Source organism: Pagrus major, chromosome 1 (genome assembly GCF_040436345.1).
Source record: "Pagrus major chromosome 1, Pma_NU_1.0".
In the NCBI taxonomy this organism is placed as follows: Eukaryota; Metazoa; Chordata; class Actinopteri; order Spariformes; family Sparidae; genus Pagrus; species Pagrus major.
The window spans coordinates 18,559,559-18,631,647 of record NC_133215.1 but is presented as its reverse complement, the minus strand read 5'-3'; the positions used below and the strand labels follow the sequence as shown (position 1 = coordinate 18,631,647).

General features: G+C 42.9%; 1 protein-coding gene across 1 annotated transcript; it reads left to right on the top strand.

Moving 5' to 3' along the window:
• The first annotated feature begins 22,516 nt into the window (after nt 1–22,516).
• pcdh7a (protocadherin 7a) lies at nt 22,517–67,328 on the top strand. The gene is made up of 5 exons (XM_073467360.1): nt 22,517–24,947; nt 26,533–27,709; nt 32,679–33,461; nt 60,102–60,303; nt 63,153–67,328. Exons 1-5 carry the CDS (start codon nt 23,524–23,526, stop codon nt 63,689–63,691), a joined length of 4,125 nt encoding a protein of 1,374 aa, XP_073323461.1. The 5' UTR covers nt 22,517–23,523; the 3' UTR covers nt 63,692–67,328.
• Nucleotides 67,329–72,089: the final 4,761 nt, after the last annotated feature.

Below are 72,089 nucleotides of genomic sequence, written 5' to 3'. Positions count from 1 at the left end.
ACTCTACAAATTTAGAGAAAGCTAGAGATCATCTTGCAGTGGGATCACACAAGCCACGTACACCATATGGGTTTGTATGGTGCAAGGAAACACATGAGAGAAGTGAGTTCACAACATCCACTGATAAGTTGTTGTACTAGGCATCGTCCTCCTACATTGATCTAGTTAGGATGAGAAATCTCTAGGTGGAACTACATTGTGTTGATATTTACCAAGTGAAAGAACATAAAGTAACGTAACAAGGTCCAAAACAATCCTCCAGCTCCAACTGACACCTGATCTCCTGATGCACCTGCTCAAAACTGAACCTCTGCCAAAACCTGTGGGCCTCAAAGAAAAGGCATGTATCTACTAGTTGGTTTATAAAATCACAATAAATATGTATTACAAAATCTTAAATGTTGAACTCTTCCCTGCATTTTACTGTAATACCAAAAAGGTCAAGATGGAGAAAAACCTGTGGTCTGAAAAACCTATTAGCTGGCTATTTTCATCCTAGGGAGAGAAAAAAAGAGTACTTATTACCTGCATTTGCAGAAGTATGTCACATGTGACTATACAGCACTGTACTCTTCAATATAAAATACAGTGCATATGCTACACTGTGTTGGATGATCATTTTAATAAATGAAATATATGCCTACTTTTAGAATAACCCAATAAATCCAGCTCAGGAAACTTCCAGCAACATTTCCATATTTGCTAACTTAGTCAGTTTGAAAAGCAACTCAAAAATACTGACGCGCCAGGACAATTGTTTAAGTGTCAATCTAAATGTCATCTGTGACAATCTTTTCTCACTTTTGACCAGGATGAGATGCTGAAACACTGTCTCAGCATTTCAGCCAGAAACTCTGTCTGGCAGAGGCACAAGCTCTGAGTGGGTACATGATCTATAATTTATCTCTACTTATGAGCAGACGGTCTGTTGGGGTGTGTTGTGTGTGTGTGCATATGTTTTTGCATGTTTGTATGCGTGTGCGTTTGTGGGTGGATGTGTGTGGGTTTGTGTGCTCACGATCTGTGCGTGTTTCTGCCCAAACAAAGTCTAAAAATGACATTTTAAATCAGTCACACTGTGTCCTTGGGGACAGAAATCTTTAGCATCACTTTCGACATTACCTTCCCAATATGTACTCTGTTGCCAGCGGTTTTAAGGTGGTCATGGCAACGTTGTTACCATGGCTTTTGTAGATATCATAGAGACAGAGGAAGATAGGCCTGAAGTGGAAAGTGTTGTTGTGCGGCATATTACTTTGGAGCAGCGTTTAGTCAACCTGAGAATCGTGATGCATTATTGTTTAATGTTGAGAGGATTGTCCTTGGTATTGTTTTCCCTGCAATAGGATAAAAGGCACAAGTGTGTTAAACTCTTGCAAAAACATCAGAACTAGAGTAACAACAGGCAGGTGCAAACATTTAGGCTCATAATCCTGTGACTCAGAACACTTCGCACATCGATTACACGAGACAGGTGCGTAGGAGAGAGACAAGTTGGAAGTTGGAAACTCCTGCACATCGTTTAACTTATAAAAATACATTTATTTCCTGTGTTTGGACCATCAGGCAAATGGTCTGTGCTAACTGGCAGCAATCCTCAGTGGCTGTAATCAGGGCTGGGCAATCCATCGACATTATAAGGTTATCATGATATGAGACTATGTATCATCTATATCATCGATATATTATATATTGTGATAAGTGTTGTCATTTCCTCATTCTAAAAGTTGCACTAAAGTAAAGTGATGTAATTTTCTGACCTCACCACACTGTTCCATTTGTTCTAACATTAGTTTTTACATTCATTATATCCACATTACTGATGTTTATTTATTGAAATCTAATTGTGTTGATATTTTGTGAAAGTACCAATAGTCACCATTACAATACCAATCATACATTTCTAACTTAAATTGCAAACAGACCGATGATATGTTCCGAACTTAAGCTACATGTCACTCTTAATATCACTTCACCTGACTTCCCCCGTTGCTGGTATAATAATTGTTACAGCCATTAGAGGCCGCTACTTAACAATAAATGTCAATGTGGGTCCTAATAAGCTGCTTTCACAGTCCACCTACATGCTTGTTTTTCTGATTTGGAAAAAAAAACTTTCTGGCCTGTAAAAAAAACTCGTAACAATCATAAATGTACCCCCGAAGGAATATAAAAAATGAATATGCAATGACAGCTTTAAGCCCTACAAATGTTTGTCACAAGTTAGACAGGGTGCAGGAGTTTGTTGGCAACTTTAGGCTCAAATTCGCCAAGGGAATTTGAAAAGTTTCTTAAACAGGTATTATTGTTATTGTGTGACCATTTGACACCACCTTACCTTTTTAAATTTCTTCAGGCAAAGCAAAGCAGACTTCATGAGAGAAGTCTGTTATCTTACAGTGTATGTGTTTGTGTGCATGTGCACATTTATGTTTATGTGAGCATCAGTATGCAGATTTGTACAGTGTATTCCTCTGGGTTTGTGCATGTGCCTGCGTGCATGTCTGTGTGCTGTATGCGGGAGACATAAAGAGTGAGAGAGAGACGAAAACTCCTTTGATGTTGAAATAGCAGGACAGAAGCTGTATTGATTATCAATAGTATGCTAACATGTCCAGAGGGCCTCCAAGAACACAGAGTCTCAGTAAAATTGCCCTCCACACGCTGAGATAAACAAGCCCACGCAGTTTTAAGGCCTTCAATGCAAAAAATATAAACACATTTTAATTATTAATTTAATCATTTATTTATCATAAGGACACACAAATAAATACAGCAACACAATAAATGCAGATGCAGTAAGCAGTGTGGGAGGTTTTGGTTTTATGTTTTATAGGTCTGACTGATTTCTTTCTTAACCTTCCTTGTTATCCACGCTGCTCAGTCACCCCTTTCCCTATTTCCACCCAGGCCACGGCCCTTATGACACACACACACACACACACACACAAACACGCAGGCCCAATTCGTGATGCATTACCAGTCGTGCCATACACACAAAACTACACGTGTGCAATGCACTTGCTCAAACTATCAAACCTAACCTCTCTCACACACACACATGTGCACACAACACAACACATAGACACAGTGCTATAGGGCTATTCATCTGTCTGGAGCAGTGGCTTATGAAAGGTCAGCCTTTGAGTTATGACAGAATCTCCTGGCCACAACAACCCAAGCGTGGGTGGCAGAGCAGTGACTCTGGGTGCATGTGTATGTGTGTGCGCGTGTGTGTGTGTCTGTGTGTGTGTGTGTGTTTTTTTTTGGTAAATGTCCGTTTCTCTGAGTAGTGTGTGTGTGTGTGTGTGGGACAGAGAGAGAGAACAGGGGCAGACCTGTAATGAGTGTGTGCTGCTGTCGCAGGGCAGTAAAGGTGGAGAAGGGAGAAAATGTGCGCAGAGCTGGAGAAGTGGGTCTACAGAAACAGTTTACCTCGGCGCGTGTGACAGAAAAGGACAGCTTAAAGAAAAGACAAATAGAGTGGAGGGCTGGAGAATTGAATATGAGACAGAGAGAAACAGCTTATGAGGGACAAAGCTGTGGCAGAGATGGAAGAGGAGAGACGGAGAGAGGTCAGCGGAGTGAGAGAATGCCGGACAAGTGCCAGGAGAGAGGATAGATTGGCACAAGGGACAGGGGGCTGGGGCTAAATGAGAGATTGTGAATTATCAAGTGTGTGTCAATACATGTATGTCAATCTGTGTGAGTGTTTATGCAAATCCACGCATACAAGAGTGTGCGTGTGTGTGTGTGTGTGTGTGTGTGTGTGTGTGTGTGTGTGTGTGTGTGTGTGTGTGTGTGTGTCTTGGCAGCAGTGGAGGGGCAGATGCTGCCTACGCTCCAGGCCTACTGCTTTACGGCCTTCTGCGGAAATGTTGCTGTGCCAACCTTAGCTCTCATCCGCAGCCAATCACACGCCTGGGCCCACGGTGGAGCAGAGTTAATGCATACACACAGACACACACGTATGCGTACACCGGCAAGGAACGAGCACACGCACGGAAATTCCATAATGAGAGACAAGGGTAATAAATGGAAACTGTGTGTGTCAGTGGTGATTCTGTTCATTAAGGTGCAGGGAACAGTGTGTGCCTGTAATCAGCAGGAGGCTTTTAAAAGCACACGCACACACCAACCAGAAGGGCTGCCTGAGGAGACATACTGGGATGCTCTATGACAGGCAATATAAAGCCGATCCAACCTCTGAACTTTTCTGAGTCGTGGCAGTGTTTTACGATGAGAACTTTGCATATGAAATTGGTCAGCTCTACAGTACATCTACTCCGAGACTGTTCTAAAAATCCTGTCCCCTCTCATTTGCCGGAGAGGTCGAACTTGATCCTACATATCACTCCTGTTCAATATGAGGCTGTCACTTGACTGCTGCTGCCGCCTCGCTCTCCTTACAGAACTCCATCGAGAATCGAGACGGGGGAGTAACTGTCGAGCAATGGCCCATAACAGAAGACTGACATCGCCTTTAAGACTTTCTCATCGTACGTATTACGAATCCAAACTATTTATCCTCTTATCCCCTGAATCCATCTTCGCAGTCCGCCGGTAAGAAAGAAAAATAATACGATAACCAATATTTTTTGCACTGAATAACTTCTGCGTTATGTTTCACCACACTTTCTTCTCTTCTCCTATATTTTCTCAAGTCAAAGCCAAAATCTGAAAAAAAAATCAAGGAAGCGATATAGGAAAGAGAGGCTGAAAGGTGAAAACCAGCCAGAGTGAAGCGAGAGATTGAAAGTAATGTGAAAGAAAAGAAGGGGGGCCGAATAGCTCAGAGGGAGAGATGGAGAGAGCATCGGCGGAGAGGGGCAGGAAGACGCCGCTGAAGAAGAAAAAAACCAGGCAAGCGGTGAAGAAGAAAAGATAAAGCCGGAGCCAACAGAGGGACGCAGAGCGGAGGGATGCAGATGAAAAACTCGGGAGAAAGGAAGAAAGAGAGTGAAACAGAAGGAGAGGTTGAAGGTTGAGAGGTAGACAGACAGATCACAACCAAGCTGAGACTAGCCGACAGCTGTGAGAGCAGAATTTGATACTGCGGCACGGACACACAAACACAGGCGTGCACGCGAGCACATATGCAGGCAGGCGCATGTGTGTGTGTGTGTGTGTGTGTGTGTGCACGTACGCAGGCTCGCGGGGGCACATACACATGCTCACACTATCCAAAAGAGCCACATTACACATGAAATATTAATGGTGCAAAGCAATCAGCAAAAATGGAGATGGGGGAGACAGAGGGAAGAAGAGAGGGGGAGACTGAGAGGGGGGAGAGTAAGGAAGAGAGACAGATGAAAGCAATATGTCTATATTACCAGAGTGACATGAGGACTATCAGCAAACTGATATGCATTTTGACTCATCATTTTACCAGGAGCATGATCAACCCACAGAAACAACTCATTTTCTTCCTCTGTGGTGTTTTATTTATACCATCAAGCAACAAAGCAAGGTCATCCCGAGCGCAAGAACGCCCTAATGCAGATCCTTCTGGTAACAATATATAAATATAAAATATGTATATGTGTGTCTATGTGTGTGTGTTTATCTGTACTTAATGCTGTGTTGGAAATGCAGAGCTTAATTCAGCTTCTCAAGCATGGGCGCCTTGTGTGAGTCTCAATAAATCATTAATGAATAATTTTCACAGGTGAGAGAATGTGTGCGAGGAAATGCTGAAAACAAAATTGGGTGAGAACAAACTGTCTTCCCTTGCTAAATGCTAATGTTTTCAAAGAATACTGCATATGTTGGGTGTGTGTGTTTGTGTGTCTGCCTGTGTCGGTGTGTGCGTGTGCGCGTCTGAGTGTTAATTCCTGATGATAAAGCACAAACAGTCAGGTGTGTTTGTTCTCTTAAGCACCTTTCTGCCCCTTAAAAGCTTCAGGTAATAACGCCATCCATCACCAGCCTTACGCGGACATGTGTGCATGTGATGTGTGCGTGTGCACACGTTCGACAGAAAGGTCAAAAACAGGAGGAGTTTGCAGAGACACGGGAGGTATCGCTTCACCGCAGGAGTTTAATCAGGAGGAAGAAATATGCCAGCGTGTACACACACACACACACGGGTGGACTCCGAGAAACACACACAAACAGACACAAACGCCCAGGACATGAACATCAGCCGAGTACATGCATTAGTGCACAGCAGTAGCTCCTTACTAATGAAGAGGGGAAACATTGTGGAACGGCATGTCTGGGCAGGTGTGAGGAGAAATAAACAAATAATGAGATCAACACTGCCAAGATTACAGCACATTCATTACAGCACTTAATCTGTTCCCTTCAACCACTGACCTGTTTCCTCTTCTCTTTATCAGACAAGATCTCTTTATAGCATGTGACTTTCATCTGCATCGTCTGTCTTTTCCTTTAATTTCATACACTGTGAAGTTGATCGTTGCGTCATTGACTGCAGTGTCACGTTACGCCTGTTTCCTCTGACCTGGAAGCAGAAATGACGTTCAAGTGCACTCACTTATGGCTCTTTCGCACTGGACAAAAAAAGCAACTGACATCTGGCTTTTGTCTTCAAAGGTGAAAGAGTACAATCAGCATTCATCCCCTTGTCAAATGACTCCTGCAGTAACCGCGGGTAGTTATTGCCTCCAGCTTCGGTCAGCAGTGATGGAAATATGACACCTGGGTGGACGCGCTAATTTGATGCTATGAACCATGTTGAAGTTAAGGACGTTTGCCATTTTAATACTTTTCCATTCGGCTCCGTTCGAGCAGCGCTTGAGCATCGTTCAGACGGCACTGAGTTTAAAAGAGTGACTGAAGTAAAAGATATTTAAAAAGTAACCACCGTTACATTGTCACTGGCCTCTAAAGCTGTGTTTCACGCTTCAGTGGTAGCTGTACCTTAATGCCAGATCCGACCAACCAATCGGTGGCAGCATTTTAACGCCACCTTTTAGTATCAGAACAGTGTAACAAAGTGTAACAGACTGAACTGAACAAAACCTGACTGATCTGTAGAAACAAGGCTTATGTCAGTACCTGATCCAGCTACCTAATTGGTACTTCCATCATCAGCACCAGAAAAACACTGAGTCTAATTGAGAATAATGAGACTTTTTCAAAACACGTTTTAACGTCTTGGATGCAGTGTGATGAGGGATATGGTCTTCTGCTCGAGTTTGTGACGTTGAACGTGACACACCAGATAAAAACAAAACTGAGACAAACTCGTCCACTGGAAATGGGAAATAAGTCAATCACCTATCCATAGCGGGTTGACCCACATTTTAAAACCCCCACATTTTAAAAACCTGCCTGTACAAGCTAATTTTGGGGTGAAATGTATGAAGGGTGAAAATCTGAGACCAAAGCCTCAACTAACAAACGTAGAGTTATATTTTTGGTTTGTGTCTTGCAAATTGAAATCAAAACAAAAGCATCTTCAACCACCTCCAGGCCAAATGTATCAGCTGCTGGCATATAAGGGAGAAAGAATTTCCATCATCATCTACACTCTTGAATGTTTCCGCTGCTCAGTCGGTTTCTTCTCTCAACATTGTTGAAGATGTATTTATGCTGCTTGACAGCCACACTTAGTTTCTGCTCCTTGCATGATTGCACACATGACATATAGTTTGGTCGACACAATGTCAGAATCTCAGAGTTTAAGTACACAGTGGTTTCATGACTGGGATCATATTTGCACAGACGTCAAAATACAATATTTGCAGCCAAGTAAACACAGTTTCCTCTTGCCTCAAGGGATTGTGGCTACAATAAATTATGAGTTCTGCTGTGAAGGAGATTTGCTACAAAAGATTTAAGACCTGCGGATTCTCTAATACAGTCTTTTTCTTGCTATGTCTTGCTTTTTCTCTGCTGGTATTACTTAAGCGGTCATTCTGCGGCCATCCTGAATGTTTTGACTGAACAACGTTCTTGCAAGAATTTGAACAATGCAAATTAAGTACGGACATCCATAGAAGGGGGGGAAACCTGTTATGGCAAATAAAGGTGAAGAGCAGAAAGTAAAAATTTGTTCCGGTCCTGCCTTTTATTTGCAGACGGTCTGTAACTTTTTGACAGCTAGTGCTGTAGCAGTCAATTTCCAGTGGGGGTAAGCCTATGCTGTCTGTGCCAGCATGCTTGTTATTCTGATGATGGAGGGAAAGGAGGAAAGGAGGAAAAGCTTCCTGATCTTCATTAAGAATGACTCAGCTGCTTTTTCAGCCTGTCAGCATTTCTAAAGCTGATGACGTTCCAGCAGCGCTGCTGGGAGAGCTATTCAACACAGGAATTGAGAGTTTAAGACTAAGGCCACCACCGCTTGAATTAAACCATTATTGGCAAGTGTGAGAGACATTGTATCTTGTGTCTTGTGTGTGTGTGTGTGTGTGTGTGTGTGTGTGTGTGTGTGTTCATTTTGTAGGGAGACAGTAAAGGCCAAGTGAGAGACTAAAAACTTCTTATATGCGCATTATATTAATATTCTTAAACTTAAAAATAAATGAGAGTTGAGACATAATTAAACTCTTACTCCTCATATAAATATGAATGTAAATGTAACTTCTGTGCGCCTTAAAAAAAAAAAGTTTAATCCAAAAAAGTGTTTTACACATAAAAATTACATTTGTAAGATTAACAAAACATGGTGAACATTGGAGCTCAAACACTAATGTTTACTTCTTAAAGGGATTTTTCTCTGTACTCATTGGGGTTATTTTCTGAGCTGCAGGAGGAGCTTGTTTACTGTAAACTGTGGTGATCAGTGGCTTCTTGCAGCAGGAAACACAACGACTTTTTGATGGCTGGTACAGAATATCTCCGTGGAAAATAACATTGGTATTTATTTGATTTAAAAAAACTGTTAACTGTTTCAATAAGGCAGGGATTTAAAACCTCTGTTGGACTGAAGCTGCGGACTGAAAACCAAAACATTCAAAACCATGTTCCAAAGTCTGTTTTTACATATTTATTCACATATTTTTTTGCGTTTTGACTGGCAGTTACTTGGACTTGACTGAATCATTCAAAGAATATGATCTTTTCCTCACAGTTCCTTTGACTACTGTATAAATATTTTAACTTGGATGACATATAAACTGCAGGTGTATAAAACACTTGCATTGACTGGATTTCTACAATATTGCTGACAGTTTTGCTCAGCACTACCTTTTTTATGCATTCCACTGCAGCAGCGCTAGCTGAATTGCAATGCATTAACAAAGCAAATGGCCATGCCGATGGATCAAAAAGGATTTCTTGTATTTATTTTTTCAAAGAGACATAAAAGCTGTAATACATTATACACGCTTTACGCTGTATGTAAGCTTGAGCGTAAAGAACGAGAAGAAAGTGAAACCTTTCTTGACATCTTGTCAGAGAAAGAATGAGAAAAGGAATGGGAGACATCTTTATAGACAGCATGAGAGAGGGTTAGGAGGGAAGCCTTGGAGAGGGATTCTGAGAGATGAAGGATCACTAGGAAATAAAGCAGAAACCGACTATGGTGTGTGTACGTGTGTGTCTGCCTCTATATGTGTGTGTGTGTGCGCATCCACATGCATTGTGTGTTCTCACTGTTCTGTCAAGACCTATCACCTATCATCTACCTTCCTTCCAGACCTGACAGGTGGGAAGTAAAAAGTGGTAATAGAAGAGAGAACGTGACTTTATAGGAGGCAGGAAAAAAAAAACAAGAATAGCATATATGCAATTATGTGTCTTGTGGATCCATATTTGAGTCGAAGTTTGTTTTGTATGCATGTGAGAAGGCTCGAATTTCCACTTCCTGCATCATGATTTTGTGTGTGTGGGTGGATGCGTGTGTGCGTGCATGCAGAGGTGAGAATGGCTGGGCGAGAGAGAGGAAAGTAGAGCCAAGTCTCTCTTTCTCACTTCTGAGATTTATCCTCTGCAACGTGACAGTCTCCTTCCGAGGTCCGTTAAACAGCATTCAACACACGTATGTTAAAATGAATCAGAATCACACCATATATTGCAGCAAATTAAAGAATATGGTTGACTGGATTTCTGACATGTCTCAAAACACATAAGTGAAATCCCCCTACTGTGAATAAAAGAGTCAATTTGAAAACTTATGAAGATGGATTTTGCACTTCAACTGCACTGAGAATCTGCTCAAAGACTGATACAGCCCTGGTTAAAGATCTGAAAGATCATTTATTTAGAAATGAAGAAGCCCAAATTTATGTCTCAGTGGACACACAGAGGCAAGAGAAAATTATTCAGCCCTTTGGAAACAAATAAATAATATGACAAAGTCATGGTTTCTTTCTGTTGCCAATAATAATCTCATTTGTGAGCAGTTTTGATCATGAAGGCATGCCTCAGTTTATATTAAAACCAACTAATAATGCAGAAATTATTGCAGTAGTATAAAACTTTACAACAAGAAACACAGCTACTCTTTTTCAGCTGGAATCTGCAATATTCTGGGGGCATTTTATGCCTTTATGTGATAGCCGACAGTGTAGAGGAGACAGGAAATGAGAGGAGAGAGGTTATGACAAAAGTCAAACAAAAGTCCAACACAAACTGGGTAAATTACATTTCATGGTCAGCATCTAAAGATCTAGGACACCGTGGTGCCCCAGGAATCAGATTTTTTAAAAATAGGTTATAAGTTATATTTGTTTATTAACAATGGACATGATTACTTGTATGTGACAGGGGTCACGATAGTGCTAAACCTGCAGAGATTTATCAAGTGGACTCCACAGTTCCCCTCAGCTCTACAGAGCTTTTTTGTTTGCTCGCTGTGTACGGCCTGCAACTTAACCGTTTTGGTTCACTCTCCCCGCTGTCATAACATTGTTTCCAGCAGCAGCAGGCGGCTGTTTCCAACAAAAAAGCTGTCAAAACCCACTGTACACCACCAGCCCATTACCACACAGTACACAAAACTAGTGACTAGCTGGTGAACATAATGAGGTACAAAGTAGCTGAAACGTACAATACCTCATTTCTGCCACTAGGGGTCTCTCTATCAAAACAAAACAAAAGGCATTTGTTGTATGTTGTGTCGGGAGGCCTCGCCAGAGCGGAGGGGCATAACCGCTGCTCCCAGACAGTTCTAGAGGAAAAAGTAAGTCCGGTGCAGAGCCAGACTTCCTGGAGGAATAAACATCCAGAGTCGCATAGATTCTGCTCTGATCCTGAGCTGTTTACCGACGGGAGGAGAGCTCAGACATCATTTTTATTTTGCTGGATTTTTCTTCACTCCTTTTCATCAACCTGACTGTAGCAACGATCCGCACAGGTGACCTCTATTGTCGGATGTTTATGTAGTGTAGGTATTGAGTGCCGACTGGAGCTGGAGGGGAAATGTACTTTTAGGAGAAGGGAAAAGAGAAGAAGGAGCTGGACCTATTTCCACCTTTCATTTTGTCTCTGTACCAGCGCTGGATAAAAAGGGCACACTGAACAGCATCTCCCTCTCTTCATAGATTACAGGTTACTAGTACTTGTGAAGCTATCTAACATTAATTTGTCTGCTCTGGCTAGCTAAGGTCAAAGTGCTTTTCCGTGTGTTTAGTGACAGTAGCTCCTGATGGTATGACATGCTCAGGCTTGAGGTACCATACTAGCTCTTTAATCTTTGCCCTCTACACACTGATCGGCTGCATAATGCATTGGACTGGCACACATCAACCATTCTCCCCCGCTGGCTAGAAGTGCGTGACCTTTGGGTGTGAGCCATCCTCAGACATCGCAACAGGGTGATTGTTCTTAATGTGGTACAGCCTAGTGCTATAGTACTACTGCTAAACGGAAGAGTCGCATTAAAAATGTAACCATTTGACTTTGTTGCCTTTTTGGAGGAAGTGTTCCCACGCTTTTGCCGTTCTTCACTTTTTGATCCAGACTGCTCCAGTGAAGCCATGAACCGACAGTGTGTCTGTATGCAAATTAACCTATAGACTGTCATGCGTAACCTGCCAAAAATATTCTCTGTGGGTGATTGATTCATGATTAACCGTTGACATTCCCTCTAGAGAGGTTCAAATCTTATTTTTGCCATTTTCAGTGTGTTTCTGTTAACAAAAACAATCTTTTATAGAAAAATAAAACAGCTGTTTTGCAAGGCTCCTCACTTAACAGTGCATCAAAGTGCAATTAAAACTCCCACCTTTAATTGAAGCAACACAGCTTCTCCTATATCTTTCAAAGAGGAAACATAGATCAGTTACCTTACCAGCCTACCAGGTGCAGTTGACAGTGATGAGAAAGCTGGGCAGATACACCAGGATAAGTTAGAGGCACTACATGTCCCTCCTGACCTGGAAATTCCCAGTGGGGCTCGATGGAGTCTATGCAGTCATTCCATCCGGCTAGTGCTGAAAATAAATCCCAAAGGGAAACTCCTTATAAGCATTCATAGCCACTGTAGATCTGTTCAGTGGCCTGGTGCACATTGTTTCTGAATTGTGCTCTGGGAGAAAAAATATATAACAAAATCACTCAATAACTGTTCTCCAAAGATATGAAAGTTAAAACAGTATGTACATATGTGATGTTCCGAACTAGGAAACTACTACACACTTCCTCAGGGGCAAAACGAAAGTGAAGAGATAAGAATACAAATCTGAAAAGGAATTGTAGCACTGTTCTGCTGCATGAACAGTGCCCAAAGTTCGTTTACTATCAACTCAATTGTAACAATCTATTCTGTGTACTTTTGCTGTATTACTGAGTTGGTGAGTGTCTACTTACAGGGAAATAAAGAACCCAAGAGTGTGAATGGTCTCACCTCAATTGCACCTTTAATCCATTCATCTTAACTCATTTAAAGTAAAAAGTAAACCACAAAAATATTACACTTGAACCACAGCGTAGTAAGATGTAGAAATATATTGACAAGGTCAAGAGCATTGGTTGTGTGGTTAAGCTTTTGTGTGGGCACAAGTAAGGGCTCAATGGAACAACAGAAATCTAATTAATTCCTCCTTTGAAATGGTTGAATATACCTCAGAGACGGACGACAAGCTAGCTGATATTGCTAAGGATATGCCTAAAAATGCCAAGTACACCTGTAGGGATATTCAAAACTGGCTAATTGAAACACATGGCAAACATAGTTCCCAGAGAGGTCAGGAAAAGGTATGCGAACGTCGACTCTGCAGTATTACTTCTTCAGAAATTCACTGGATGAGCCATTACGATGTGACAAGATGCATTGTTGAGAATGAAGCCCATCTCCTCGGTATCCTAGGTCTGTTAATTCAAATGAAGAGGCATAATTTCTTTGATACTGGCAGATCTTAAGTGCGGGTGCTTGTTGTCTTGAACCCATCGAATGCAGTTCTACAGTCTGAGTCTGTTGATAAGTACACTGCTTGTAAGGTTGTTGGTGCATCACTGGAGTCCTTAAAAGTCATCTGTAAAGATGATTGCTGAACTGAGCTTTCAGGCGCCTGCTGGGGATGATTCACCTCCTCCAAAGAGAAGGGGAACATTGAGTAAATACTTTGGTGAAAGTGTGCTCTCATCTGTGGGTCATACAGATTCTGACGATGCATCATCACAACCTGTCAGTCTCTTAAAAGAAATCCCTGCTCATCATCCTTGACAGGGAAATGGAAAATTCAGAAATGGATTTTGCAAGAATGGTTACATGCATGTAGCATGTTATGACCCTGTCCATATTTGTATCGTAGATTTGTATTCGGTCATACATAACTGTTGTACTCGGACAGTGAGAGCTCTCCTTTCTTTTTGAGGATCTCTGATTAATTGGCAGATATTGGCTGGCTTCCCGTAACGTCACTGCTGCTGATTTGATTGTGAGATTACTGTTAGATGTGTTAGCATGTGTCCGTGAGCCCAGATACCTGTTTGTGTGTCTGCTAGCTTACTAGCTTTGTTAGCCAAGGTTTACTGCTAGTTGCTAACAGACTGTGTAAATATTGTAATAGTGTAATAATTATAATAGTATCCATGTTGTTTATCTTACCATGAAGAACAGGGATGAACTGCCATTTTCATCGAATACATTTTTCTCCTGTTTTTGTTTAAATTTGAGAGTAAGGTTTAGGCCCTGTTTATACGACAACAGTTTTGCAAAAACGGAAAAGTTTCTCCTTTGCTTTTGAAAAAAGTTCCACATACATTCATCAATGTTGTGAAAACGATCCTCGTGCACACAAATCTGCAGAAACGATTGAAAATACTGATGCTAATGCTAATGCTATTGTATGCATGCCAGGCCAGTAGGTGGTGGAGTAACTTTCCAATGAAACACCACAGAATAACACCACACGCTTGGGCACAAAAAGTTTCTTCTACAGAGCAGTTGGCCATCACAGTACTAATTATTCAGCCAATCTACACTGTTCTGGAGGAGCGTTAATAATCTCAGTGGAGTTGGCAGCAAAAAAAAGGTTGATAGTCCCCCGTTGATCTTGTTGTCCTCCTATTTGCGCGTGACGATTAGGCTGAAAACGTAATACACATGCACAGGATTCAGTATTGCCAGTTTACATGACAACGGTCTGGGTGACGTTTTCAAAAGATTACACTCTGGAAAGTAAATAAATTGCACACTTTTTGCACCGATCCACACTCTCTGTCTCTCATTCTTATGTTACGCTCCAACACCCATAAACCGGCCCTAACAGGAGACCTAATGACAGCCAAATCTAGTGTATTTATGGATTTCACCTTGTTGCATCCTCTGCATGTGCTTACTGACAGCGGCAAATGATGCAAGTAAGAAAAAATGAAATTCTTTTCGCAAAACCAATGTTGGTCGAGAAATGTCGACATGAAACAGACCTGACCAGTGTGTGTAAACACCTGCCGGGCTACAAGGAAGGTTTTCCTGAGTTTGATGAACTGTCACAGTAGGTCTTCAGCATCATGCTGTCAGGAGTCCAAACCCCTTATCGTCGCACCATGAAAGAAAGAGGAATTTTGTGACCCTGGCCTCTTAGATCCAGAACAACAACTACCAACAAATACCACATGCATGCATGCATGCATCCATCCATGGATGGATAGATAGATAGATAGATAGATAGATAGATAGATAGATAGATAGATAGATAGATAGATAGATAGATAGATTGGTTTAGCTGTTTTCTTTGTCACTTTTCAGTTTGACTTTCAGTAACACTACCTTCCACTTTTGTCAAACTCTCACTTGATTAGGTTTTAATTTTATTTAAGAATTAAGCTCATCCATTGAAACTAAATGCTGCTTCACTACCTCCCAATTTCCCTGCTTCAAATTGTTTTTCATAAATTAGAATAGAATACTACTTTATTAATCCCCAGGGGGAAATTAATCTCCTGAATTAAAACAACCCATACAAACATCCACAGCCATCAGGAGCTTGCATCTCATCCTGCCTCTGACAGCCCTCAGGTTGCCAGCTGCCATTTTTATCTGACCAGGGATTCGTACCGGAAACCTTCGGGCTACTCATTGAGCTGGTGTAAACCCATGTACCTTCAAACTAATTAGGCTGAAGGTACATGAAGCTGCATTCAGAGTTATCAGTAAATTATATTACACTCATGTTAAACAGTTAAATCCATGTGAAATCACTGCATTACATGTAAATAACTATAAACATGCAACATAAAGAAATAAACCTTGAGGGGTAATGATGAATAACAACCCAGGGACTTACCGATCATGGTCAGAATCTTAATTTAGAAGCCAGATATCCCTGCAGATACAGCACCAACAGAGGTATAAGCATAACAACAGGGAATGTAAATGTAAATAAAAGTATATACAGTGGCATGTGTAGGTACATTTGCTCAAGAGGGTTGAGCTTGTGAGCAGTTAGTATAGAACAGCAAATGCAAAGTGGATGCAGCTGTAGGTGCAGTTTTTATGGAGAGGAGAGGAGAGGAGAGGAGAGGAGAGGAGAGAATATGATACGATATGAAAGCTAAGGATGATCCCCAGGGATAGATTTGGATTGTCAAAGCAACAAAAGAGAAAACAGTTAAGATATAGATCAGGGATACGCAAATTATGTACAACAACATATACATGTTTAAGTATCTACTGGTAATGGAAATAAAATGGCAACTATTATACACCAGCATGTACGGGATATACAGTTCATAAAAAAAAAAAAATCATATAGACGCAGATTATAATGCAGTTATAAAATCCCACAACAGCTGGCCGCATTCGGTTGCAGGACAATTAGCAGTATTTGTCAACCCCGTGTTCTCTATGTGTGTCACATCCCTGTCGGTTAGTTTCAGCTTGTGACTGCTGCTCCTCTTTGTCACTGCAGTTTGTCTGTGTTGGCAATATGCTGTCACGATTTTGGAGACTCTTTCCCGGACCTATTAAATAATTTAACAGTTTTTGACTGATACTCCTGCAATTGGAGCTCAAATGATCTGGCCTCTTTCGAGCTCTTTTACACTAGTTGTTTCATGCCGCTTAGAACAGACATCAGACTGCTGATTACCAGGCCTCATCTAGCTGACAAAAGCTGCTAATTGGCATTCCAGCTAATACGGCCCACCTGTGTAGCCATGTTTGCAGTTGCGATTAAGTTATCCCACAGTCCAATTTAATGTGTTAAGTGTTTACATGAAGGTCTGCATGTGTGTCCAGAGATTTATAACTATGAAAACAGTTCAACATGTACCGAAATCTGGAACTATGGGATTAATTATAAACAAATGTGTGTGCTGCTGAAGGTTTAGTCACTTTGTTGGTTCTATCACCTTGATAGAGAGGATGGGGTCATACAGAATTGATTCAATCTTGGTCCTCTACACTCTCAGCGACTTCATCTGGACATTATGGACTCAAGCCTACAACAGAGTTGCTGTTCTTGACCGGCTTATTGAGCCATTTAGCTTTACCAGCCTTGAAGCTGCCTCTTTAGCACATTATAAAGAAGAATGCAGCGGCTACTAAGTGTCCTGTGTTATTGTTCACAGTGAAGGACATGAGCTTCCTGCCTACTTTGTACTTCTATCTCTGTGCGCTTTGTATGTACAGTTAAAATGTTTCACAAAAAGCATCTTATTAGCTATAAACAGTTGAAATTATATGTTGTGACAACACTGTGTTAGATTATGGCACGAAAACCACTTGGTTAAGGTTAACATCATATTTTTGCTTACCTGGTTCTGTTGCCACAAACATGCTGGAAATTGTCCAGACGTTCTGTTAAAATACCTGGTTTTGTTTCCACTAGCAAGTCGGAAAAATGGCCCGACTTCGGGTCAAAAGTACCCATCAGTTTAGTACTTACAAATGTTGAAACGCCATCTTGAACAGTGGTCTCTGGCTTGGCAGTCGTCTGGGCTGGGATTTCTATTGTGTGGCCACAGCATGAAAGATCGACCATCCTTTTATAATTCTGCCAGGCCCAAACCATTACCTTTATCCCAGTTCTCACATCCTGCTCCAGCAACTCCTTTTGTTTTCTTCTTTCGTCGAGAAACTTGGCCTGAAGGCTCCAACTGGAGACCTTGCCCACTGGGTTACAGCTCTTTGAGTTTCATCACTGCCTTATCCCGACCTGATTGTAAGCTCTTCATGTCCTCTTTGGTGGCACAGCCATACCCACCATGCAGAGATGGTTAGGGGAAAGACTCGGTAATTCTGTGTAGAACTAAATTTACGGTTCCTTTCACAGCCTATATTTCTTCCTCTAGCTCAAGAAGTGCATTCTCCAGCTGGCCTATTGTACAGCATAGTAGTATATTCACAGGCTTTCTGCTTTAGCTTAAAATGTGGTTTACAGGGCATATTTTGCTCAAGATTCATGGGGCTGCTAGAGCTCTTCATGTTAACATTTGTATGCAGACTTCCCATAATATCCTGGATGAGACTACTTAGTATAGCATTATGTGCCAACTCACAAAAGGAGGATTCCTTGAAGGTGCACAAAGTAATTTGTGTAAAGGGAGAAGAGCAGAGCACACATCACTGGGCTTCACCAGAGGTGATTGTCAGGATTTCGGATTGGGCTTTTCCCAGCCTTTTTTTTTTTATCTAACAGAAAGCTGCTGATCCCATGACAGGTGGAGGCAGGTATGGTGAGTCAGGAGAGCTCAGTCTGAAGCAGTGCATGGATCAAAGCAGTGAACACTGAGCTAAAGTCCACCACCAGGCAGGATCCTTCCTTGTGTCCTTAGGCTTGTATCTACATGGTCTGCGTAGGAGGTGAATTGCAGAGGATCCAGTAGGAGGTGTTTAATGTGATTCAAGGTGAGTCAACGTAAGACTATCCAACGGGTTTATGGCCACTGGTGTCACAGTGACAGCTTGTAGTCATTAAGGCCTTTGATGCAGACTTGGTTGGGACTACTACGGCTGAGAGCAACTAATTAGAGCTTCCGTCATTACTGCTATTGCTCTAACAACCAAATGTGCCACAAGTACACTACAATTAGTGTTGTGCTACTAGACAGCTCCTCAAATCTAAGAGCAGGAAATCATGTGTGTGCCTGCACCAAAACAGAAACAGACAGTCAACACTCGGGGTAAGCGTGAAACCAATGTATAAGAAAATTTTCAAGGAAATGGTCTGTAAAATATAGGTTAATGTGTGTGTGAACATTGACAGTTTCAGCTGAGCTTGGTCTCTGTAGGGAACTTAATTATAAAATAAAACTCTGAAATCCAAGTGAAAAGGATTATAAAATAGTATTCTTTCACTCATGTCATACTTTTTGCCCTCTGTTATCTGTCACTGATTGTATTAGGCTATGTTCAGACTGCAGGCAAATCGCATTTGTTTCTCAAATCAGATCTCAAAGATGGAGTGTCCTCACTGCTATTTGCAAGTGAGCAAATCGGATTTTTGTGCCCAGACAACACCAACCTATCCACTTGGGTTGCTGTGGTCACGACGTAGGCCGCAGTCGCTATGTACCCTTTCCAACATGGAGGCATGAGAAACGGAGGGCCATCATCTCGCTTTCCTCAAGCTGTCAAGTTGCGAGGTGGACAATTTATTTCCGCGTGTGTCCACAGACTGTTGTTCTGTGTTGTCTTCCATAACGCTCTGCTATCTGCAACATGGATTCTGCTCGGCCGCTCTGATGCACTTCTGTGACTCCGGACTTGACATCGTCATTAAGTGTCGAGCTGCGAGTGACACGAAAAACGCTTCCGAAATGCAGCATGAGCAGCCAGAACATCTAGACTGAGACGCATCTGTGTTAATCGGATTTGAATAACATTCCGAACCACCGTCAAATGTGGTTTGGATCCAAGTTGCAAAAATCGCATTTCATACATGCAATCTAGATATGCCAAAAGAAAACACATTTGGGCTGGCAGTCTGAAGTCTGGTTTCTCTTGCTCACACCTTTAATGTTAACATTCCTAAATCACTTGAAAACTCCTCTATTTAAAAAATATTGTCCACGAGAAAGGTAACTTGCAGCAGATGGATTAATAAAAATTCTCCAAGATCAAGAAATTCTCCAGACTTTATCTTCAAAACCTGTTTGAGGAAGGGACCTTGCAGTTTCCAGCTTCAGTAATATTCACCCAGCTGAATACTCTTCAACTCACCCTTTAAAAATTGGTATATGATCACTTAACGGAGACCTGTTATGCTTTTTCAGTTTTTTCCCCTTCTCTTCAGTGTGTATATACTGTAGGTTCTTGTGCATATTAAAGTTCTTGAAAGTTAAAAAGTCCAAAGTTCTTGCCAATGGGAGCTCCTATCTCCCACAGAAAACACTGCTCCTGAAACGCCTCGTCAATAGTCCCACCTTTATTTCCGTGACTTCATGACATCACACGGCGTCACCATGTCACACATTTGCATAATTTATGCCTATATTCACCATTGTATAAGTGAAGCTAACTGGAGGCTGAAACCATGACAGAGCCGACCAGAGACACGGTGAGTGGTGATTGCTCAGGCGTGTGTGAGCTGACCAATCGGAGCAGAGTGAGTATTCAGGGCGGGGGGTCTTAAAGATAATAAGTCTCCTTTGAAGTACATCGATGGCTGTGCCACGGACCTCCATTGTCGTACAAAAACTATTATAAACACATCAATCAGCCACATGTTGGACTAGGTAACACATTCCTTTAGTATGATGAGCATGCATTATGTATAATAAAGGATAATAACTATGGGCAATGTTTAATAAAAACTACAGCACCCAGCTGTTTTAGCAAATAAATCAACCTTTTTGTAAATGAAACTATTTGTGATCTGTTTTCAAAGATTTGTACCTCAGGAACCAACAAGCTTGAGGCTGATTGCCACAGGGGAAGCCAGAAAGTACAGAGAGACGGAGTAGTGCGTACTATACATTGATGCCGACCTTGTCTTTTAAGTGAAAACATAAGTGACATGAATGTGAGGATTCAGCCGATAAATTGCAAAGTGATGGCAACATGATGTGTCTGATTGCTGAAAGTTAAAATGAGAAAATTATCTTCTTTCTAGTACTGGAATTCACCAGGTGAAGGTTGCTCCAGTACAGGGCTCATCTGAGCTGCTCGGATTTTTTTTTTTGTCGCAGTTACACTGATCCAACAAGAGGCAAGGTCAATGAATGGAGGTACAGTAAGGACACATATCCACATTTGCATTATTAAGACTTGTGCCTTTTAAGAGCCTGCAGAATGAGCACACATGTCTTCAGGATACTGGCAAACTTCGCTTAAATCACAGTTGGCCTTGCCAAGTGCTCTGAAATATATGTCAAGATCATCTTCATTTTCTCCACAGCTATCCTTGTAGACCACGTAGTGAAGCTGTGATCCTCTTTATTGCAATGGCACAAACAGTAGATTAGGCCTCCAGGCTATAACGGATGTCAGGCCAGGTTATGTTTCTCTCCCCACACACACACACACTCGCACACACACACACGCACACACACGCCACTTTTCATTCAATATGCAAATTGAAACTCCAGTTCATTTGCTGATGAAAGAGGATTCATGCTCAATTATATCTTAATGGGTTGGATATAACAGCATGCTCAGGCCAACAGATTTTTATTATTAGACGATTTTCTTTCCCCCATCAGGCTCAAATCTGACTCAAATTTCCCAAATCAGCTGAAGTTAAAGTGAACTGACCTGACCCAGGCAGCACGCAGATAAATCTCTTTCTCTCTGAAACTTTTCCTTCCCTCCCCTCTTCTCCATATTCGCGCGCGTGCATCGCGCACAGGGGGCCAATCCACAGATCGACAGAGGGCGTGGGTGCGCTCGGAGCGGACGCGTGCCGACGCCTCTGGAATGTTAAGTGTGGAGGGCCGTAAACACACGCGTGCATGCGCACCAGCAAGGTCCTCCTGGAGGGTGAGAGGAAAAACAGAGGAAAAGTCAGCCAAAGACTGGACGTCCACGAGGGAGAGAGAGGGAGGCAGATATGTGACCTCTCTCCGCAGTTTGTCAGTCTTTGTTTACTCTCTGCCAGCCGTAAACTCTTCACTAATAGCTGCTGTGGAACTCGCGCTCTCGGTCAATAACATTATGTTTGGGAACTCCCCGCTTTCCAGCCAGGACCGGGCAAGCACAACAACAACGGCCTGACTTGGCTTGGAAATTAGAAATGCAGAGAGAGAGAGAGAGAGACAGAGAGAGAGAGGGGAGGTTTAACAGAGCAGGCAGCGTGGAAGCCCCGGTAGTGTTCAATAGCAGCAGAGCGCTGCTGCATTGCGCTCCTCACTGAGCAGGTCGGTCCGCCGAGAGACAGCACATCCTCCCATGCGCTGTGTGCGCATGAGGTGGAGGATGCTGTCGAGAGTGGAAAACAAAAAACAACCAAAAAAAAACCACGTCTGATATTGTAAATAAATGAATAAATAGCTTACGTGTTTGTCTAAGGGGCATATAAACATGACGCGCTACTTTGGTCATCAATTTGCGCCTTAGTGGTTGCAGTAGTGAAGCAGGCCTATGGGTAAGGAGTCCATTATAGTGCGCCACTATAGTTTAAACTCGTGTGAATGGATATTACATTAGAGAACGTGTGACAAAGGATGAATGAAGCCTTCTACTTCTCTTTGCCCCGGGAAAAATCAGCTGCACCAGCAGAAATATGACTGACTTGTATTAGAGCCAGATCACTCTCTTCTCCCATCCCGTCCCTCTTTGTCCTTTGTACGAATGTGTGAATAAAGATATTTCCCCACAGCAGGAGCTGTCAGCAGCCGGGACACCAAGCCCATTTAATCTTCCTATATGACAGGAGGAGGTGAGGTCTGTCCCTGGTAACACACACACAGCACACACACACACACGGCGACCCAACACCGCCTCTGCTGCCTCTCCCGTTACAGCTCAGCGATCGAGTTACGCGGCCGGGGAAAATGTTGCAGTAGCGAGGAGAGAGAGAGAGAGAGAGACTGCAGCATCGCTGGAGACCGGCAGCAGCAGCAGCAGCAGCAGCAGTCCCGAGCAGTGCAGGTGAGAGGAGGGGGAAAAAAAAAAAAAAAGAAAAGCCAGAGGAGGAGGAGGAGGAGGAGGAGGCGCATGTGGTGGAAAGAGAGAAAGAGAGAGAGAGAGAGAGAGAGAATGCGGGACTCTTGGAAAAAGACGCATCTACTCTCGGTCCATCACCGAGACATCCATCCCGAACAGAGGCTGCACAGGATTACGCTAAACTGATGATGCTATCGGGATCTCCTTTTTCTTTCTTCTTCTTTTCTTAAAGCCCACCAAGAGAGGCTCCGATTGTCTCTGCTTCGCGAGAAATAACGAATATTAAGAGAAACTCGCTCTGAAAAGCACTCTTGTCTCCTCTGAACTTGCGTGAAGGAATCCGACGGCTTGGCACGTTGCTCCACTGCGGGGAAAGAGAAAAAAAAAGAAAGAGGAGGGGGAGAAAAATCGCAGCTGGATCTGAAGGTAAGAAAAGATCCAGCAGCAAGCATCCCAGAGACTTTTGTGTCCCAAACTGATTTTTGTATTCCTCTGTCGTGAGTTAATTTCCCCTCGGCGTCCGGAGAGCACGAGCAGTGGAGGGTTGTTTTTTTTTGTGTCTTTTGTGTGGTGCTGCATTGCAGTTTCTAACTGTGAAAAACGCGAGAAAAGCCGCTGTCCCAAATGTGACTGGAATAAAAACTTACAAATGGCATTATGAACTGATAAGCGTCCTCGAGTGGCACACGGGATAGCTCTCCGGTTTGCGGGAAAGAAAGGAGTGAGGGAGAGTGAAGTGGATTAATCGGAGACTGATGAATTAGTTGTCTTTTCTTCTCTCGCAGCAGGATGGATTTTTTCATATCTTTGTGGCATGAAAAGCCCAGCAAGACGACGAAATTATTATTATAGAAGTTGACACTGCTGAGTGTAGGAGGAGGATAAAAGGGAGAAAGGAGCCCCGCACCGCTGGAGTGAACTACAGTGAGAGTGCGGAAGCTTTCCTCCGGACCTCAGGCGGCAAGTCCGCAGAGAGCGATAGGGAGAAGGTAAGAAAGGATAAATCAAACACCCACGCTGCGAGGTACACCAGAGAGCGCAAAACACCAATAAAGAGGAGGCAAGCCGCAGCTCGGAGGCAGACAGAGCGGTAAGCAGAGAGGCGAAGGGAAGAAGGAGCCATGCAGAGGCTTGGTGCAGTGCACTCCTCCGCGGCGCAGGCTCTCAGCCTCCTGGTCTTAGTGCTGCAGCTGCTGACTCAGCTGCCGGGTGCCGACTCAGCTCTCCGGTACCGGGTGGCGGAGGAGGGCCCACCTGACGTCAAGATAGGCAACGTGGCCGCCGACCTGGGCCTCACGGCAGGTACGGGCAGCGGAGATGTCACCTTCGCCCTGGAGAGCGGCTCAGAGTACTTCAAGATCGACAACGTGACAGGTGAGCTGACTACAGGCCCGCGGCGCATCGACAGGGAGAAGCTCCCACAGTGCCAGATGATATTTGACGAAAATGAGTGTTTCTTGGACTTTGAGGTGTCGGTGATAGGGCCACTGCAGAGCTGGGTGGACCTGTTCGAAGGCCGTGTGGTCATAACAGACATCAACGACAACACACCTTCCTTCCCCTCACCTGTGCTCCAGCTATCAGTTGAGGAGAACCGGCCAATAGGAACCCTGTACCTGCTGCCCACAGCAACAGACAGGGATTTTGGGCGAAATGGCATCGACCGCTACGAGCTCATCCAGGATGGTGCAGCTGGATCAAGTTCAACAAGGCGCACAGCAGGAGGGAACCCCATCACTAGAGCTGATGGACTTGGTGACCGGAGGGGTCGAAGTGGAGAAAATGGAGCAGGAGCCAGGAGCACAGTGTTTGAACTACAAGTTGCTGACATACCAGATGGCGAAAAACAGCCACAACTCATTGTGAAAGGCACGTTGGACCGTGAGCAAAAAGACTCGTATGAGCTCATCCTGAGGGTTCGAGATGGAGGGAACCCACCACGTTCCTCCCAAGCCCTGCTTCGTGTTTCTATCACTGATGTGAATGACAACAGCCCACAGTTTGAGAGATCCACATATGAGGCAGAAATGGCAGAAAATGCTCCCCCAGGTACACCTGTCCTCCAGGTCAGAGCCTCTGACCGAGACATTGGAGTCAACGGGCAGGTGGAGTATGTCTTTGGAGCTGCCACTGAATCTGTCAGGAGACTCCTGCGGCTGGACGAGGCAACCGGATGGTTGAGCGTTCTTCACAGGATTGACAGGGAAGAAGTGGCTCAACTGAGGTTCACAGTAACAGCCAGAGACAGGGGTCAGCCACCCCGCACTGACCGCACCACAGTCATTCTGGCTGTCCGGGATGAAAATGACAATGTCCCATCCGTAGAGATTCGAAAGATTGGACGGATCCCTGTCAGAGATGGAGCAGCATTAGTACCGGAGAACGTTCTGGTGGACACCCCTGTAGCTCTGGTGCAGGTGTCAGACCGAGACCAGGGAGAAAATGGGGCTGTGACGTGCACAGTTGTAGGAGACGTGCCATTCACACTGAAGCCAGCTGGGGAAACAGCACTCCCACCCCTACCTGCAGATGAAGCCTTTGACAGGTAAGCCAAACCAAAGGTAACCACTCAATCATCTCAAAGGATGGAACTAACTCCTTATTGATAAGTTGCTCCTGGACACTGAATAAAAAAACTACATGATAGACAATAAGTTACTTGAAAACAGACTGCTAAATACTGTGAAGAACCAGTAAATAATTGTCAGTTCCTGTAATTTGGTAGGATGAGGCACTACTTTTCTCGAGAGAACATTAAATTGGTAAGTAATGGTGAGGTAATCAGGAAGTTACGACACTGGTTATTATTCATTAAGAAAATGGCTGTAATTATTAGACACTGGTTCATTAACATCCAATTTAGCAATCTGTTCTCAAGTAGTTATCTACTGTACAGTCCTTAATTCAGAGTTACATTAATTTGGAGATAGTTCCCAACTCATGATTCTTAACTTCCCAGGTACATATAAACATATTGTGTGGCCAACTGTAAAACCTAACATCGCTAACAGACAAAGAGTATGTACAGGATGTCTTTTTATCAGGGCTGGTACTGTTTTGCCCTATATATCGTCTGATCTTGACATCTACACATTCAGTATGCAGTTGCTATAAGTCTCACCCACACTACAGCCCCGGGAGGTATTGCTACAAATTATATTTTCCACCAAGGTTTCAGAGAACACTTGAGTGTTGTTGCAGGCAGATTTAATTTAAGCCCAGTTCAAGTAGTGCTTCTCATTCACAAAGGCTACGGAGTAGTTAGAATGTCATACAATCTGTAAACTTATTTATACTTGCATAAATATTCAATGAAGTCAAGGGTTTTATACTTTTTTTGTAATATTATTCCAGCAGAGCAGGCTGCAAATGTCAATACTCTTAAGTCAATTGTAAAGATATTTCCTGAAGCTATTGAATGGAGGGAGTGGGGGAAATAGAGAAGGCCATCCTTGGATATGTTGCCACATATGACATCTGTACAATGAGGTTGTTATATAGACTGTAGGGCTGTCCTTGACTAAAGCAATTCTGAGTCAAAGTAATAATTATAATAGGTCTCCAGTCAGTTGATTAGCTGATGTAATTAAAAAATCAGTCACAGTTTCAGCAGTATTATTGTCTCCCTGCAGATGACTGCAGTCATGCAGGAATATCTTTGTAGGTCTAGGGTGTATTAAATAGCATTTAGATATCAGAGGTGAAGTGATTAGTTGATTAATCAATTAGTTGATTGACAGACATTTTTTATTTCCAGCTATTTGGACATTTGATTGATAGTTTTCAGCCATTTTTCCAAACACTCAACACAATCCTTTTTCTGGCTTCAGCTTCACAAATGTGAGGATCTGCTGCTTTTCTTTGCCTCAAATCATTGTAATCTACATGCCTTTGGTCTGATCTGTTGGACTGACAACTCAAGATATTTGAGAATGTCGCCTTGGGCCTTTTAGTTTGTAATAGAACATTTCCTTAAAAAATAAAAATAAAAAAATAAGACCAACACAGTGACTGCTGACAAAATGATTTTTAGTCAACCAACACCCTGGTAACTACTTTGTAGACCTGTATTATTTCCATGGAGGGCAGCTACTTAATTCATGAAATTTCTTTCCTTATTATTTTCACAGGAATAAGAAAAAGTACTTCTTACATACTTCTGCCTTGCTGGACTATGAGGCCACCAAAGAGTACAGTGTTACTATTGTGGCAGTAGACTCTGGGAGTCCCAGTCTGTCCAGCAACAGCTCCCTGATGGTGCGAGTGGTAGATATCAATGACCATGCCCCAACCTTTGCCCAGAGTGTTGTGGAGGTCCACTTTGCTGAGAACAACTCACCTGGTGAAAGGGTCGTCACTGTGGTAGCCACAGACGCAGACAGCGGCAAGAATGCTGAGATTGCGTACTCGCTGGATCCTGCTGGTAATGGGCCATTTTACATAGATGCAGATAATGGAGATATCCGTGCCACCGGGGTTCTGGACCGCGAGCAGCGAGAGAGGTACGAACTCCGGGTTATTGCCAAGGACAAGGGAACCCCGTCTCTGCAAGGCTCTGCGACTGTTGTTGTGCAGGTGACCGACCGCAATGACAACGCGCCAAAGTTTGTCCAGGAAATCTTTACATTCTACGTGAAAGAGAACCTGCTTGCCAACAGCCCAGTTGGCATGGTCACAGTGACTGACGCAGATGAAGGTGAGAATGCAGAACTCAGTCTGTTCGTAGAGATGGATGGAGCTGATGAGAAGAAGACAGGAGAGAAGACAGAAGGAGAAGATGGCGAGAAAGAGCAAGAAGAGGTGTTTTCCATTGAGAACAACACGGGAACTATCTTCTCGTCAGCATCATTTGACCGTGAAAAACTTTCCACCTACACCTTCCGTGTCCGAGCTGTGGATGGAGGGGAGCCACGCAAAACCGCCACTGCCACCGTCTCGCTCTTTGTGACGGATGAAAATGACAACGCCCCTTCAATCACCTCTCCAGCCAATGAGTCCTACACGCTCCTTCCTCCTGCCAGCAGCGCCCGCACCATTGTCAGGACTGTAACAGCCATAGACTCAGACACTGGCCCAAATGCAGACCTTCACTATGCTCTCGTGGGGGGAAATCCATTCAGACTGTTTGAAATTGGCCACACCAATGGAGTGATCACTCTGGCAGAACCTCTGGAGCGACGCCACAGAGGTCTGCATCGCCTGGTGGTCCGGGTCAATGATAGCGGGATCCCCTCTCTTTGTGCCACTGCCCTGGTTCATGTCTTCATCAACGAGAGCCTGGCAAATGCCACCCTAGTGGATGCACAGGTAATCTTTTTATTAAAAGATATATATACTGTCCTATTTTGTTATCTGCAGATCTCTATGGTTCCTCAGAGTTGGTAACTGATAATGACAAAGATGATGCAGTCCTTTGATCCATTCAAATAATGGTCTCTCTGATAACACATCACAATGGGAGAGGGTGGTAATGACAACTGATTGTAGCTGTTTAAACTAAACTGGTAAGAAGATTATTTTCTTGATAGAATGAGATAAATGCACCATTTTTACAGTCTGTATAGCGTTGCAATTTCCTGCCCATTTTTGAGGAGGCAATTGTGTCTATATTTGTCCCAGATAAAAAAAAAAAAACGCCCCCATTTCTCTTTTGGGGGCTATTGGCAATGCCAGCTTCTTTGTAGTTTGGATGTTCTTTGTCCAGCATACATTCTTATAATGACTATGTGGTTAAAATAACCGCTATTACTGAAGTGGTTCTTCCTTTATGGTACATTGAACTCAGAGCTTAGGGTATTAGGTGTGTGTGTGTTTGGGTGTGTGTCAGAGAGAGAGAGAGAGAGAGTGAGAGCATTATGGGTGAGTGTGTTAGAGAGGCAAAGAGAGAGAGAGATGGGCCTGTCCCAGTTTTGGCCTTGTAATACAGAGTAGGTTGAAGTACGTTCATTTGAATAGAAGTTGTACTTTAGCGGTGTCTCTTCACTATAGGCCTGAATATTGATGAGTTGCAGGGGTTTTCATTGTGTCATGCGGTGCATTCTGAGCAGAGCAGAAGCGGTCAGACTTAAGGGAACGTAACTGAAAACCACTATAAACTCTAAATTAATAATGTTGACAGGGAAAATAGAGGCAATGTGAAATATGTGTGCGCTAATACAACTTCTATGATTGAATAAATCTGTGTGGTATTCTGGAACCGAGGACTTCGCAGCAGGATTAGAGTTTGCATGAAAGATCCATACTGCGGTGAAGAGGTAATTTTCAAGACTCAGACATTACTGAGATACCAGAAATAACTACAACTGCACGAGTTCAAATTTAGATTAGGCTACGCCGGTGGAAATCTTTCTCTCCTTTCTTCCCCTGATTGTATTAATCAAATGAACCTCCCATTATGCTTTAAAAAATGTTCAACTAAGCAGTAAATGCTGGCAGGTAATAATTACTTAAAGTTCGTCTCTGGTGTGGGCAATGTAATTTGTATTGACTAATAATTAAATCGACTCAGTGGTCTTGTGGTTACAGTGTTTGCTGTGAGGCTAACACTTTGTGGTTTTTATCCCCCTCTTGAAAGTTGTTCTCATATTTTCTCTGAGGAAAAGGTCTTCAACTGTCAGGTCCGTGCATGTAACATGACGTAAGCGACGCAACCCTAAACTTGCTCTGAGAAGTTTGAGAGGAAAACTCTGTCCAAACTGTGAGAGTCTCTGAGGACACACCTTACAATACCGATGTTTAAAGCAAGTGTTTCTCTATCACAGATTATGGAGGTGGTCTTTTTGTAGTGCTTGCCTGTGTGTTTCGGTTTGTGTCAAACAAAGAATAAAATATAGGCCCTTAAGGGAATGTGTATGTGTTCCAAGTGAGAAAATGTAAACTGTATCTGATTTCTCATTTTCAATTATATTATTATATAGCTATTCTAGACAGTTGCATAGCAACTACAATAACATCTTGCTTTTTGTGCCCTTTGAGTTCCTCGGTATACTCATTTTGAACGACACTTAAAAGCTAAATCCTGCGTTTTAGCAGGAGAAAAACACATCCTTTAAATCACAGCCTGGGAGTTTTAACTCACCTCAAATGGAGACAACTTTGGCGGCCAAAAAATGGCACTTTTTTTTTTTAAAACAAAGACAAACAACAGGAGTGCAGATAGAAGCTGATGCATTTGAGCCCTTGCCAGCAAGTAGAACACCTCATGAATATAATACTGTCACTTAAGAGTAGAATGAAACGTACAAATTGAACAATCAAGGCGGCGAGGATTAGAACAGAACAGTTGGTAAGCGGTGGAACAATAGTGTTGACAGGTGGAATTAACTGCAGTGTGCCTAAATGACCGGGGCCATTGAATGGAACAATAGGGTGTAATATGTCCAGGCTGGTATAAAAAGCCGTCTTTGATTACAATATGCATAGTTTAGTTTGATTGTAGGGTGGAACTTGGCGGAGTAATTGAGTAGAAGTCATTGAAGAGAGAATACCTCCATCTCATAATGAAGTCAAACTGAGTGGTGGATGGATGCCAGATGTAATTAGGGAAGGAAAACGGCTGCTACTGCTGCAGCACCGCGGCAGAAAATGACTCCAGTCTCTTCTATCCAACAGTACTGGGTGAACCACATGTTGGGTAATTAGCTACAATATGATGCTGCAGAGTCTGAACTAGAGGAACGAAGAATCTGTAGTAGATGTGATATTTTAGACATGTTTGTCATGTGGGAAACTTGTGCTTTAGACATCAAAAGTACATTGTACTCTGCATCTGATAGAGGCTTTTAGTGATAATATTCTTACAGAGTTTCATTTTAGATCATGAGTTTTTTTATCTTGAAATGTGGGATATCAACCTCTCTTCTGTTAATACAATTTATAGCTAACAATTACTAAACTGCAGCCCTCTGTTCTCATGCAGAGCTGTGAAAGCATTGAGCTGCAACTAAGATCAGGCTTAGACACTTTCTAAGCTTTGGTCAATAGTGTGGTCAGGGGAGAACTCCTTGTCTTGGTCTCTGCATCGGCATCTGCAGTGACATGCAGATAACAGAATCCTTGGAGAGTGGAACAGATAGATGGTGGTGTTAAGCTCAGCCGGAACAAAGCTCATGCAGCAGAATGGAAGATTCCACTGGGAGCCTGGGATGCGTCAGAGGGATGCACTCGAACACAGCGGTAGAGGTGGTTGCTGCGTTTATCCTGCTGAACACTTAACCGTCCTGTGTGTGTCAATACACACATACACTATACACACCTGCACTTGGACGGCTATACATAGCTTGCACTCAACGGGATATCTCTTCACCTCACATGCACACACACACACGTGTGACTTGACTCACAACTGCACACATGGTCCCAAACACACACAAACGACACTGCATCGCTGTTTTCTTTCCCTGTGTTGCACGCAGAATACAGCAGACAGTGCAGGGATGCGCTAAGCCAGAGACATGCCCAGCAGAATGAGAATGGAAAGGAGTACTGCAGGAAAAAGAAGAACAATGGGGCTGAGGGGAGAGCGGAGCCTGGCGGAGAGGCCCTCTGCAGTGGAAGCAGAATAATGGAAAAGAACCAACACAACTCCAAAACAATGAAACTTAACCCAGAGATAGATGGTGATGAAACAATGAAACATAATATGGTCCCGTTCGTAGCTCGGGGGTGACGAGAAGTGAATAATGTGGCTCTCTATATGAGTAAGCCTAATATGCCTCGGCTAATGCAATAAGCAAGTTACACAGTGGAGCTCTGTGAGCGGCACTCTCCGCAGTATCACCAATACTCCAGGTTACACTGTCGTTATTTTATTTGGTTATTGCACACCATGGGGGCTCAAATTGAACTCCCCTCTCTCTCACCTTCACTCTCTGTCCGTCTCCCCGTTCATTCCTGCAAGCCTTATTACACACCATTCTTAAGGCGGCAGGGATTACATGAATATATAATTTCCAGCCTTGACAGGCCAAAGGAATTGTCGTGTGAGCTCCAAGACGAGGTGTCAGGGCTGTAGAATGAGTTTTCTCGCTTAACGGACAGCTTACACTCTGTGTGGGCTCATGTAGGTGCATGCATACATTTCAGATTGTGCGTTTATGTGTGTGTGTGTGTGTGTGTGTGTGTGTGTTTCGATATTTTGTCATGTCCCTGCATAATGATTCTCCCGACATAGTTGCTATGTATTGATTAGAGATATTCAGATTCATGACCCTGCCACATATTACCAGCAGGGCTCTGCAGGCCAGAACTCCACAGCCTCATTGTCTCCTGTCGAGCAAAGCTCCATAACCAGTAATGGCTGTGTTTGTGTTTCAGCATAACCCACTTTCTTGTAATGATCCTTTTATTAGTCTACAAGCTCAGAGCGCGTGTTCGAATGTGTGTGTGTGTGTGTGTGTGTGTGTGAGTGTGTGTGCGTGCGTGGGTTTGTGTGTGCCCTCAGCCCTGTAGAAGTGTTCACAGTGGAAAATGGTTGCTATTTGTCTCCTCTATCTCAAACCAAAATACAGAATAAGTGTAATATATGTTGATCAGAACGGATTTGCATGGATTTGACTGCATCAATGAAAAACTATTATGCTTAATAGAACAACACACAGAACATGAATAGGCAAACAGAAAATGGCTCTAAAAATGATTCCATAAAGCACACATATTTACCGTAACCCTCTATCCGTCTGTCCATCCAATTGTCAGTGCACAAAAAAAAGAAAGAAAATTGTGATAGCAAATCCTGAACAAATCCACTCCTACGCTATCATTTACAATAGAGACATTGTTCATTGATGAGACAGTAGAAGTGTTTGTGTTCTGGGGGTGTAGTCATAGCATGTCTCTTAGCATTTATTGCACATTTATTGACTGTTTCTCCAGCTTTTCCTCCCCTAACTGTCCCTGACCTCAATGTCTAAAGTTTCCTTTTATTCTTTTAATCAGCTTTAAACGGTATAATCCCAGGCATTTCCTGTACCAGTGCAGATGATGCGAGATCACAAGTGGAGAATTACAGGCACAACTTAAAATGCTGCAACTGGGAAGCAAGAGCAATTATATATTTAGCGACACTCTATGTGTCTGGGAATAATGGAGAAGCTCCCCCACTAAAACGCAGTCATGAGTTTAATTAAGTTGAAGATGCTGTTTGATGTTTCTCTGTGGCTCACACCCACTGTCATCTTTTACAGTCTCTGTTTTGGACTTTTCTGTCATTGATGGGTACTCTCTTCCTTTTGCGTTTTCTCCCTTATTCTCTTCTTCACTGTCCTTCTCACTCCAGGTGGCCCGAAGCTTGATGGCTCCCCTGTCTCTGGATATCGCAGGGGATCCAGACAGCGAGCGTGCATTGGGGAAACAGCGGCTCAGTGTTGCCATCGGTGTCCTGGCGGGAGCTGCAGCAGTCATACTGGTCATCCTCCTCGTAGTCACAGCTCGGCAGTGTGGTGCTCAGGGCAAGAATGGCTACGAGGCCGGGAAGAAGGAGCCGGAGGAAGACTTCTTCAGTCCTCCGGGGGCTCAACCACAGGCCGGCCGTGGGAGGGGATCAGACCGCGGACGCAAACCTCGACGGGACAAACGCAATGGAAGTGGCGGCAGTGTGGTTGCCGGAGGAGGGAAGTCTGACAGGTCACTCTACAGCGGCATCGTCACAGTCAACGGGTTGCGCCGCCACGCCAATGACGACGATGAGGAGGATTTGAGCAGCGCGAGTGAGCGCCTGGCGGCCCGCTACTGTGTTGTGGACGGTGACCCTGGCAGCCCACGTATGAGCGGTGGCAGGAGACACCAGTCAAGCCCAGATCTGGCCAGGCACTACAAATCCAGCTCCCCTCTCCCCGCAGTGAATCTGCAGCCCCACTCCCCCCCAGCTGAGGGCAAGAAGCACCAGGCAGTCCAGGACCTGCCTCCCTCCAACACCTTCGTGGGCAGCGGGGGCTGCGTGGGGAGTGCCGGCTCCAGCAGCAGCAGCAGTGGGGGCAGTGGCAATGCAGATGCCATGTCCCTAGGATCTGACCAGTGCTCAGAGTACGGCTGCCAGACTGGGAACAAGTACAGCAAACAGGTAGGAGCCTGGGGGAAGGGACTGGGATGACATATTGTCTGCGGTTCCTCGGTTTTGCTTTGCTCTGTCCCCTCTTTATTTGAATCTATCGTAAAAATCTCAGTCAGCCTTTTTCCGACTATTTGTCCGCTCCCTGGCTCCAGATATCTGTCTTCTCCTCCTCCCCCTTTGGCTTCATCTCTACTTATTCACCCATGTGCTGACATACTGCACCGTACACCCCGTCGCTAACGTCTAAACACCTTTTTATCCCCACAAAATAGCTGTCAGTGTGTGCGCACACGCCTGTGTGTCTGTGTCAGCATCCTAAGCCTGTGAGCAGTGTGACGGTACCCTGCTGTCACAGTGTGTGTGTGCTCCATGTCAGACATCAGCCCTCTGTTTAGCAAGATCTAATGCAGGGGACATGAGTCAACCTCCGACCGTAGCCGAACAATATGTGGACGTGCATTTGTGTATACATGGATGACTGCGTGTGTGTGTGTGTGTCAGAGGGAGACCATGTGTATAAACCCCTGAGGAGTTCGGCTGGAGTTAAGATACAGAGGGAGTGGGCGAGTAGTTGCTTCCAGCAGGGTAATTGGTCATTTGGCGTTTCTGTTCTCTCTTGTCAAGCTGTTATCTTTCTTCCATTTAGCATATATGTATATTCCATAAACAATATCAGTCGTGTAGTTAATGGATGCACTGGCTTGTTGGCTCAGGAAGTTGCTGTTAAAAGCTAAAGTCATGCTGACAGACAAATCCTGCATAGAGACGGTCACTCACCCCTCTACCCACGCACATACACGCTAACAGAGCACACACACACAGGCTCCATCTATCATTGTGGACACACTGACACAGCAGGGTCTCCTTAGTCCACGGGGAGTGCTCCCAAGAGTGATGTTTGAGTGACAGCTAACCCCTCTTTAAGGGGCGGCGTCTCATTTCCTTGACGGACAGCTCAACATTTATCCTCCCCGTGGCGGAAAAGTGCTGATGTGGTCATTAAAAGGGAAGGAGAGGAGCTTCTTAGGCTAATCAATTCATACGTGGGCTCTCTGATCCCGCTCAGCACGCACACGCGCCACAACACGCACACATCCCCATAGGCGCACACACTCCAGAGGTTAATCCATTACGGAGTCAATCCTCTTAATCTGCCGTTCCCAGGGAAAGAAAATGCTTACTGGGAGAGTTTGGTGTTCATGCTTACGTGTACTCAAAACATGCCAGCACATATACGGAGACGCGCCGACACACAAACTGACAGCGTAATGAATTATTGATCGTAGGGGGGTAATTAACTCCTCTGCTGCAGTGGAGTGTGCCCCCGCCCCACCCCAGCCCACCCCCAAAATATCCTACAGTCAGTGGTTTCATACACATCTCTGTGTCTGTGTCTGTGTGTGTGTGTGTGCGTTTAAGACTTTGGGCACTCGAGTGTGACTGCGTTCCCGTACGTGTCAGAATTTGTTAACTCGAACAGTTTGGCGACGTGAGCAGGTTTGTGTTGGTGGGTGCCTGTCACTGTGCTTGAGGGACTGCTTATTTCATGAAGGCATATGCATTTTATATGTGAGTGCAAGTGAGAGATAGACTCTGGGAGTAATAGGTGGCGACTATGTGCCAAATGTAGGAACTGGGACGCTGACAGAATTTGGAATAGCATTAGACCAGGAGTGGGAGAGAATTATAGGAGGTTAGGAGGAGAGGAAGATGGAGTAAACTAGATGTTCGGGGGAGGGGGGGCTTTGAATTTCAAAGCTACTTTACTGGGTCAGTGAAAACTCTAAAAAACTGTTCATCTGAAGTCAGCACATCAGCAGACCAACTAGGGTGCTCCAAATAGAAAAAAAAAACGAATGAAAAAAGTAATGAAAACTGGGCGTCATGGATGAAGAGCAAGATTGCATCAAAGAGGCAACAAGATGGTAAAACAGCCCAGTCCAGCGCTGTTGGATCTTTTTTAAATCTAAATTGTTCACTGAGGAGAGGGAAGAGGAAGGATATCCATATCAATGGGCTTGAATAAATACAAAAGTGAGCGGGAGAGGAGTGGAGAGGAGGATTGAGAGGTAGAGGTTAGCTGAAGGGGAAGAGAGAAAGAGAGGAAAAGATATGTGCAAGGGAAAAGGCAGTGTGAGCCAATTAAAAGAAAGAGGTGAAAATAAGGGGCGGAAAGGGAGAAGGGGATAAGAGTTTATGTGTGTTTGGCATATTGATAAGGGGTTGGTACCATCTGAAATCTTTTTAAATCAATGTTAACCCTGAGGTTCGTTACACATAACAAAATCACACACTCTTAGATCCATTACTTTGTTCCTCTATAGAAACTTTTTGTCTCACTTACAGACATTTTTTGGGTAGCACGCTACAAAAGCAACGCGTTACAGTATTATATATTACTTTTCAGCAGTAACAGAGTAATATAAGGCGTTTCTAATTCAGGAGGCACTCCCAGTTTGGAAGGCTAATTGGCTGTGGTCGGACAGAGCGCAGTTTTTTCAGTTGTTTTCTAAACGTAGCTGTATTCGAATAAATACATAAGAATTCAAAACTTTTTTAACATGAGCAAATTCTGGTTTCTTTACTGTCCTGTGACAGTAAACTGGGTGTCTTTGGGTTGTGGACAAAACAAGACATTTGAAGACATCATCTTGGCCTTTTGGAAACACTGTTCAACATTTTTCAACATTTTCTGACATTTTAGAGAACGGATTGATTGATCAAGAAAATAATCAAAAGATTAATTGACAGTTAGTTGCAGCCCTGTTCAGTACCTAAAGTGAATCAGGCCGAAAGTTATAATAATTATCAGCAGAAGAATAAATGAATCAAGAATAAATCTTAAATAGGCAGAATTGGGATTAAAGGAGTAAATATTCAAGAAAAAATGAGTAAACAAGTCGACAAATCTGACCAGATAACCAAACAACTTCTGGTAGTGTTTGAAACTCTACCACAGACACGTTTCTGTTGGTATTGAGGTTGGATACCAAGCCCTAATGCGGATGGAGAAAGTGCAAAGGGGAAGGTCAGGTTGGAGTACGTGCTTCCAAGTAGGGTGAGGCAGAGAGAGAGAGTGAGTGAGTGAGTGAGAGAGACTGGGGAGGAGAGAGAGAGAGAGAGAGAGAGCGAGGTCCGGTTTGGGTGGCAGCCAGAGAGTGAGAGTGGACTGCTGAGATGTGGGTCATCAGGATACCCGTTGGCATCAGGACACATTAATGATCACAGCAGTCACATGGCACTGCAGTCAATATGGGCAAAGTGGCCTCGTTCTACCCTCTAACCACGACCGCAAACACGTAACACACACTCCACCACAAAAAGTGTGTTTCCTGTCTGCTGTCCTCAGTCAGCCGCAACAAAGGTCACAGTGGTTGTCTGAACTCACTTAAACATTGAGGTTTCCGTTTTCTTTGGTTTTAACTTTTCTTTTCATCTCAGTGCATCGCAGTTCGCTTCTCCCCACTTCTTCCTTTTGACTCTCACCCTTTGTTCCACTCTGTCGCTCTCACACTTTTTCTGCCATATGCGGGGCTATAAATCTAAACACCCCAGCCACTGCTACCTTTGCTTCTTCCATGCACCACAGTGACCTCTGAGAATCAAGCGACTCAGCGTTTTCACTAGTGCGACTTCTTCTTTTACTGTAGTGAGCACTTTTTCTCTCTGGGCCCAGCGTGTGTGGGGGCGGGTGAGAGCGCGGTGCCACAAAGGCTGAATCGAACCAGACACACACCCACATCAACACACACACACGCGCACACACATATCCGAAGTCTAATCAATGTGCCGTTTACAAGGCCAAGACTGCGGTAGAAAGAGGTGGGTTGACGACGCAGTTTTTTTTTGTGCATTGCACAGTTTCACAACACTTGGTGAAGGTCAGCGCTTGACTGTCACGTCACGGGGTGCCACAGTATTTTGACACAGCAAGGACAGGCTACGGAGATCAGTTAGCGGTGAATTGGACTCATCCGGCCTGTCTTGTCCATCTAATTGGACTGTATGGACGGGCGCTGGCAGGGAGATTAGGTCTACTGGATTATAAAATTGAAAAGCAGCTTTTCATTTCAACGAAATCCTTCCAGGATTAAATATGATGAGCGTCTGTCATAGACTCACACTCAGCCCTCCATGCGCTCAGGCACGCCACATGAGCGCATCCACACATACTCCTCCTGTGATAACACGCAGCATGCAATAGGGTCATAGGGGTGAAGGCATCAACCAGAAACAAACACACACACACACACACACGCTCCCCCTCCCTCTTGGTCACACTCACTGTAACCGACCCGTGACCCCTGTCATGATGATACCAACGCACTGATGTATTTATTAAAGCCACCGCGAGTTCAGGCTCCGCAGCCGGCCATATGCTCACGGGGTGAGTAGGTGGGGGTAAGCGAGAGGTGAGAAGGACGAGGTAACCAAAGTGGGGATCACCCAACGAGCCAGACTGAAAACTGATCTACTGACCTGGAGACAAAGAGCGAGGGGAGGGGACGGGGAGGAGGTGAGAGTCAGTGGGCATCGGGGAGAGAACATGAGCCGGACAGAAAGAAGAGAGAGAGGGAGAGGGAGAGGTGTAGATGATGAGAGGAGATGGAGAAAGGTTCAAACGCAACTGGAAAATGGAGGCAGATGTGTGTTTGTGTTACATGCTGAGGTTGTGGAGGTGGAACACATGCTCACCCTGTAAACATTGATTTTCCGCTTGACCAGGATCATATGGATTCCTTACAAATGTGCCGTGTTTAAAGCTCATTTCGCACCTGCAGTTCAGGTCCACTGGTCCAAAGAAACACAAACAGAAAACACCGGTGCTTTTTGTTCTAGGCTGTTTTGTGTATAACAAAAAGAAAAAGAAAAGAATATATATAACATATATATCGGGTTGTTTGACTGACTGTTCTTTCTTTTGACGGTTTAGTCGACCTGTCACCCTGCAGCGCTTTGAGGACCCACTGCAGTAAAAGGAAACAAAATGTATTCTGTCCACGAAGCTGTGTTTTTTTCCTTCGCAGTATGCGTCTGCTCTGTTGACTTTCTTAAATAACAGTATGTTTTATAAAGTCGCCCAAGAAACACCCCTCGCGTTGGCAATTTTCGAACCCCAGATTCCGTTTTCACAACAGCAGGTGAGGCGTGTGTGGAGAAAGCTTGGTGTTAATTATGTATAATATCAAAACGATTGAACCCAACGCGGAACCGAATGTCATTGCAACAACAGGGTGCGCGTGCAGGCTTGCCTACATTAAATAGAAAAGGTTGCATCACAATCACGCTTAGAGGAGAGATGTAATACCAGAGACCGTCTCTCTCTCTCTCTCTCTCTCTCTGTTTCTCTGCAGAGCATGTACACAGGAGGTGCAGAGCGAGGGAAGATTGTCCACTAGTTAATTTGATCGCATATGACATCGTTTTCTTGGACGGATATGAAATACAAGTTTAAAAAATGCTAATTGTTTTGAAATGTAACAATTTGTCAGACGTAATGTAGGTGCTAACTACAAACAAAACTCATAACGTCATCACAATGTTAAGAGTTGAAAACTCTTCAACGTATGTTGAAGTAAATGTATGTAACGCTGTGATCCTACCCTCTCACTGAAGTTACATAGTGCAGAAACACGTGACAGCTGTGGCAGAGACACCATTCACCCTGTTACAAGACACTTTACCATCAATATGATTTAGAAGCTCTTATTTTAAGGTGAAAAAGTTACATAATGCTGCTTTTAAAATTATATTTTTCCCTTCTGATTAAAATTTCTTTCCCCAAGCCTCATAGTGCACCTTTAATCTTTTTAATTTGGCAAATTCTCGTGAATCACTGAATGAACTGCGTTTTATATGTCGATCCCCTCAGGAGCTGTGTAGTGTGTTGGAGTTCATAGCAGCCTAGACTAAACAAGCCGAATGTACAAACTTCAAAAACTTCACTCAAAGTCCACTTTTCCTCGGTGGATCGACTTTGCTCAGTTGTCATGGAGATAGATTAGCAATGATCCTGTGACGTAGGTATGGAGCTTTGGTCACGTTGTCACAAAATCTGGTGGAAACTGGTCTTCACCAGATTACATTTGAGCTGCACTTGATACGGTCGATGTTAGAGCACCTGAACACCCGATCTATACCGGACACATTTTAGCAGCTTCTCGAAGCAGCCATTTCACATCTATCTATCTATCTATCATCTGTTTTTTCACTGATTGTGTACTAGGCTGTGAAAGCTGCCACAAACCTTTGCTATCGCAGAGCAGTGCTGCATCTGAATGCATCCAGTGTAGAAAGTGTCAGAGGACTGCGGCTTCTGTTGCTGTGCTGACACGCTGCTCTCACTATGCAGCCAAAGTAGACGAGGCTTGAGTCCAAACGCCCTCAGTTGGATGAAGATGAAACCTCCAAAGTAATGTTTCTGTCAAGGTAAAGGCAAGAGGAGGCATGTAGTGGTGAGAGTTGTGGTTAGTTTCAGGAGTCAAGGAATGAAAGTCAGACGGAGCGTCCTCGCAAAGATGTGAGTGTGTGCCTGTGTGTGTTTCCATGTGTGTGAGCTCGAGACAGCAGGACAAAGAAAAGAAAGACAAAGCGAGGGAGGAATCAGAGGGAGTGAGATTGCGGGAGGCAGAGGGAGAGAAATTGTCTGTTTCCTCGCACATCAAGGTCACCCAGAGCTGAAATGTGATTGGAAGTCCCCTGTCTGTCTTGGCTGTTTACCGCGCGAGATAATACAGACAGGCTGTTCAGCTGATAATGTTACTGTGTTAACAACTCCTCCCTTCAGCTTTTGTTTCAAGCTCTCTGTGAAATGGCAGGAATGTGGGAATGTCATTCCCACACAAACACGCACACACACACACACACACACACACACACACACACAGATGCGGACAAGCTGAGGCAGGGACGCACGCAGCAGACACTGTCAGACGTGTGATTTTAACACACGCAGACAGGCCCACTGAAACACACTCTTGTGTGTACATAATAGCACATAATTACACACCCTCCCAGATCCTTATGCATATACACTTTTCAACCACGAGCAGACTGATAAGAATATGATGACACACGAGCGGAGAGGAAAGTTTTCCAGCTCTTACATCAGTTTCTCCTTCCATTCCCTCTGGATCGAATCACATGCACAGGCCCGGGCACACTCTGTCTCCTAGAATCACACACATCCGTGGAGCCTTACAAACACACTCTCTTAACTCCCTGACACACAGGCACACACACTCGAACACACACAAAGACCTACATAGCAAGCCCCTCGCAGAGATGCTTCCTTTTATTTGCTTCGTGTAGACTCTGCTCTGTATTGAGCAGCTCTGCATTCAGCCCATCTGCCTTACAGCATTACCTTAATGGCTGTCTGTGGGTTGAGCAATTTTACCCAATATTGCTAAACAAAAGCGCTCTTTCTCGCACTAGACAGGGATTCAAGACAGCTTAGTAGCCCTTTGACTGGTTTTATCCACCTACACAAAAGAATCTTCAGTGCATTAAGTGGTATTGAGTTGAGCTGAATTAAATTGACTTGAATGGATTTTGAATTGAACTGAATTGGACTGAGCCCAACTCAGCTCAATTGCATAATTCAAATTGTATGGAATCGAGTCAGACTGAGTCAATTCAAACTCAATAAAAACTGAAGTGAGCTGCAGTGATTTAAATTTGTTTACCTTTGCTAGTGGATGTTGCCTGTATCAGCGAAGTGGGCAATATGAGTGACTTTTATTATATCAAGTGGACTGACATAATAAGATTTGCTTCTTTTTGTTAGAGTTAAAGTTTTGTACTCGACATTTGCAGTTTTATAGGCTTGTACGTTTATGTTTGTTGCTGTAAACTCTGATCTGAAAAATTGTCATGTTTGTGCTTCAGGGCTTTTTCAACTTTTAGCATTGAAGTTTCTGTCTGTAAACTTAATGTTTGCTGCTGGCTTCAAGCTTGATCTCACGACGTTTCATTCGACCACTGCTTGAGGCCAAATTATTTATATCTTGCTGCATCACACTCCCTGAACTTTTCATGAATCTATATAATGAATCTGAGTAATAAACACAAGAAGTCAGAGATAGCCGTGCAGATTAGTGCTTGACAAAGAAGTTCAAACCCTTACTTTACTATATCACCATATAAAGCACACAGTGATTGTCTGTTTCGAAAGTTACAAAAATAACTTGATTTTAAAGCAAACTGAAGCCTTAATTCCCGCTGTTGTAGGGTTTATACAGATTAATATGCCACATGTATAGGGTGTTTTTTAAAGAATGATCATTTCTTTTAGCTGGTTATGTGAGATCATTGCTTGAATACCTATCCAGGATCTGGTAGCCAACGACAGATGTCTCCATGCCACATGGTTGGCCGACTTAGTTAGCAAATTGCTTTGATGATGTAGCAGCTCCAAATGAACTGATAAATGTCCTCCACTCTCACCAAACCTCACCGCCTACTGAACCTGTCAGATGTCTGTGGAGGTGCAGATAGACACCTGGACATGATTTATTCAATTCACATGTTGTGAAATGAATCTCGAAGCCACAGAACTGAATGCACATATTTTGAAATGAGTATACAGGAAGAAACAGAATGTTCAGACTTGAAAAATTAAGGACACAAGCACAGACCTGAATATTGAGACTTGCAAAGCAGAGTTTTCAGGCACAATCAGTTGTCTGCTTCCAGGTCTGAAAAATACAAATAATACAGCCAAGTGCCTTAAATCTGCATTCTTTCTAATGGCCAGCAGGGGGCAACTCCACTGGTTTCAAAATGAAGTGTGATTCTATGTAAGCTTATGAGTAAATGACCCCACATCTAACTTGATTAATTACCTCAGTAAACAGTTTCCTAATGAGTTTATGGTCTCAAGCATGATGTTCATTGTGTAAATAATGGTCCCGTTTAGAGTAAAATAGACAATAAAAATATGCTTTAGGGCGTGGCTACTTTTTGAGTCGCTACCACGGTGAGTCCTTGAATTCTCAGTGATATCTCATCAGGATATCCTCCCCAGCTCCAGCCTTTCATCCACATATGGTCACTTCTGGCTTCCAAAAACCAACACGGCGACAGCCGTAATGCCAAATTCAAGACTTCAAAATGGTATCCCACAGCAAAGGGTGACGTCACGGTCGTGTTACACTTAACCCAAACTTATAAAACTAAGATAACAAGAACAGAACTCTGTCTTCAAGCACACCATTCAGAATTATTGACTATTCCACCGACTTGTCGCCTGCACTGTCTGCCTCTGAACTCAGTGCTCTGTAACTCATCCAATAAAAAATATGTCTCTTTCCAACCCTCCATCCCCAATGTCTGTCTGGACCCCCACCCCCGCCCGCCCGCCAGCCACACACACACCCACTCACGCCCACATTCTCCTCCGTCTGTCTTCCCTCTGATTGATCTCTCTGTTCTCCCTAAGTGGTTTCATCTCTTTTCATCACTCTCCATCTGGATCCATCTTTTCACAACGTGTTTTTTAATGGTTCCAAACTTTTCTTTAATAACACTTAATAGTTTCTTTAAATTTTACAAATGGCTCTTAACAACCCTCTCCATTTTCCTCTGCTCCATCTTTTTCATCTGCCTCCTTTTTCGGCTGTAGTTAGATTCAGCTTTAATCTTTGCTTTTCATTTTTTTCTGATTGGATACAATTAAGCATGCTACCAAGGAATGAGCCTAAGGTGTGAATATCTGCACTTGTGCAATATGGTTTATGCATTTTGGCTACCGGCGAATCGGGGCACATTTCTCGCCGGATATCAGCTTATTAGATCTTGCGTGAGTGTGAAAGACTGGGCCTGGTAGCGCTGTAGTCCAAAGCCAATGTTTTCGCCCCGGGCTAAGTGTAGCCATCTGTTTTAGGATTGTTGGTGGAAGATAGATAAATCGGAAGATCAAGATGGAGATAGAGGAAGAGAAAGGGGGAGAGACATAGAATGAGTGGAAGAGGAGAAAAGAAATTCCTGGTCAGCACCCATGGCTCAGAAAAAAAATAGGGGAGGACGGGGGTGGCGGGGGAGGAGGAGGGGATGGGGTTTATGAGAGTTGGGCTGGGAGATGAAGAAAAATAAGGCGACGGGGAGAGAAAAGGCGAAGCTTCAGAGAGTGGTAGGGGGAGATGTGGAGCTGCAAAATGAGAATGTGTTCTTAGGTATCGCCTGGGGGGGGAAAGCTGATAGAGAGAGTGTAGAGAAGAAGGAGATGGGATGAAAAAGATAGAAATGAGGTATATGGGTCTGGGGTTAGGAGAAGACAGGAGAGGGGAAGAGGACGGGAGGGAGGGAGCCTCACTCTGAGAGTAAAGCCAGCTCAGACTCTTCAGGCTATTTTGGAGTGAGTGTGTGTCAGTTTGTGTGTGTGTTTGTGTGAGACTGAGAGAGAGGTTTCTACCTGCCCTATCGAAGAAGTTACATAAATCTGAGTGGGCAGGCCTCTGCCTGCAGCGATGCTCCATATTATACCATTGACCCAAGCCTTTCGCAATATATGTGTGCATGTATGTGTGTGTGTGTTTTGATCCTTGTTCAGCCCCGCTTGCTTCTTCATGTCAGAAATAGACCAGATAAGGGACAGCCACCTATACATGCACACACACACACACACACACATACACACGTTCAGGTCAAGCTGGGCTACAAGAACAAACCAGCCGAGCCTTTAGAGAGAAATCCCCCCAGTGCATTCAAACAGTTTGACCTGTTTGACACACAGAGGCACTCACACGGACTACGTAATCACACACTCACACCACGCTCCTTTTAACTCTCTCCTGTTGACATTACAAATGAATAACAGCCATCGTCATCCATAAAACGTAAGATAACGTGATTTTTTCTTTTTACCCGTCTACATAAGCACACTCCCAATACAAAACAAACTGAATTCAATGAACTGCTCTGCACTTTGAATCAATGACTTGCTCCTAATACAGCACAACAATTGCAAGGCATTACAGTAAAGCTGGTTCTTAATGGGTCAACACTGCACAGGTACAAGCCAGACATGCATTATTTAAGAGACTCTGTTCTCCTGTTTCACAAATACAGAGATATTATGAAGGCGGCAACTAGGAAGCGTTTGAGGAAAAAGAACGGGCAAATGAAATCAACAAAAACAACACAGTCTTACTCAACAGCACTCAGATCCAAAGACACACATAAACTTAAGCACACACACAAAAAAAATGTGTAATCAAAGTCATGCAAATCTATCTGCCAATTAGAGCCCCAAACAGGTTTCCATGGGGATGAAATGGCAAACCTTAATTGGCTGGATAAGAGAATGCTTGCATCTGAGCCAACAACCTGAGATGGCTCGGAAAATATCCACATCCCTCTGCGTATGCATGCACACACATACACAAACACACAGTGTAAGCGGGGATCACTGACAATTCATGCATGGCTGGGGGAGTCACACACAGTGTCACCGGTAAGATGAGAAGCAAGGATAGAGTGTGTTGACACAGATATGTCAGGTGCAGGCACACACACGTGCTCATTGACCGGTCAGTCCCTTTTTAAAAGCGTGAATAAAGCTTTGGTCGCGGTGTCGTGTTAACATGAAAGCTTTCACGGCTGTTAAAAAGAGCAGGCTTTGATTAGAATTAGATGTGTGAGAGTGTTTCTTAATGCCGGCCTTTGCTGACGACGGCCCTTTTAAATCCAGCAGAGCCGTTGCAGGGAGCCTTCCATCAAAAAAATGTTGAATCGACGATTTCACTCCCAACATGCTCTCCGTGTTTTTTTTTCTTTTTTTCCCTCTTTTTTTTTTTTTTTTTTTTTACTGAATTTACTAAAAGGCAGAAGTCAAGCGTGCTGTTGGCCACATTTTAAGTAGATCGCAACCACAAAGCAGCAGCGGCAGTGTAGTTCCAACGGTGATCAAACGCTGAATTTAAAATTATTGACTAAACTGCTAATTGAATATCAAAGTCGCTGGTGTTTTTTTTCATGTGCGTGACTTTTACAAAGCGGTGTTACTCTCACATGGCGTGATCATTATAAATGGTTTAATAATTCATTCCCTACTCCCATATGGGGCTTTATGTAGAATGTGAGTCTTGAGGAAAACCAATTTACAGACAGCATATCCTAACTTGTGTAGACATTAGCTAGTGCACTTGCACTTAGATTGTGCATGATACAAAATTTGAGCCCTTCGTTGCACACAGTTAATATAATACACATTAGAAAATACGATACGCATTAGAGGTCTTGTTGCTGACGTGGACAAACTAAACGTATTAAAGATTGATGATCAGATACAGTGGAGGATAGAGAAGTTAAATAATTCTCAAATTTTTCATTTTTTTAGTTTTAAAATCACCGAAATACAGTCTCAAGGCCTGTTAAGACTGTTTGTCTTATAGTTAATGCAGAATCAACACTTGGAGATAAACTGTTTACACAGCAGAGTGGGTCTTTGCATGAGCAGCTGAAAAGATTATTAAGAGAAACACTATTAGCAGCAATCAGTCAAATGCTTTTAAGTGACATGGCCAAAATTCAGCGGGTGTAGTTTGAGAAATGCGAATATTTTCCAATTTTCTCTCTTCTATGATAATAAACTGATTTTCTTGTGGGTTGGATAAAACAAGCAGTTTTCTATCTTGATCCTTAAATCTTGGCCGACACTTTTAACTCTTTTCTTATACTTTAAATGTGCAATATGTAGTTTTGGGGAATAATTGTAATCAGAAGAGAATTTTATGCCTAAAATAAATAAATAAACAAACTCTCTTTGTTTTCATGACTGAATAAACTGAATAAACAAACTGACCTAAAAGGACAACACAGTTTCATACTGTTTTACTTTGTTTATATTTGGCGGACCCTGCCACCTTTTTAGTTTCAAACAGTGTTCTGGGGACCTTATTTTCCTCTGAGAACAGCTTGTTTATTAAGTTATGGAAAAATAAATATTTCTGAGTTTGTATTATAACCTCATTAATATTGTATATAATAAAATTCTGAGTTGGAATTTTGTCTCTAAAACTGCGTACACAGTGCCAAATCATTGCTCAATTAATCTGCAGATAAATCAACAACAAAAAGAATGAATAACATTTACGGTGCTGAAAACCTTTAAATAAATGTATCTCCACTCTTCTGAACTCAAAGAAAGAAAAGTAAGTTTCAAAGATTATAAACATGGTTACTTTCTTTAATTTCTATCCCCCAAATGACCCACTATAAGGCTGCGCTATCATCTAAAGTAGACATACATTAATATAGTAGCAAGAAGATATACACTTCCCCATTATAACTAATTAGTGCAGTGTATACCTGTAGTTTTAGTATGCAGCAAACATTATGTTTGTAGCTGCAGCTTTACCATTTCACTGCAGTAGCTGTGGAGCAATTTGCATTTTTAAACATTTTTTTTAATGCCAGGAGTCGCATAATAATCAGGCCGGCTCCTCAGCAAAGGCTCAGCTCTCTGAAACTCTGCTGGATATGACTCCACTGAAGTCATTTCTTAACCCTAATGCTGAACCATAATTTTCAAAGGGGATTTCAAAACTGGAGCCAGCGTACGTATATGCTTGAAGTGTGGTGTGAGGTTATCGATGGGAATGGGTTGGAGTCTCCTGCGCTTTCTCATTAACTCTCCTCCTTCCTTCTCCTTCCGCTCAATGGCCCGACTCTGCACTCGGTCTCTGGTGTATCGAACAGCGCGCACGCACGCACACACACACATACACATACACACACAGTCGCACAAACGCATACGCACGCTCACATGCAAGAAGTCTGTTTGCATACCAAAAGCATACTTCATAGCTCAAAGAAAATGAAAGCCATATTAATTATACAGTCTTGCGTTGGCACACGCACACACACACACGCACGCACACACACACTCACAAGCACACACATACATACAGAAAAAGAGAGAAAGAGGGAGGGAGGGAGGGAGGGAGGGAGCGGTTGTTTTATGTTTTTCCTCTGCGTCAAAGGAGACAGAGTGTGAGAATGATTGAGTCTCTCTGCGTCAGGGAGAGAGGGAATGAGAAACAGCGCAGAGGGAGAGAAAGAGCGCACTGTCTTGCCTCTTTAATGTGTGTGTGTGTGCGTGCGTGTCGTCTGCCCAGTATAACGCCCCCTCTGTGTCCCCGAGTCACTCACACACACTGAGACTATTGTCAGGACGCTGGGCGAGGCGCCCCAAGACATTTCTGTGACACTGTGTCTGTCACAGGGGCGCTAGGGCTGGGATGGGGTTCACACACACACACACACACACACATTTAGAAATATCCAATACTCACACACAGATATGATGTATTACAATTTCAGGTCATATTCGTATGTAGGTGGATGAGTAAATGCCATTCATGTGTGTGTGCGCTGCCAGCGTGTCTCAGAGCTTGTGATCGTGTACGTTTGGCGAGGCCTATGTGGCGTACGTGTTTGTTTGTGTCTGACAGCACATTAGGCAAAGCTATCTTTAACCTTGTAAAATGAGTGACACTGATTCTAAACTGACAGGATGGATTTCAGTTTGCCGTGGCGTTCCACCGTGTCAGCCTCTGTCAGCTCATCCCGTCCGCCCATTTCACAAAAGACAGGAGCGCCACAAAGGAGTCGGAATATAGGCGAGAGGGAGGTGTCGGGGGGGGGGGAGAAAACAAGAAAATGAGAGAGATATAGAGCAGGCCGGAGTCAGATATGATGAATAAAATAGTTTGGAGAAAGGAGGCGAAAGAGCAGTAGTTGTTGTTGTTGTGGAGAGGAAAAAAAACAGAGAAGGAGAAAGTGTGCAGGATGCAGGAGAGGGGAAAATACGAGGGAGGAAGCGGAGGTGGAGGTGGAGGTGGAGGTGGAGGTGGGTGGGGTGGTGGAGGGATAGAGACCTTGCTCTTGTATCCGGATGTCTCTTAGGTCCTTTATTGACTCTGTCTATTGTTCACAGCAGCACTCCTAATCACTCTCAACAGGGAGGTTGTGTTTCTGTGTGTGTGAGTGTGTGTGCGCCGGCCTTGTGTGTCAGACTACGTATCTTCAGCCTCATCCTCACTTTTACTCTTTCATGCACTGGCCCCCACAGTGACGCTATTGTTCACTCTCCTCTGGTCACCCTTAATGGACAATAGCAGTGGGTGGGAAAAGCCTGTTCCTAACACGCATACTATTAGTCTAATGGTCCTCACATACACACATACACGCAGAATGGGCAGTAAATGCCATCTAAATAGCAGGCATACATATGTATGGTCTGTCTTACTCACGCGCGCACACAGAAGGCCGGTTGTACGCCACCATCCTGTTTGCATCTTTCTTAACAATGACTCCTGTCATGGATATTATAAGAGATGACTGTTTTAGAGACTAGCTTTGGAAAGCGATGAGCACACACACACACACACACACACACACACAGGCACACACACACAGAGGCACAAACACACCAACAAAGGAGCTAATCTGAATCATGGGGCATTTGTCCGGTAAGCCATGCTTTACGTCTCACTCTATGAGCTTTTGTTTCTGTTTTTGTTGTTCCCCCCCTATAGACAGCCACGGCTGCACAAAAGGATAAACATTTCAAAGGGCTGATGCTGTGAATAGAGTCAGTGATTTTCAATGTGTATCTGCAGGGTGGAGAGTCCAGATGGAGACAGGGAGAAGGGAGAAAGCTCAATGCCAGAGTGGACAGCTTGATGGTAACAAAGCTGTGGTGGATAGCGATGCAGTAGACCCGCATGCGGAGAAGCGCGCTCTCTTTCCCTCTCTCTTTCTCTCTCTTACACGCAAATACACACACACACAATGTACCTACAAAGAAAATGCACACACCCACGCACTTACAGTAACTAGTTAGGGCATGGATAATGAGCAGCGGCCGCAGGGTTTGGCTTTAATTGCTCCCAGTAAGAGGAAGTGATTTATGGTCAGCGAGCTGCCGCAAATTACATACATACATTGTGAGTTGGAAAAACTGTTTATCGGGACAGGCGTGCCGGGAGACAACGTGGCCGGTAGTACCACCGGTGGCCACAGGGGGGCCGGCAGCAGACTGCAGCAGTGTGAAGAGGAGTGGAGAGAGAGAGAGAGGGACCGCATAGTGCCGATCAGATGACCTCGCTGCTGCAGTTAATGTTCTCTGGTGCTCAGACACAAGGCTAAGGCTCTCCCTCGTACCGCGGGGCTGCTGTACTACAAGCTATTGTGGTAGTAGGGGTGGTGTTGTCGGAGGTGTGTGTGTGAATGAGTGTGTATGCAGGAGGGGACCGATTGGGGGGAGTTGAGGAAGGTGTTTGTGTGAGGGGAAATAGGGAGCATGACACAGAGGAGGTATATGTTACTAAAGCAGTGCTCAATTTCTGTAATCCTTTCTTTCTTTCTTTCTTTCTTTCCTACTTTCTTTCTTTCTTTTCTCTTTACTCTCCTCTTTGTCTACCTCTCTCTCTCTCTTTGTCCCACTCTCTGGCCCTCCTCCTCCTCTCACCCTCCCCATTTTACTGTGCCCCCTCTTCTCTCTACTGCCGCACTTGCCCCCCTTTCCCTCTACCTCATGCCCCCTTTCCCTCCCTCTCCTCTCTCCCCGTCTCTCCCTCGCTCCCTCTCTTCTTTCTCTCTCTGCAGTGCAGCACAGTGATTATCATTCCTCTCACAGAGTCAGGCCTGATAGTCAGATACTGCTGAGCACCCTTCTACATCACCTGCTTCTAGAGGGGAGCAACGGAGAGAGAGAGAGAGAGAGAGAGAGGAGAGGGAGAGACAGAGGAAAGAGAAGGGGGTGGAGGGGGTCTGCAGAATAAGAGGGATGAAAGGGGAAAGAAGAGAAGGGGGAAATGAGAGAAGGGAGAGTGAACGGAGGGTGAGAGGGTGCAGAGAAATATGGGAGGGAAAAAAAACAGGGGAAGCATGGAGAAGGGAGGATTGCTCTTACTGCAGAGGTGGTCCCACTGCAACATACTCGCTGCATAGTTATAAATGTGTGCGAGTGTGTATGTGCGCACCTGCAAGTGTGAGTGTTAGCACGCAGGTGTGCCTAATGTGTGGATTTACGGTATCTGCATGGAAGCTGTGTGAGTAAGTGTGTGTTTTGGTAACAACATGTGCGAGTCAGAATTCTGAAGAAACGCAGCTCATATTGCTTCATTCCTCCCTGAGCTGAGTTTCAACCTGCTCCAAACCATTTTCTGCATTCTGCAAATACCACGACAGTCCACCGTCTCTCCCCTAAGCAGCATTCTTTGTCTCTTCATTTTGACTTCAGACAGTCTGTGGTCATGTTGTGCAAGCCTGTCTCTTTCAACATCTCACCCTGCCACACACGCTGATTAACAGCACTTTGGGTCCTTTCTTTCTCTTTCTTTTTTCGCTCATTTGCCCATTCATCAGTTGTTTTATTCATCATCTGTCGTCGTAGCTCTCCCACTTGGTCTCCAGACACTTGTCTCTACCTGTCTGCTTGACCCTAATGAGTACGCCGTGTAAACAGGACGTCTGCTCTATCCAGCATAGCCTCAGGAAACTGCATTCCAACACAGCACACGTCACTCACTGGTGCGGCACAAGGTCTCGGATACAGTTTTTAGATCAGTTCTATATTTAAATAACCAGTGTAAATATATCATCGTCAAATGAATTGTTAACACATCTGTCCTGTTCACAGAGCCCGTGCGAGATGCTTTCTGTCAGCATAACTCACTGTTTCTGCTCCTCGCCGCCTTTGATGCATAACTTAACGGTCCACAGCACAAGGTTTCAAAAGACTTCCAAGTAAACGTTTTCTGAGATTTGTGAGCAAATGTATCCAGAGAAGAGAGAAATCTGACCAGTTGACTCAAAGTTTGGTTTAGTTAAGTTTTGTTAATTGGCCCTGTTGGCACTGTGATAAAACACAGAAGAAAAGTGATAAAAAAAAAGTGTTGTAGATTAAATAAAAACACCCAAGAAACAAGATATTCATGTGATTTTGTCACCACTGAAGTTCACACTTAAGGTGCTTATAAAGCAATTTCTGCTTAAAAGATAAAACAAGACATCTGGGGTGTATATGGTTATCTAACACAATTAAAGTGGTGGGAGACAATACTACTTTTGTCATATATGCACAAAGCCTTGTGACTCCAGTGATGTCACTCAGTGACTAAGTTTAAAAACCTGGTGGCTACATTACCCACAATGCAACATAGTGACTGAGTGACATCACTGGAGGAAATTTATCAGATTATGCAGCTTCCTCTGGAGCCTCAAAAGGCTTTATTATACTACTTTTTTCTCATATGCAGTAGTACTCATCAAGACCTGTAAACACACTTTAATTAATAAAATTGGTTTACCCTTTAAATACAAGTAATTAAACATGTCATCAGTAGAGTCACATAGACCTTTCAATTTGAAGACAAGAGTGTGAATTGATCCATGTAGTGTCTCCACATAAAGTGTCTTTAATCACACAAACTGCTCAATAATTATAAAAGAAAGAAAACACTCAATGCAAACTCATTATTTTTGCAATAATATCTGAAGTTTAATAAACCCGCAGTTATTGAGTTCACTTATTAATTCCAACACTCGCTCCATGTGCACGCACACACACACACACACACCAACGTATGCTGGCTGCATTAGCACAACATGATTTCTAAACGGAGTCAAAACAAGAGAGCAGAAGCAAAGGTCATTTTGACTGATCAGCATTCCAGATATGAAGTCTGGACTATGCCCATGTGGTGTCAACAGAAGCATATTAGTTTTCACTGTGCGGTGTGTTAGCATAGTGCAATATCACCTTACATATTGTGCCCAGTTATAGCTGTAACGTGCAGAAGGCTGACATATTATCAGCTCAATTATTTTTAGGTAGTAAATAAGCTATCACAGGATGCGAAACAGGATGAGGTGACATAATTTGATGATGGGGATGTTAGACTATTGATCTTGCATTGAATATCAGATATGTTGATGAGTCAGTTTCCTGAAGGCAACATATTCTTTGAACATTTATCCACTTATTAAATTATGTTTTATGTAAACAAATGATTTAATTAAACCAAATTTAATGTTTTGATGCCACGGTGGTTCTAACCAATCAATAGGTCATGCTGCTAAGCCACTTATTAACCACTTACTTAGATAATCACATTTAAATATATTGACACCTGGCATGAAATATCACGTGTTCACTGGCTGAAATCATGTGAAGGACAACTGGCAGGGATATTAACATGCAAAGCTACACCCCTCAGTCAACGTTAGGAAAATTTCAGGTGTCTGGAGGGAGCGATTACAAATGGGATGTCAGGTGTCTGCTTGATTGACATTCGGCTCATAAAACTGCCCAACTTCTGCCTGCCTCAACACAAGACCATCAGGGGAAAGAAAATATATTTTCTACCTCCAGTTGCTTCTCTTTCTTTTTTTCTTTTTTTTTTTTGAGCACAGTGAGAAATGCAAACATGCAGCAACATGGAGGAAAGTACGGGTGGGACGTTGGGTAAAGAAAGAAGAAAGCATAATCCATCACTTGTGGTGCTGGCAAACATGCAGTCAGACTCAGCATCGTGGCTGATGAACATTTGTGAATTATGACAAAATACAATCTTTCATTAAAACTAAAATTCTTCCCACCGGAGTCTGTTGCAGTTTAAATAAACAACAGCGAGCCAGCAAGAATAAACACATATTTTTTATAAAGTTGAAATCTAATAGCTGTTTAGTTCAAATGTAATTATTGAACAGCTTTTATTTGCTAATTTAGCTACATCCCCTCACTATCAGTGGTTATTGATTATAAACAAAATGTTGGTTTCAGCGTTAGTCCACCAATTTTACACATTAAAGTGTGTTTACAGGTCTTGGGGAGTACTGTTGTTGCATTGTGGGTAATGTAGCGGGCAGATATTGAAAAAAGAATAAAAAAGGGTGATAGCTCTGGTTCTGCTTTGTTGATTTTGATCATTTGTTTTTAAGCTTTCCATAATGAGTCCAACAGTGTTATAGGAGTGAAATGCTAGACCAGTGGACTACTTTTCAAAACCTGGTGCCTACATTACCCACAATGCAACTTAGCCACTGAGTGACATCACTGGAGGTCAGATTACATGTAGCTTCCTCCGGAGCCATAAAAGACTTTATACTACATTTTTTCATATGCAGTAGTCTTCAATGTGGAAAATTGGTGGCGTTACCCTTTAAAACTCCATTCATTTTGGTGCAAACATTCATTATTATCAGTTTATTTGCTCTTTATTTACTATGCTGAATGTGGACTGTAACATATATGTTGTGGTATATCTAAAGTGGGATACACATTTACACAGTTATGGATTATGCATGACATCCTGACTCTGCTTGCGTGCAACGTGACGCAGATTTTAGTGTATGGATGAACAAACGTGTGCCCGCAGTGGGAGTCTGACCTCCGATCCAAGCATTGCTGCAACCAAATCACTTGTAATGTACAAAAGAGGGACTAAACAATAGGAGGTATATGTCACAAACTAATGAATAATAGAATCAGGCATTACACTGTGGCTCTCCCCCCTGTACCTAGTTGCTGTCAAACATAAATGAGACTGAGCAGAGAGCCAAAGGGAAGTGTGGCTCTAGTCCTACATCCATATTTGTAGTTTTGGTTTATGCATAAGGCGTATCCTGTCGATTCATTATGCAGACCAGAGTGTAGCGGGGGCAGAGGCACAAACAAAAAAAAACCCGTCCAAATGTGCTCACACATGCACAGTCAGATGTGCAGATGTTGCACATCCACACGCAAACACACATGTGTTGAATATGCAGACACATGTAACGAGAAGAGAGGGAGACTGTTAATTAACTAGAGCTCGTTAATTCTCTTTGAACCGACAGCAAGGAGGTTTACACACTAATTACCTTGATGACTGAGCCAACCTGTGCATGCACACACACATGCACCTCCTCACACTTCAAACGCACACAGACACACACACACACGTGTATTCTCACAGGCTGACATAACACATCTTGGAGGCTTTGAAAGTCTCACACAGCAGTAAAACACAAACATAAACGTGCAAAGTCTCCCTCATACGCAGGAGCATATGCACGCACACACGTGCGCCACAACATGCGTTTGCCCTGAAATGAAAGCTATATTAGGACTTTTTTTCTCTACACTTCCTTCTGATTCAGATGGTTAAGTTTTCTCCAAGTTCAGACCCATCATGCTTCTGTTTGATTCACATAGATCTGCCAGAAATAACTCCACAATAACTCCCGTACTGTATCAAGATACTAATATGCTTGTACTTACTGTAAATGCACACACATACACATACACACCCACTCAAACACACTCACCGGGCCGTGCAGATGAGTGAAGCTCCCATGTCAGTATTGAACTGTAATGGCCCGTGTCAGATTAAGGGGAAGGTTTTTTATGTCCTCCGTCAAACTCAATTAATATTCCATCAGCCATGAATTCATGGGCCACACTGGACCATGGCCAATTCATCTGTATGACTGTGTTCAAAAGTGTGAGTGTGCGTCTGTGCTTGCACGAATGTGCGTCGACGTTCGTTAGATATTAGGGATATGTCGTGATCAGTCTTTACTGCATTTGCTCAATAATAGAAAGCATGCACGCACACGTACACACACATAAAAACATGCTTTGTGAGTCAGGTTGGAAAACATCAAGGGTGTGCTGGAGCACAGAGAGTGTTCTTTAGAGACAGGTAGAAGCTGGTGAGGCAGGCAGGAAAGTAGGAAATAAAAAGATAAATTTAATGTTCGAGAAAAGGAGATGGAGATGCTTTAACAAGACCATATTGAGTAGAAGTGAAGGCGTATAAAGCCTAATTTGTAAAAAGAAAATGTGAGACAACAATGATAAGAAGCCAGAGGGACAGAGGCAGAGTGTATAGAGTGTACACTTAGTAGAATTTAATGACTAAAAGGTGCCAAAAAATGGGATTTGGCAAAAGAAAAGAGGTTTGTCAATGAGCAAAAGACTTAGAAATATAGAAGATGGAGGATGAGAGAAAAAGAGGGGGAAAAAGGGGGTTAGGGAGTGTAGAGGAGTTATGGGTCAATAAAGCCTGCTGTGGGGAAGACGAGAGGGACTCATAACGAGGTCAAGGACACATCATCGATCGCCACATCATAAAGCTGACTGGCAAGAGAAGAAGGGATGGAGGAGGAGGGAGGGGGGTGAACAAAGTGTGAGGGAGGAACAGAGAAAGGAGGGAGAGTTACAGCTGTGAAAAGCAGAGTTGACTGCAGGATCGTGCCAAAAGAAGGAAGGATAGAGGGGAGAAATAGAAAATAAAATTATCAGGATGAAGGAATGAAAGGGGGCAGCTCTGGCCAGAAAGAGGGTTAGAGGGAAATTGAATTAGATGGACTCATGGCTGAACAGATGAATTCTGTAATAGGACACACACACAGAGCAACCTGCACCAGGTCCCTCCAGTGGTACTAACTCACTGCTTGTCTGTCCATCATGTCCCACGCTTTCAGCATTCATACAATAACCCTAGCCACCGCCTGTCCCTCTTATGTGCTGCATTTACACTCTAGTCACAGAGTTAAGCAGACATGTGTGGTCCCCAAAGGATGAATTCTACTGACTTTGGTGATCCCCCATTTTCTCCCTTCTGATGCCACCGTAACGTTGAAGTTCTGTGAAATCTCTTGACAACGTCTTGATGGATTATCATTCAATTTGGTTCAGACATCTGTGTGCACCTCAGGAGGCATTGTAATCACTTTGATTACAACCTCACTTTTCATCAAGCACCAGGCCTCCAATAGTAGTAACTCACTGCTTGTCAGTCCATCAATTCCCACATTTTCTACATGTATTAAGTAACCCTAGCCCTTGTTTGTCCTTCTTAATATTGCATTTATATTCAAGTTAAGCAGACATTCATGGTCCCTAGAGGATCAATCCCACTGACTTTGTTTATCCTCCATTTTTCCCTCTGATGCCACCATGAGGTTGAAATTAAGTGAAATAATTTGATTTATCTTGTCTAACTTTTCGGTGGATTGTTATTACATTTTGTTCAGACATTCATGCTTTTGAGCACGGTAGCATGTTGGTGTTAGCATTTAACTCAGCCTCACAGAGAGCGTGCACAGTCACATATGGCCAATAAAAAGTGATTAATACATGTAAATTGCTACAAATTGTTACGTAGAGCCCCTTCCATATATGAACTGAACATAACTGATAATAAATGGTTTAATTTTGGTCCACATAAAAATTAAGAGAGCAGATATGTCGTTTTCAGCCATCATCTTTGTTTTAATTAGGAAGAAGAGGTGCATGTTCGGTAAAGGGTTAAAAATTAATGTGCAAAATATGGAATAATTTTTCCACCAGATGGTGAGAAGAGTCTTTGAGGATTCTCCAAAGAGATTCAGAACAGCTGTAAGTGTTGTTAAACGACCTTCTGGCTTTTTCAAAGACTGACGAGTATTTATTTCTTTAAAAATCAAATCCATAACTCTCTGAGTCGAATGTAATGGTGATACATAAGAGGCACCAACTGGGCTGATAATGATCCAAAACTCCACAGTTATTTCTTCCTTTTTTTTTAATATTCTCAGAACAGACGGCTGGAGAGGAAATGAGCGTGGAGAAATGATTTCTCTTGTTGTCTTGTGATCCGAAATAATTATCATTTTGCAACATTATTAGCACAAAAATAATTATTCTGTGATGATGACAAAACATTTTGCCGTGATGTTGAGTTATTATTGTTCTGTGATCCTAAGGAAACACTTTTGACGGCGTGTTAAGTCAAGAAATAGCAGAATTATTTGTGATGTCGACATCTCTGATATCAAAAAAACAAGTTTATTGTGGTGAGATCACACATTTGACTTTTTTCTCATTTCAAGAAAACAAACATGTTTCTTACCCTCTCTGGCTCTGTATACTTTTTCACCCACTTTTTCCTCTATGTGCCATTGCCACAAGTCTGAATGAGTGGAAAGAAGGTTGGACTGCTTCATCTGAGCTAATGCTCTAAAAATACATCCCTGTCTCTCTGTGGAGAAGATGAAGCCACTGAGATTCCAAGAACTGCTGCTTTTCCATTAGACTCTAATATCCTCTTCTTCTCCCTCATTCTTGCTTGTGCTCACCATCACTGCCATCTTTCCCTCATCCCTCTTTCATCTACGGGTTGTTAAGAAATGGCAGGAGAAACAAGTGCTCCGTTAATTTCCCCACTTCTGCTTAATTAATTACGCTATGTTCCTGTCTTCTCTTGTCTTGCTTGTTCGTGAGGTGAAAACGCACCTTTTTCTCTGGCTGTTTGGAAGAAAAAGAAGAATCGGTTCAGTTTGGGCTTTTATTCCAGCCGTCCATCAGTTTCCCTCCAGATTATCCCGAGGCGACGTTCCGAGCTGGAGTTTTTCCGGCCTAATCTGCGTCTTCCCTCTGTTCCCTCACTTCCTCTCTATACCCCGCGTGTTTCAAAGCAGATCTAAATTGAAAGGGTTGTAATTTTGCGAGCAGATAAATGAGTATGTGAGGAGATAGGAGGGATGTTGTATAGAAATGGGCTTCCTGGTGCAGAGTGATCCCTTCAGGCCAGACGGAGTCATTTAACTCTCTCTGATATTCTCTCAGCATGGACTTATTACAGTCTCCTTTTTTTCTCTCTCTCTCTCTCTCTCCCTCTCCCTCCAAAGCGAAAACTGGTCTGCTAACTAGACTGGAGTGATTTGTGTGTTGAAATAGCAGCAGGTGTGATGCTCAGTTTGAGTGAATGATGTGAGTCGTTACTGAATCACCACCACTTCCACGGCAGGATTGGGAGATTTGTCACTTGTAGTAGATGGCCTGTTTGTGTTGACAGTGATGGGTGCAGCGTACAAATAGAGGGGACGCTTCTTCATTTTTTTTCAGTCAGATCCCAATTAGCTTCAACATAGTGGCTGGCAGTTTTCCTTAGGCCAATGTGAAATAATAAAAATGAAAACAAATAGCCATTTCAAATCACACAGTATCAATAGAAGAAGAAAAGGCCTGGAAAACCAAACATTAGAAAATAAGTGAAATTATTTTGCAAGCCGAAGGTTAAACAATAAAACTTTATAACCTGAGAACAAAAAACCTAATCAGAACTGAAAGGATAAGGCTGAATATATTCTATTATTGTTAACAAATCCAATAAAAATACCAAAATCAATGATGCATTACTCTGTCTCTCAAGGGTTTCCAACTTTCTCTCTCCGTGGCACTCAGCCCAAAGCCCATTTGCTCCTTCTGAGGATTTAAATCCTTAAAAGCAAGCCACAAATATAAAAGGGTTTCATTTTTGGAAGCTGTAGTTGTAGCAAACTTTACTCAAACAGAAGGAAATAGTGTTTTTGTCAAGGACTATTTTCAGCTGCGGATTGATACACAGATGGTGTGGTAGGAACCGCCTTAAAACAAACCGCAGTACCCATGTTATTTACAGTGGGCGATGTGAGGGAGGGATGCCTGACTCATTGATCGTTTATCTGACTGAGGTCAGTGCAGGTTAGAATCTATGGCCTGGACCATCACTCGGAAACATCAGTAGCCCAACTGTGCTGTGTATTGATAAATCCATGGTGCTGTCCGTGGTGCTGAAGTAGCAGATGGATTTGTAATTGCAACCTGTTCTCTATAATATTCTCTAAAATATATACTACACAGTATATATTCTTTACTATATTGTAGCCTATATTATATACTCTATAGTATAGTTTCACCTTCATGATCAAAGTGACAAGTAGCAACTTGTATTCATGGAAAAGCGGGTGGATCATGGAGACACACTGCTGCCTGTGGTATGGTTGAGGCGTCCTGCAACAATGTCTCTCTGGAGATGAACATGGGTGTGTGTTGGTTGGTGGTGTAGTGGCAGGGGGGTGCTCCTATTAAGTCATACCCCCTGTTAAATACTCATGTCACCCATTGCGACTGTGTGTCTCATTAATGTGTGTTTAATTGACATCAATTGAGATTGTTGAGGCTTTGGATGCACAGACAAGACTTGTTAATAAAATCAACGCATTTCTGGTTTTGTAATTTCACCGGGGTTTGGTGACAATAAAAAAAAACTAGAATATCACCAGATTTCAGTAGGAAGAGCGATGGCAGTGTCCACTAGTTAATCAATCGCAGATGGCATTGTTCTCCCGGACAGATAAAAGAAATAAAAGTAGCCTAGAAAATGCTAAAATGGGTTGCCAAATATACCTGGGCAGCCCGCCCAAGTAAAACATATGTGTAGGAAACTTTGAATTTATCATTTAGCATCCTTCATTTATTTCAGTAGTCGCACCACAAAGTGTTATTAAGAGTGGACTCTATTATCCATCTGCTACTAGTCGGCTCCATTCCAGCTGAAAAATAAGTGTCTCCAGGCCAGCCAGAGGTCTGTAAACATCAGCCATGTCCAGCAGCATTAATTTAAACTGGGATTAAAAGCCAACCGAAAACTTTGAAAGATGCCGTGATTGGTTGATGACTATTACCCTGAATTGTAACAGCTAAGCTCATAATCAAGTCGAACACGATCAGATAATCTCAATATGTCTTTGCAGACCCCTGCCCACCAGCCTAATCCCCAGATTTAGAAACTCAGATTAGGAATCCTGGATGATTAATCCCATATTGTGTGTGCATGTTCCCTGCAGGGGACCCTTCGCCGGGTGACCTTCTCGGTAGTCAGCCAGCCCCAGGACGGCGGTTGCTATGACAGTGGCCTGGAGGACTCGGAGACGCCGAGCAGCAAGAGTTCATCAGGACCGCGGCTGGGAGCCCTGCCGCTGCCCGAGGAAGGCTACGAGCGGACAACACCGGAAGGCAGTGTGGGGGAAGAGGAGCATGTGGAGAATGGTCAGAGCCAAACACACACACACACAAATCATCTAGTAAACAGCCAATACATGTCATTGAACTCAGTCAGAATTGCGGTCAAGAGGGTCCTAGATATATTTACTTACATATTTTGTCTCCCAAGGCTATATATACTCTATATTGTGAAAGGCTTACACATGTTCCATTATGCACACACTCTCCATCACACACACACACACACACACACACATACAGGCTCTATGAAACCCTGACTTGCAGTCAAGGTCTCAGGAGCCTTTCCTCTCCTCACATGATGTGAATGTGTTTTACAGAATAAAGCAATTGTCCTGCGTGTGTATGCATGTGTGTTATGCGGGGAGCATTTTTGAAAAACTAATGCATGACAGTACAATGTGCCAGAGGCTCATCCGTGGCCTTGGTGTCGATCGGCAGCCCAGGTCTTCCCTTTCACAGACAAAATAGTGTTTTTACCTCTCCTACAGGGTCTTTGTCAAGGATGGAGACAATCAAAAAAAGGCATATTTTTTCTCTTTGTATATGCACTGACAGAGCTGGGACAACAGTGGCAACACACCAAGGTCACTGTGACCTTGGTGGCTGACTGTATTTCTGGGGCTGCTTTTTCAACAGCACATAAAATCTTAAGATTTTGTGGAGTGTTGTCATGGTCAGGTGGAGAGAGGAATTGAAAAGAGAATTCCTTGTGTTGGTTCTAATTATACTGTATAATTATGAGCTGTTTGGTTACACATAAATTTCCTGCTGCTGCTGCTGAGTGCAGGCAATAAACCTGGAGTTAGTCCTCAAAATACAACAGAAAGATTTAATTATTGTATCTGAGGGAGGCCTGTTTTGCTTTTTCCTTTGTTTTCATTCCCCTCCGTGTGTTATATATGTACTTGTACATGTAAAAGATCTTGAAAGTTAAAAAGCTCAAAGTCTGCTCCAACAGGAGCTCTTCTCTCCCACAGAAAGGACTGCTCCTGAAATGCCGCGTCAGTAGTCCCGCCTGTAATACCGTGACTTTGTGACATCACACTACGTCATCATGTCACACATTTGTATAATTAATGCCCATATTCACAGTAGAAGTGAAGCTAACTGGAAGCTGAAAACACGACAAAGACAAGTTGAGCGGTGCTGGGCGCAGGCATGTGTGAGCGGACCAATCAGAGCAGACTGGGTATACAGGGGGGTGGGGGCCTTAAAGAGACAGAAGCTAAAACAGAGCGTCTCAGACAGAGGGCAATACAGTGCTGCTGCACTGGACAGTTTTTTGAGCATGAAAGCATGTAACCCTATTCTAGTAGTAACCCAAAATAAAACTATGAACCTGAAAATGAGCATGATATGTGACCATGCATAGGGCCACAGTCTATGACATGATTCAGTGGCCGTGTAACATAAAGTATATAATAACTTGCATTAACTTTCATACAGTTCAGTTCAGTTCAGTTCTGAACTGAACTGAACTGAACTGAACTGAACTTTCATACAGAAAACATTAAGCACACACACACACACACACACATACAACATATTAAAACACAAGTAGACACAACCCCATATTAAGATGTGCACAATGCACAATTCAGCATGATATGTCTCCTTTAAAACAAGTAAAGCATCTGAATGTGTCTTAGATGTGTATTGAATTCATTACCTTGGACTATCTGTAACATGGCACCTGCACAGTCTCTGTAATTGGCAGGAAAGTCAAATGTATCTCATCCATCATCATTATTAAGTAATCTGTCTGCATTTAACATGATGTCAGTATTGATTCATAAATGATTGGTTTACATAGATAATAACCGTAACCTTTGACATTTGACCATGTGAGACATCAGCATTCAATCTCTGGTGGCCTCACTAACCTTTTGAACCAACCACTCATGGGCTGAAACAGGGCTGATGTGTAACTTAATCATTTCCTACATGTAAAGAAATGTATATTAGTCGTTCAGATCTCTGACAATTATCTCCTCTTTGGCCTCGGTGCTCATTTGTTTTGACTTCCGCTTTAACCTTTTGTGTAATGCTAAACATTGATTTTTTAAAACATTCTTTTGGAGTCAGCAATTTCCATTTTTCTCGCCTTTCTTACTCCCTTTAAATCCTATCCCCCTCCCTTATAACCTTTGTCCTCCATCCATATCCATATGCTTTCTTTTCTTATTTAAAGGAGACATATTATGCTCATGCTCAGGGTAGTTTGGGTTACTACAAGTATAGGTTTACATGCGTTAATGTTAAAAAAAAACACATCAGTTTTCTAATGTTGTCCAGTGCTGCAGCACTGTATTCCCCCTCTATCTGGAACGCTCTGTTTTAACTCCTGTTTCTTAAAGGCCCCTGCTCCTAAATACCAAGTCTGCTCTGATTGATCAGCTCATACACGCCTGACCCAGCATCACTAACAACAACAGAGCAGCTGTGCTAAATCAATTCTCAAGTGTCAAACTAGCCACTATGAATAAATTATTCAAATGTGTGGCATGGTGATGTAGTATGATATCACAAAGTCACAGATTTATAGGCGCTACTACTGACGAGACAGGAACAGATTTTTTTGTGGAGGAGAGGAGCTCCTGTTGATGTGACCCTTTTAACTTTCAAGAGTTTATATAAGTTCTTTAAATGCACAAGAATATATACAGTATATAAAACACTGAAGCAAAGGAAAAAAAATTGTCAATTGTCTTTTGTTGGGACCTCCTTATGGACACATCCGTAGTTCAATTCTGACCGGGTACCTTTGTCAGGCTGCATGTCATACCCAATTCTCTCTCCCCTGTATTTCCTGGCAGAAATAAAAAAAATAAATAAAAAAAAATGTCTGTATTTTGTCTCTTTGTTATGTCCAGATGCCAGACAGCTGCCAGATGTAGCCCTGACAGGAAAGTGTACCAGGGAGTGTGACGAGTTTGGCCACTCTGACACTTGTTGGATGCCCATCCGCCCTTCGCCTCGCCAGCGTCAGCGCCATGGCAGCGACCCCCCTCGACTCTCCACCTTCGCCCCAGGAGACGATAACAACAATCTTCGTGGTAATGACCAGGAGAGCGACAGCGAGAGCGCCGGCAGCGCAGGGAGCTCAGAACCCGGGATGGTCGTCGGCGGAGAAGGCCAGAGATTACCTTTAGTCAACGGAGATCCTCTCGGCACCCTGGGTAGAGGAGACCGCAACAGGAACATGGGCGATCACAACCGCAACCTTCTGAACCGCAAGATGACTTCGGCATCCTATGACACGTTCAGCAGCGCAGGCTTCGGGAGGCGCCAGCCAGAGGAGGAAGGAGGAGAAGGCCAGAACCCACCTGAGGTCATACCACTGACGCGGACAGGTGGCGACTACAAGACCACATCCTGCCTCACGTTGTCACGCCGCGAGGTCTACCTGTGACAGCCTTGCAATGGAGCAATCATCATAACACCACTCCCTTTCCTGAAAAAGAGGGAGGGTTAAGACTTTACTTGGAAAGTCATCAGTTTGGAAGGCCTTTTAAACCTGTGAAGATGTGAAAATGTCAGAAAAGATGTTTTCCAAAAGCTGTATATCAAATTGGAACTTTTGGAATCTGACTAATATTTATAGGCACTTAAAACTTAAGCAAGCGATGCATCAACTCTTTGGGGAGCTCTGACCAGGAGTACTTTCTGAAAAAAAAAACTCTTTTTTTAACAACTAGTGAAAGTTGCCTACAGGCAAATATCCCATTACGCCCATGTGGAGGAGGACAACTTCATCTCTTTCCTTTACCTGAATCCAGTGCATGCCTGACCCTCTGCCTCAGAGGGATCCGTGTGAAGAAGAGAGAGAAGCGAGATTGAGACTGAGCAAATCTTGATGCTATAAATACATACAAGGCTACAGCAAGAGAGACTTGGACTCAACTGCTGGAAAACTCACCGAGATCTTATCCAGTTAAAATAGTTGAAAAGAAGTAACGGGTCTTTGATTGAGTTTTTTGGATGTAATCCAAACCAATCAAACTTTCTAATGCCTAATCGACTCTATCGTAACACAAGACGGGGATATTAACCAATCAAACTGCTAACCCCGCCATAAACAGAGTATCAAAGCACCAACAGTGTGGTCACTGTACAGTTACGCGGTAGAAAAAAATGTGCTGATCTCAAAAATCAGGTATCGTTCTTTAAAAACATAACCGATTCAGAACAAACTGCAACAATGTGAAAAGACTGTTTTTTTTTTTTTACAGTAATCAAATGTAACCATTCAGAATACAAGGTTCTCATAAAGTGTCAGTAGTGCCACCGTGTTCCAGCGTGTTTGAAAATACGTGTTTAATTATTTTGCCTTCACACCCAGTCTGTATGTATATATTGTATGTGTGTATTTGATAAGACGGCAGTGTTATCGCTCTGCTGGTGTCCACAGTTTCAGAGTAGACTGAGGTGCCGAGTTCGCTCACACCTGCAGCATCCTAACAGTGTTCATGCGTCATAAATGTTCTTTCGCACACATGCACACACATAGACACATGCACGCATGCACGCACTTACACACACAGACCTAAGCATGTAAACACAAACTCATACAGTGCATTTACAGAATGTGACCATGCATAGGGCCACAGTTTATGACATGATTCAGTGGCCGTGTAACATAAAGTATATAATAACTTGCATTAACTTTCATACAGAAAACATTAAGCACACACACACACACACACACACACACACACACACATACAGCATATTAAAACATAAGTAGACACAAACCCATATTAAGATGTGCACAATGCACAATTCATATGCACTATGTGTGTATGTGCTCTTAATCATTATTTTTTAACATATTGCCTCTCATTGAACTAGCTGTAGCATTTTGCCTGCTCCCCTCCAGCCAGTATTTAAAAATGAAATGTATTTAAATAATTACTCATCTCTCTGACTGATGTGTGGGGGCTACATTAAAGGGAATTTCAGACATGACATCTACTGTATGTAATGATAAGACAATGTGGGAATATGAGATATTCTGCATACTGTAAGTAGGACTCATAGAAAAACCAAATTTCTGTAAGGAAAAAAAAGGAAACGAAAAAAGGACTCTGCATGAACGAAAGATAATGCTAACTTTTTTTCTCTTTTTTAAAAACCATACGCCTTTTTGGATACCACGCCTATTTGGATACATCTGTACTATATGTGTGTGCTCACGGGGAAATGGAGATAATGACGGCTGCAAGGGAGTTAGCTTCAGTGGATTAAACTGTTCCTTCTTTATCGTGCAGCAACTTTGGGGTAACCTTGGGCCTTTCTCTCAGTTTGCACGGCCCTGCAGTTGGCACGAAGGGTGCCGCAGGCTGTAACAACAAAGAACACAATGTAGTGGGAGCGCAGAGTTCTGCTGCACCCTCTTCACCGCACAGTGCCGACCTGAACACGCCCATACTGCTGTGCTGAACCACGCAGATAACAGACTCCTTCACGTTCGTCCTTCCCAGCAGCTACTGCACGACTCCAGACACACTCTGCTGCACTGGGCTGAAGAGTGGGTGTGGATCGAGGCCAGCACATCTTAATTCCCATCATCAGTGTGTGGTTCAGTGGTGTGATAGGGATAATAGGGTTAGGTCGTCCCTGTGGTCTTAATGAGTTTCCTTTCTCCTCTCGTCTCCTCCCTTGATCTGCACTGATCTCATTAATGTCTGGATAGGCGAATGTAACACTGCTGGAAATTGCCAGTGAGTGGGTCTCTTCATTTTTCTGGTTGTTTTGGATCAGATGAGGCGAAGGAGACCTGCTTGTTAAGGATGTGCTACAAATTACAACATACAAGTTCATAGATCCTTGTAGAGCACAGAGTGAGTCAGAACAGAGAACACTCAGGTAAGATGTGTCTTTAACTTGTTGTTTAACCAACTACTTATGGTTTTGGCCACACACAAACCCACACGCTGTTACTGCTTGACCGTCCCCTCACTGAAAGATAAATCAATGTGTGGAAGCAGTAAAGTACCATGTCGTCTTAAACAGGCTGCGAAATGGGTGTTCTTTACAGTATGTAAGTGATTACACTTTGTATACCTGTATATACCTTAATCTTCACAACTTTGTGGCCGAACCGCTTTTAGACCACTGATGTACTTACTCCCTAAGCCTTCATTACCCCCAAATCCCCAACATGGCTGTTTACTGAGCTCTTGTTATTGATGGGCAGTGCTGAGGATGTAACCAAACTCAACGCATGGAGTTAATCTGTTCACGGAGAGTTCACGTTGAAAAGGGATTGGTGAAAACAATCACAACATCCTGCAGGGTACTTACAACGAGAGACAGAAGGACACATGCTCTTTCTCTGAGAGAAAGAGTTGAGATACATGTTGATCAATCCCTCGGACAACAGAAACATCTAGTTCGTCAGTCTTGGAAAGAGACTCTTGGCACAGCCCTGCCGCTTCAAAGTGGCAGATATTTCTTCAAACTGCTGTTTTAAGGCAGTTTCATTATGGCACCTTTCAAACCCTCCCATCTGGATTTAAGGGAACTTGCTGTACAGGAATCTGTGTGGGTGTGTATCTTTTTTTATACTTGCACGTTTAAACATGAATATGTTTCATTCTTCTGCAAAACAGAGAGGGGAGACAGACAGAGAAGAGCGTTACGTCTGAGATCTTATCACCCACTAAACGAGACATTTTTAAAAACAGATACTTCAGCGCACATCATATACCTGTCATCCCCCTCGTGCTGTTACCCGTATAGCCATGTACAGATAAAACTACACTGTAGAACAGACAACTGGAAACCATAACAGACAATGGCATGCTTAAGGTCTTCAAATCTGCACTTGAGAAAAAATGAGAAAAAAAGTGTTATTTTTATTTTCCTCTTCTTTGTTTTCTTTTCCTATGGGGCTGGCTCTGTTTTTTGCTGCTCCCTTCCTGTAATTACATAATGAACTAATTGCATTTGCTATGACGAGGAGGAAGAGGAGTCGTCGACGAATGGTTTGGTACGAAGATGAATCATGTAAAAGTTTGACTTTGACATTAAAAACTTCAAACACTCTTGTTTGTCTGTTTACTTTTTGAAGCTTATTTCACACAGTTACGATGACATGAATGACAGTTTGGGCATTCGTAAGTATTGCAAACAAAATATTTCCCTCAAGAAACTGACCTGTTATTGGTAGCCAGTCCACACTTGGGAACACTTGCACAAAAATGGTTGAGGTGCCATAATTTTGATACCACTTTTTAAAGGTCAAATGTGAAAGATTTAGGGGCAGAAATGGAATGTAATATTTGTAATTTGTTTTCATTAATGTTTTATCAAATCAAACTAAGAATCATTGTGTTTTTGTTACCTTAGAATGAGCCCTTTATCCTCTTCTAGGGTTTTTCGTGTTTTTCATGTTTAGGGGAGGGTGAGATGTAGTGTTGGCAATATATGTTTCATTTTTAAATCTTATGTGTCAATTTAGCGTACCTTTAGGTTCAATTTTCAGTCTTCCTGGTAATTCCACCACCATCCTCTCCACCGCCTGATATGAAAGTCGGGTCATAAACACATGTTAATATGGTAGGTAGCCTATGACACGCACAAATGTGAATGTATCAGTGTTTCCTAGAAATGTTTATTGCCAAAATTTTATCCTGCCGGCTGGGCTGTGAGATGAGGGATGTTCAGTTGGTTGCAATTCCTTGCTGCATATTAAACATACGTTACCTTTAATGAGGCACCATTTGTGCATAAGTGTTTATAAGTTTCAATCAGTGGTTAATAATACATCAACTAATGTTTCACAGATCCATTACAAGCCATTAATAAGAAAATGGAAAATACTCCACCTCCAGCATGAAACTCTTCTTTTTAGCTACTTCTTCATTTCATTAAGAGGATTCCTTCGATGATCACTAGCCTTCTGGAAAAGTGCTGCAGGGACAATCAATTTTTTAGCCACTTATAAACATTTACAATGGCCGACTTGAAGCACTCCTGTAGAAAATCCTTTATCAATGATTATAAGCTGATGGCTTAATAGAAAGTGAAATCTGATCCTTTATTCATGCCTTACAAACATTTACAACCTAAAGGGGGGCGTATGAGAAAGTGATAGCAAACTGGTGACAAAATGATGTCTACTTAAGGTCTACTTACTTGTTTGTTCAGGACCTCACAGACCATGACATCTGAAACAACCTATATCTGCTAATTAAGACCACGTGATACAGTTGAAAGCTCCAGAGCGGGCAGACATTGAGTGAGACTATATAAACATCTTCTGTTTCCAAGGTCAAGAATCAACCATCAAACTCAGCTTTAAGACCCTTTTCATGCTCAACCAACAGAACCCAAATCCTTCCATTTAGCTGAATGACACGTTGATGCTCTCATTTTAATGGGTAATGTCAATTTGCACCTGGCTGACACGCGTGCTGACTGGAATATATTCCTGGAGTATCACTAAAATGTGGCACAATCCATCAACTTTATCTTTGAAAGGTGAATTTTCTGAACCGGATCCTGCTGCAAGAAAACTTTAAAAATGTATAGAGGGCAATTTGGACTTAGACTTATCGGCAAATGCTTCAGAGGTGTTAACTGCTGCGAAGATTAGTGTGAAGGACTCAAAATGTCAAAAAAGTCCCGCAATCTGTATTTAGTTTTGTTCAGTATGCCACACTGACACCATGTGGTCATGAGTCAGTATTACTTTAGTATTCGGTCACATGTTATGAGCTGTTCACCTTAATTTCAAATTAATTAATTTGGTCATCTTGAATAATGGAAAAGAAAAGGCAGGAGGATAAATCAGTTTGTCTAAATATACTTCAGAAACTCATTCCAAGCTGTGAATACACGTCTTTGCCGGTTCAGTTCAAGGCCATTTCTTTGGAGCTCACTCACAGATACAGCTGCCAGTTTAATTTATAGCAGAGAATGTGATCTCACATGCTTATTCTCCTGTAACAGAATAGAAAGAGGTTTAATGTGACACAATCTGGAAAGGGATCATTTACGAGTAGGACGCTCTTCATATTTCACAATTCATGTCATATCAGATAGAAAAATGGATAATGGGAGAAAAATGTATTTACTGTTCTGTAGGTGTGATTCAGAGCTGAAAAGCGGAGGGGGAAGTGAGAGAAATGTGGCCGCCTGAATGTCTCACATGTTATATTCATTTATCATATAGGGATGAGATAGAGTAATCATGGAAATCTTTTCATTTACAGCACAACCGCCATTATACAGAATACTAAAAGACAAAATGTGCTTTAGTGTTCATTTACCTTCAAATTCAGAGCGGCCAAAAAGAAAAATCTACCCTGATTTCCATTTTAACAGACCAGGAAGTTGGTCTGTTACCTACTAATTCTACTTTTCAAACAGTTACAACTTAATATTCACATCACAGGTCGAATGAATTATGCTGTTTGAGGAAAGGATAGACATTATTAACTTGTGTTTTTCTAGGCTGATGGCTTATAGCAGTGTCACATTTGATTTAGGGCTTAGTTGAAATATCAATTCATGGATTCTAAGGCCATATGATTTGTATCCTCATTATCTGCAATTAGTATAATCACTCGTATTAAAATGCCAGCATGTGTCACATCCAATAAAAGTCTGCTCTCCACTAAAAAATTATGAATTACTGACCACAGTTTTCGGTGTTCGGGAACAAAATGAAAACAGTGCAGACGTTACCACCCCCGAAGGACCAATTGTTCTGCAGCCTGCAATAAAGTCATAAAAACACACATAAAAGAAAAATCGTTAAACCGCACAATAAAAGGTATTAGCAACCTTCTCTGAAACATCAAAAGCATCAGGTGTCATATCAATCAACTTGTAGCCGTAAGTCATCTCATATAAGTGGTGTCCATAAAAAGCTTTGTAAATAAATCACGCTGATTCACCGGATAAATGGACAAGGAGTTGTCTGCACTGCAAAAAAAAAAGAGAACGTCAGTTTCTTTGAACTCTTAATTAAATTCCAGGGATAGACCCGGTGGGTGTGCGTTGTATTGATTTTATAAAGATAGAGGAAAATGTTGTGAGGGAGGCGCCTGGTGAAGTAAACCCCAGAATGTTAACTTCCTCACACACTGTCCAGTGTATCAAATGGTCTTTGGAGTTGGAAGATGCTTTCAGGGGCTTAAGCAATCTTCTTTTCTGAGTGAAAGTGAGCTGAAGTGAATTGCCTTTGAATTGCCTTTACATGCGGAGAGAGAGTGAGTGAGAACCTTGGCCTCGTGTCTTCAAAGTGAAAAGACATAATCGTGTAATATGTTGAAATTTCCCTATCTTACTCATTTGTGCTTATCCTGTCGGGAGGAAATGTTTTCTGATGTCCAGTCAGATAACATCTATAGCAGGGTGCTGCAACCCTCCAACACCAAAGAAGCACTCAGCATCAGTACAGCTGAGCATAAAGCATCGCTGATGTGATAAATTCTGTCAGAGCGGTGTTTCTCTGTTCAGGAAAGCCTCGCAGCAAGGCTGTAAACATTCTTTCTCGCCGATATGCCAGCCGCTTGTTGATGTGTGATTTGATCCTGCCTGTGTTGCTCCGTAGGCTGTCATTTATGTCTCTTCATCTTTTCATGGTCACATCAGCCTGAACTCATCAAAGCTGTGCCATCAGCATTCTTGATAGAAAGGCAGGAAATGACACATGTACTTGGGCAGGATGCAATATGTACGTATCAGCCTGTAACTGCACAAAAAATGTAAACTGTACCACGCTGTTTATCGACATATTCTTAAATCCTTATGAGGTGAGATAAGGTTGACTAAAATAATATAATGTTCTGTCACAGACCTGAGCTCTTATCTTGTTGTTTGCACCATGAATTCCCAAGATAAATAAAATATATTAGTTTGCCAGTGGTCTGTAACATCGCTTTTACTGTAACAGGAGAAGACTTTGTGAAGGTTTATGATGCTGATTCTGCATGAGCCCAGGCTTGTCGCTAATGTCAACGGTGTCAGGTTGTCTTACAGCATATTTAGCAAGATGTATAAGTAATGATGTTTGTGATGGAATAGACCAAGGAAGAGTGAAGTTTCTACTACATCCTAGTGGAATTCTTTAAGACACAAAAATCCTTTGACGAAATAAAGAATGTATGAAGGAGATTTCACTGAGGAAGAAAATATGAAATGTGATATTTGTTGTGTAGCAGAACAGGTGGGACATTTCTAGAGAAGATGACTTGTTTTCTCTTTTTAGCACAATGCAGGCAAAACTTCTGTCAGGTGCTCTCGGAAAACAAAAGTGGTGATTCTAAAGGCAATCCAGGCACTTCAAAAAAGAAAATATCAAGAAACGAGAAAGGAAATATTAAAAAGCTTTTATCGTCGTGACAAAGTCATAAAAAATGCCATCATGTGTCGACCATCAGGTCTTCATCAGGGCTTCACACAAACAACACCGTCTGGCCCCACTTAAATAGTTGCCACAGCCAATAGGAGGCATTCACATGAACCAGATAATGACATGCCAGGTGGAACAAATTCAAGCCAATGAGGCAATGAAATAACAAGAGATGAGATGACAGAAAAGGTTTACATGCTTACAACATACAAAATGGTGGAGGGTTAGCACAGCAATGCCTAAATAAACATCAAAATATCTTGTATCTTGGTTTGGTTTTAACATTACATTTCGAGTAACCACGTTTATGTGATGTGTTCATAAAGGAGTTTTAAAACAAAAGAAGAACAGCCAAATCGTGTTTAGCGTTAGAATTTACCAATAATTCCAAGATTTATTAAATTTGGATTTCCTTATGTAAACTGATGGGTACTAATGACAC

Coding starts and splice junctions, on each gene's coding strand:
- pcdh7a (XM_073467360.1), top strand. CDS start 23,524: ATGCAGAGGCTTGGTGCAGTGCACTCCTCCGCGGCGCAGGCTCTCAGC. Junction 24,948..26,532: donor GCAGATGAAGCCTTTGACAG/GTAAGCCAAACC, acceptor TTATTTTCACAG/GAATAAGAAAAAGTACTTCT. Junction 33,462..60,101: donor GGAACAAGTACAGCAAACAG/GTAGGAGCCTGG, acceptor TGTTCCCTGCAG/GGGACCCTTCGCCGGGTGAC.